Here is a 60,948-nt window from a genome sequence, read left to right on the forward strand (position 1 = left end):
GTAAAATGTGCCAGCACAAAATTGGGTTTAAAGACGTAACATAAATTTGAGATTCCTCATTCCTATTCAAAATGGTGAAGCTAATAAATGACAATAAGATTAATTTGAATGCTTTTATGTTTATTTGATGTGTATAAAATAATGTTTTGACGGGTTCCTAACACATATACATATATATTGGTGTGAGTTTGTGTGCATTTAAATAGATATAATGACCCAGTAAACTCCTTTAAACTGCATTTTCTTCTGTTCTATAGTTAAATGGATCTAATTCTAGTTAAATGGACGTAAGTTCTGCTTATAGGCTACTTCACTGATATAACTTTCAGTTGTTTCATTTGGCAAAGGTAAAGACATCTTCCTTATACATTATTGTTTTATGATTTGCAGCTTGGTCTCTGATGACTACAGACAACAATCCTGCTGTTCCTCCAGTGCTGCCTAAAGCTGCAGCTGCAGGTGTTGACAGAGCAGTAATGTCTGCAGGGAGATGACACTTTTGAGAACGTCCACCATTGGATTTTATCGGGCTATAGAGAAGGCTTGTGTAACACTGTTTCCTATAATCCCAGGATCATTCAATGATTATGTTTCATTTTTGTGACACCGCTGATCAAAGTTGCTGAAGGTTACAGGGTATGTAATGGCCCTTAGTCATCATTCCAGCCTATGGCCTTTATCTGCAGACTGCAGAGGATATTTAATTCCAATTAAATATCCAAAACTAATATATTACTAGTCACAGTTCAGTTGTAAATCTCTTCTGACTAGTCAAAAATGCATTGTAGATATTTGAAATCTGACTTTGACTAGTCAAATGTAGTCCCAAATATCTGATAAATGCTAAACCGGCGCACATCCATTAGAGATATCTGTAATGTGACTTTGGACTAGTCCAAATGTACTTCCAGATATCTTAAATGACAGTTGTGACTAGTCAGAAATACATTACAGCTATCTTTAATGTGTATCCTGTCGACCTATTTGATGTTAAAAGTGTGATATATATTTAAGTAGCCTAGTAGTTTTATCAACATCTGCATGTAATCAATACCTGACTGTCAAATCAAATGAATTCAGTACAATTCAAAAACTTTCTGACAATATTTATTGTCATGTAACATACAACTGAACATATATGTATGGCTGTAGATATGTATAATGTTCTCTCATTAACTAAGTTCTCTCTCTTTCTCCGTCTCACTTTACAGTTTCTCTCCCTTTGTTTTCTACATGTATCGCTCTCTTTCTTTTTCTTTGTACTGTCTTTTCATGCAGTCTTGCCAACTCGTCAGTAAGGAAAGTAGCTATTGGCTGTCCTAAAAGTCGCTAGAAGTCGCTGAATGACGTCATCGCGTAATTTGCATAATGTCCATGGCACATGCTGTAATTGTGATGGACGCTTTTGCCAACTTCAGAAATGGAAAGTAAGAGACAATTGTGATTCTTTATAAGAAATAAGGGACAGAATAAGGGACACTCAAAATATTTGTACTGTACCATATAATGTAGCATGACGGCCTGCAGTTAATAAGTTCTCAGAACTAAATACATTTGCCTTGCTGTAAATGACTGAGGCTGTTTGAGTCAAATGCAGTGATTTATTTTAGACAAAGAACATTTGACCTTTTTTTATTTTATTTTATTTTTTTATTATGCCATGCATCAGTACAGATCACACACATACATGATCGCACGCGCGATTCATTTGCAGTCGGGACGCGGAGGCGTGAACACTTCCTGCTGTGACTGCAGCTGGGAGGGAGGGACTGCTGTGTAACTTGCCTCTAGCGCTGTTTACACTGTAGAGTCGTAATGTTTACCGCCTGGGATGCACAGACTTGATTGGCTGAGTGGTATCACGTGGGATGGCTCAACTCGCATGCAATTGGTCTGTGCGTTTCCACTACTGTAAAGTCTAAAAAAGCTGCGAATTTCAACTCACATATTAAAGTCTGACATATTACACACAAAACTGTGAATTGTAATATACATAGCGAAACATAATTTTAAAGGATTTGCATGTGGGTTTTTTGCATTAATATGTATAATATAATATTATTTATTTTATTATACAGGATAAAGTAGCAAACATTTGGAAGGAGGTTGGTTAATGACACGTCTTTGGTTTATCATCACTCATATATTGTTGATAACTACTCATTAGGAATATTGATCTAGGCTTTCAACAGTCAGCCTTTAAAACTTATGTCAGATGAATGTGAGCCAGTCAGTAATAATAACACAACAGGTTCTGCAAAAGTTCCCATTTCTGCCCTTGACTGACTTTTGCAAGAGGGTTGTACTTCTGATGAGATGTTATCGGTGACAATAAATGAATGGATAGTAAAGAGTGATGAAGAGTTTTAACCTGACACCTAACATGCAGACAAAGGCCTCACTCATTAATCAGAGAGGGGGAATCTCCCTGGCAACAGCATTGAGTTTTCATTACACAACCATACACAGAAGCAGCTCATATCAGCTATGTTAAGCGGCGATTGTCCACAGGGATTTACATGTTTTTCCAAGCAACTTGCTAATCATGTAAGGACATTCCAGAGCATGGAGAGAGGGGAGCCTTGCCTCAATCATAAGCTGCACACATGATCTGGTCAATTTATCTCTAGTAACCGAAGGCATTTAAGACTGCAGTAATCAAACCCTTACTCAAAAAGCCTAGTCTTGATCCAGGAGTCCTGGGTAATTATAGAGCAATATCCAACCCACCCTTTATTTCTAAAATGCTTGAAAAAGCTGTTGCTAAGCAGCTATATGACCACTTACACAGGAATGAACTATCTGAAGATTTTCAATCAGGAATTGAAAGATGGGTAATCAAGCAGTCCATTTTCTTCTGCACTAGAGTACCATATGGGGACCATATGTTGCTTTTCCTTTTCCCTCTCTTGCATGCTCTACATAAATGAAATACTCCTGGCTGGTGAAGAGGTAGAGTACTTGTTTGGCACAGGTCTTCTCGGCCTTCCTCTCAGGCCTTGATAATGTTATTAAATTTTGGAAGCTAAGGGAAGCCCTTGCAGGACTTTGACCACTTGATGTAGATGGAAGAGCGTCATCAAGCTGGGCTTGTTCCCTTTACTGTGGGAGGAAGGTCTTCATACTGCATCTCTGCAGGAAGTGGTTGAAGCCCATTGGTCATGTGTAAGGTATCCAGACCCTACATGTTGGTATTTGCTCCATGGTGGCTATTAATAGGGGCTGGTGGCTGAAGTGTCCGCTCTGTAGTTGAACTGAGACGGTATCAATGTTTACAGGGAACATCCTGATGCCCTAAACCCAGACTGGCTATTTTTGACAGTTGCTGTTTTCTTCCAAGCTTCTATAAACACTGAAAAAAACTTGACCTTGGAAAGTTTTATTCAACAGAACTGCCTATTTCACTTCCTGCCTGCCTCAGACCAGTTCTGCTTAAGATTTAAACAGAGCTCAACCCTTGAATATTGTTATTTTACATGTCGGTTAGAGACACATGGCTGCTATGCCCATCGAGAAGGAGAAAATCCGGGCATGTTGTCATTTTTGAGCAGCTGTGACACAAAGGTTTTCCCCCACTCGATTAGAAGCTCTATGTTGATCTACCTATTGTCTGACACTTTCACAAGGACGTTGTCTAGAGAATCATACAACCATTTCATTCTCATTTCTCACTCTTTTCCCCTTGAAAATGACCATGGCTGATGCATATGTTCCCATTGCATTGAAGGCTGCCAGGATGGTGGTCATATCCCCCTTCTCCCCTGTTGTTATTTCATAGTAAGGTTTCCCAACTTCCCCTACCTCATGGTTTGATGAGAAGCTGTCCTGCAGACCTGTCTCGTCTAAGTTCCAAATATGAGAGGGAAGATGTTTTATGCCCAAACTGTCAAGCAGTGACTCAGTTTGTGAGTCACTTTCTGATTACCTCTGGACTGACTGCAGCTGCCTTTGTGGCAGATAGAGATTCAGGTTTCCTAATATTTAAGTCAGGGTTTTGTTTGAAGAAACCCTGAATCCAATAGAAGCCAGCCTTCTTCCTTGTCTTTGAGAATCCTGTGATGCCATTTGCCTTGACATACTCAAAGGCTAAAGTTTGAACATCAGTGGGTCTGAGTGGGAAACCTTGTTGAGACAATGTCATTAGCATACTGGCAAGTTCCTTTTCTGCCTCAGATGATAGCAAAGCTTTTCTACCAGAGGCATGGTTGAACCCACTGACGATTCCTTTGACCCGTCTCTGCAGAGTTGATCTGGGGACATTTCAAGCTTAGGCTAAAAAACAGAATGATACTTGACACTGAACTGCAGGTGCAGGCTTCCTGTGGTCAGAGACCAGGTCCACTATGATGATGTCAGGCCAATCAAACCACTGTTTTGTGGAAAGAAGTGATATTTTAATATCAGCCTTGGTGATTGGCTGTTAAATCTGGACATATCAAATTACGAGAATGCTTAAATGTCCCACTTTACCTGAATTCACCCTAATTTTTAAAAGTCCTTAGATCAGATTTCTTATGTGAATGATATCTCCACCCAACACAGTCTCCTAAAAAATTAAGTTCTTATACAACTAAACTGCATTCTCATTTACATTTTGCTATGAAACATAATTTGTCTTTGGTTACGTTTGCTATCAAGGTATTGAATATCTTTACATTTAACATATCTTTGTCCTTTATTTTTACTCATTGTGCTTGAGCACTTGCTGTTGTGAACTGTATTCAATAATTTTGCCATTTTAATTTAAAAGGGAAGGACAAGAGATGATCACAGGCCATCTGGAGTTGAGTTAAGTTGTTTATCATTGAATTTTCAGACACTTACGCTGGGTATGGCTAATAACTTGACACAGGAATAATGCCTGTGAGATCTACGAGGCAATTACAGATTCCCATTCACAAATTTTACTGCCCTAAATAAATACATGTGTTGTGTCCTTGGGGATAATGCTTTCAGTGTATTGCCAGTTCGCTCTTACACTCTTCACACAGGTGAAGGGCTGTTTGCTCAGATATTGTAACTGGCAAGCATTCACTCAACCTAACCAAAAACACGGTCTCTGTCTGGACTTTGGCAGCTAACGGCAGGACAACCACATTTCTTTATTATTGACTTAATAATCACAATAAAGAATGGCTTTTCATGTAGGCTCATATCTACACTGAATTGTCCCACTTTTGTGATGGTATGCACTCTATGCTCATTCTTCTTCTTCTGTTTCCCTTCCCATCTAATGATGAAAATGTTACAACATTCAATCCAATAGAAAGTAGGATATTTGGCTACAGACCCAGCAGTTCAACTCTTCGTCAATTTCCCTTTCATGTGTGGTTTTGTGAATTGTTTATGACGTTTTCAGAGAGTGCAGTTGCCACAAAGTAAAATCACTGTCTAATGTTTTATTCTTCAGGTGGAAACCTGCGGCTCCTGTTGGACACCACAGTGGAACAGAACAGAAGGATCCACTGTTGAAGTCCAGCACTACCTGGCAGAACATCCCAGGATTGCACAATCCCTCGAGTACGGGAGCAGAGAAAAGCACATTTACTCTCATCTCTACCTGTTGAGATGAGAGCCTATACCAGCCTTCTCTGTACCTTGGCAGGGGAAGTAATATACAAAAAAGAGAAATTGTTTGAGCCCAAACATGGTGACGGTACTTCTGTCTAAAGAAAAATGAGTAAAGGTTTACCATTTCCTTCCTCACTTACACAAGCATGTTCAATTCACAGTGACATAAGCAGTACCCTTTTATTTATTCTCTATTCAGAAGTGATGAAATTTTAAAAGTTGTTATTCCAGTGTTGATATAAGTTAAATGTTTGTGGCAAATGGTTACAGTAGACTCTTTGTAATGATTACATTATATGATCACTTGAAATGTGTCACATGTTGCATTTGATTTACCAAGTGAATAGAAATGCAGATTTGTGTGCTAATATACTTATACTTATAATATACTTATTCAAATCTGAATTGGGCATTTGTGTTTCAACACAGACGTTACCTTAGAAGTCATCCATTTTCTATACCCGCTTATTCCTAATCAGGGTCCCAGGGATCTGCTGGAGCCTATCCCAGCTCTCTTTGGGTGAAAGGCAGGGGTCCACCCTGGACAGGTCACCGGTCCAAGGCTCTTAGAAGTCAGAGATTATTTAGGGATCCCCAGAAGGGATTTCACCTTTGGAAACACTGCACTGACCTTTCCATTTAAAACTACATTAATGGAACACGTCATATCTGGTTTAAACAAATGACATATTATTACCTCACAAAGTTGCTATTAGAATTCCAACTTTTTTGAACATCTGGCAAGCATGCAGCAACATGCTGCCTGTTCAGCAAAGAAAGGAGAGCTGCTGACTCTGACTGAGGATATTGTCAGGCAGAGGAAAGAACACCTGAACAACTAACATGTTCTCTGTGGAGGAGGCAGAGTTCAGGGCTGTGAGAGAAGCCTCACTCAGAGATCTCTCAGGTGGTTAAAGAAACTCCTCTAATCATTTGCACAACTGTACGCTCCAACATCCAAGCGGGTAGTAAACCAGAGAACGACAATAAATGCTGGTGGTAATGATAACTGATAATATGATAATATTATGATAATGATAATACTGTGAAAGTAAGATCTAAACTGCTATTACTGTAATCAAATCAAATCAAACTCTGTATAGCACCTTTCAGACAAGTTAATGCAATTTAAAGTGCTTTACAGTTAAAAGGCAGTAAAGCAGAAAAATTAACAATAAAAAACTTAAATATATAAATAAAATGTATAAGAATGAATAATAGTTTTCTGAATATAAAAACATATATTTGCCTACTTTTAGCTCTATTACCATTTTTATTAATAATATGGTCCAGATCAACGAATGCCCTTTGTTTTTAAAAGTGTATCATAAATTATTTCCTCCCAGCTGAAACTGCACCATGTAATTATAAACAGCTTGTGATGAGCCTATAATGCTGTTTCTAAATGCATGGTTTATTATCACTACACTCATGTTAATGGGTCACTTAAGTAAGAAAGGCACATCCATATACAACAGGGATCAAAAAACCCTGGGCCGAAGCTGATATTGTAGAAAAGAGTTAAGTTGTTTATATTGCACGCTACACTGACAATACAGCAGAGTAAATAAGCCATACAACATTAAATGGTTTTGGTTGAGTGGTCACAAAAGCTAAGAAGCTACACAAATGTCACATGCATTCCTGAACTCATAATTAACTTATATGTCCTGGAGAACATGTAGGTTTGAGATTAGTCACACTTAATTTGGGTCAGGAATTAAATAATATTTTTATTTGCATATACATTCATAGTGAAACATTTGGACACATTTTCACAGTGAATTGAATGAGAAAGTGTCTCCAAACTTTTGACTGGTAATGTATACTTGATTAATTTATTTATTGGGTTTCTTGTCATTTATTAATTTGACTGTTGTTTGGTTACAATATGTTGGCAGAGAAATGCAACCAATCAGATCTACTCAAACCTCAGCCACATAGTACTGTTGAGTGTATAACCTTTTTCTACAAACTGATTGCTGTTTGGTCTAATTTGAAATCATGGTTTAATGGGCTTTAACTGTGGAAATCGGCCCACAAAACTATAGTTTCACAGTATTGTTCAGTGGTAGCTAGTAATAAAAAGACAGAACGCTTCATTCACATTTTTCTTCTGCAGTTTTACAATCAGCTGTGGAATTTAGCCTAGCAACCAAACCACGAGTACACCTCTCTTTCTAGCCTCAGATGAGCTGTACTCTCTAACACACCTGTCAGCTCCCTGAGCACAGTTTAACTTCCAGACATCATTATGTTGCGTTTTACTGGAGAGTGGCTGAATAAACTCATAGATGTATACCAATTGAACAAACCATAGCTATCATGGATATAGAGATTTTCATGTGATTTTCAAGCCCATCTTAACAGGTTATACTGAATTCTCGCATATAACAAAGATGAAGAAGAGGAAGACAAAGAAAAAACAATTATTACAATTATGAAGATGGTGCAGAAGATGCAGATAATATTAAAATACCTAAAATTCCAGTTATCTGGGGTAGGTAGTGTACTGGTTCACTCTGAATGGATTGTCTGACTGCAACTGCATATTTAAGTCATCACTGTCATCTAGTGGTGAATTATTGCACTTCAGCGGATCAAAAAAGTGATTTAGTAAAGTTTTATTTTCATTTTGACAGGAGCATTGGCTTAGTAACCTTACAGTTTGTACAAATAGAGTACACTATGTTTCTCTTCAGAAATATATTACTTGCACTCAGTCGCGGTGGTATCCAGATACTGGGATGACTTTTGGTGAACTGTACATGAAATGATGCTTCTCTACTCTGTTAACACGCTCCAGGAAAACTATATATGAAGTGTGTGTTGTGTGTGCATGCCTACATTTAGTGCCGGGGGATCATTGCATTTTTGTGCAGCTATTGCCATCAGGTTATGATGAGGATAAACATGATATATGTCACAAAGAACTTGCATATTGAATACCTAAGCCCTACAGGTTCCCACCTAAACAAACCAACACATCCACCACTCACATACATCTTAGATTTGTCAAAGCACACAGATTAAAACGATACTGCAGAGGAGAGAAAAGGTATTGCTGTTGCTGACACAAGTGTGAGCAGGAAGTAGACTTCTGAAAGGAAGCTCTAAGTCATTGTGTGATATTAAAGGTAACACAAGCAGAAATGAGTAACACTGGCTCAGCTCAGATACACAACAATGTCCATGAATCTGGAGGATGTGATGTTTGAATGTATGAAATAATCAGAAATACCATAAAATATATTTTAGTCATTATCATGCAGTTGGATTCATTGGAGATTTTACAGCAACAGTACACACCAACCACAAATGACACTTAACCCACTGTGCTGTGTGTGCAACTTTAAGGGAAAAATTCACACAAACACCAAATTTACATAGTGAAATTTCAGTAAGTTTAGACATTAAAGTCAGGACATTCATAGAACGATAACTGTTTTGCATTGACAGTGACACCACAGTACTCTCAGGCCAGTGCCAGTCCTATTGATCACTGTGTATTTTTGATGTATGTTCTACATAAAAATGAATCCTTGACTGCTAAAATCCTACCTGGCTGCACATTTTCTGTGTGTCAGCGTGTCTACAGTAAGTTGATTAAAAAACTAAAGTAACCTAAACAAAAACTAAAATATTAAAGATATTACAGCATTAAGCCCTCAAGATTAGGTAATGATGAAACAACATAGTGTGTAAGAAGTGACATCTAAACACATCTAAAGGTAAAATTGGGGGTGAGTTATAAACAATTCATTGTTGAAAAGGAAAAGGAAAAAAGAGAGCAATCTTTATGTCCTGTGGACATGCATGTCTGGTTTTCAGAAAGTCACTAAAATTGTTGTAAGCAACCCTAACCCAATTCCAGCATCAGTAAGGTGTAGGACAAGTGGGTCTCAGACATGGATTAGACAAGCACTTTCTTCGATGCATACTGGTGCATGCCCATTGATATCATGCTTCAGTGGTTCACATTACCAAACAAGGTTTCACATAAATTGCCTCAAACTAGTTGCCATGCAGGAAACAAGGGGAAAGTCAGTTTGTAATGCAACCAAAATGATCAAATGAGGAGCTGTGATTTGGAAGAATGGTGCAGAGTTCCACACAGATGGAAAATATATGAGCACTGAAGGAGCACTCAAGATGATCTTATTAAAACTCATGCTGGTTTTTCTTTTGTCACCCATCTGTATATCCAACTCCAGGGGTCAGATATAAACACAGAGCTTTCAGACTTGAGAATAATAAAGGTAATGTCTACACTCAAAATCCCATGGCTTTCCATTATTCACCGCCCATACAACTCAACATGACCTCAGTACAAAGAGTATCTTCGCTATTTAGCTAACGAAGAAACTGGCCAACATTCACACTATAATAAATTGAACACAATCATTTACCAATTCATTATGTGAATTCTTAGCTTTAACCTTCCATACAAGGCCTTTCAAGATCCCAGACAAAACAGACAAAATAGTAGATCTAACATGTCATCTAAAACTCATTTTTAACATCAAGAATCATGAGGAAGTCATATCAGCATAACACCTTACAAATTTCATCCTTTCATTACACACCAAAGGCTGACATCCTCAACTGAAAGAATCATTTTCATCCCAATTGCCTCAGTTCTACTGCTGATTGATCTCACAATAACATGTTTATGTGATTGTCATCCTTTTTCTGAGTGATTACAGCCAGCACTTTCAGACCCAGCAAAATAAAAAAATGAAAGTTCATACCACTTGTATGTGACTGTTATACAGCATGCAGGCTTTAAATAATGTGACTTTACTTGAGAAGGCCGTCATTCAAATCAGTGCAATGTAGTAAACGTGGCACCTTTGTGGCCCTCAGCTTTGGAGCTGGGGCCAGTGTCCAAAGAGGTAGGGGTAACGGGGACATCAAAGGCGGGGTTGTGAATATGCAAAGCCACTTGTTTGCTTTTCTTTGAGTGAGTCTTACAGTGGTGTGGAGAAGAGGTATTGCCTGTGGAGCTGACAGTATGTCGGGCCCCGCAACTTGTGGAGAGCTCCGGTGAAGGGTCAGAATTCACCTTGGAGCTGTTGTCTGGGCAGGTTTGAGCTGCCTGAGGTTTCCCCTGAGGACATGACGTGGAGAGGAGCGGAGAGAGAGTGGCCGATTCCAGCAGACCTTTAGTACCTTGTGTGCACTGAGAATGTGTGAGAAAGAGGAGAGGAGGAAAAAAGAACTCAGATGAGATGAGAGTTAAGACGAAAACCAAGGTGTTACATCACTTAAGTCAATTCAGCAACAGCTGTGCAGAGGCGTTCCCCAACCCCATTTCCCCCCCACCCGTTTCCAGGTGCAAGGGGGAGGGTATTGTGGTTGTCACCTTTAAAACAACCTGTTGCACCTGGCGTTTGGTTTGTCCATTCTGGGCTACTGTAGAAACATGGCTGCCTCTGTGAAAGGAGACCTGCTCCCTTCAGGGGTTTCCACAGCGAATCATCTGCCTCCATTTAACCCTATCCTCTGTATCCTCCTCACCCACACCAACTATCCTCATGTCCTCCTTCACTACATCCAAGAACCTCCTCTTTGGTCTTCCTCTAGGCCTCCTTCCTGGCAGCTCTAACCTCAGCATCCTTTTACCAATGTATTCACTGTCCCTCCTCTGAACATGTCCAAACCATCTCAATCTGGCTTCCCTGGCTTTTTCTCCAAAACATCTAACATGAGCTGTCCCTCTGATGTCCTCATTCCTGATCCTATCCATCCTCGTCACTCCCAGAGAGAACCTCAACATCTTCAGCTCTGCTACCTCCAGCTCTGCCTCCTGTCTTTGTCTCAGTGCCACTGTCTCTAAACCAGACAACATTGCTGGTCTCACCACTGTCTTGTCCACCTTTCCTTTCATTCTTGAAAAAGGAGACCTGCTCTCTATGTAATTTAAAAAGCTCACCAAAGATTAAGAAAATACAGTGTTTGGAATTTTCTCAGATTACACACTATTAACAACAAATGAACGTGCTGCATCAGGAAGTGCATCCACTGTGCCAAATCAATCATGCAGATAAATTGAAAAGCTGTGGAAACCCCTAACAGGAGCAGCTGGAAAAAAAATGAACACCAATGACAACATATTTATGAACACTATATTCCATTTCTGTTAATATATCCCTTCTTGTATTACTCACTGAAGCTTTAAGAGTCAGGGCTATGCTAGCAGCGCTGTAAAGCAATGTTTGAAGCTAAGGCTAGTGTCAATATTGTTAGCAATAGCAATGTTAACATGCTTAGCAGGCATCATGGGTGGGCTTATCTCTGTGAGCGAGCCATTTTACATTAGTCACTCTTTCAGTTAAGGTAAAAATATTGATTAGTGCAGCTTTAAACACTCCTCTTTCAAGTGTTTAAAATGGCTACAGCCTAGAGGCTATGATATTGTGCTTTTTGTATTGTTTCAAATGAGTTCAAGAAAACATTTGGAGAAAAAAAACTAATCCTAGAAAATCTATGGCATGCAAACTCTTTAATTTTAGGAAATGCTTCCACTATATTGGAAACATACGAGCCCTTAACTGTGTGTCCTTATATGAATGCTACATACAGTAACTGTGTGTTGGTAGATTATGCACCCTGCAGTGTGTTCAACCAAAAGCCATGCAGGAGTACAGCAGCCAGCACGAGGACATGCAGGCACAGCAGTGGGCAGAGACACTCACTCACTTTCCCTTCCTCTAAACAGGCTTACCAAGCTCAAACCTTCCTTTTCCTGCTCTAAATGTGGCTATTCAGCCACTGCAGGACACTGCAAAGTCCAGACATTTCTCCTCCTAGTGTTGGTAGCAAAACAGGCACAGAGACAGACCACATACAGAACAGGAAGTTAGGACAAGGTGGATAGACGCACAGTGAATGTACCAACACTGAGACAGTGTGTTCAGAGCTTTTCTTTCTTGAAAATCAATTATTCTCCCAATATGTAAACTGGAAGTGTGGAGAAGGAAGACCCATGAAAAATGAGGACGGGGAGATGACAGAATTGCATTGACAAATGTTTTATTAATTTTGACTTTATAATTTGTGATGATGTATATATGGACAAATCAAAGAAAAAAACAAAAACATGAATAAATGAAGGAAATGGCTGAGACTTTGGACTTTAAGCTTTTAAACACAAAAGCATAACTATAAACACAAGACAGAAGAAAGGGAACACAGAACTAAAACAAGGTGCTGCAGATGCAGAACAAGCTTCCCACACAGCTTCAACAGTGTATCTGAACGATAAACATTCACCAAAACCAACTCAATTAAGTCAGTTAATTTAACATTTGCTACAGCTTTGGCTGCCTTTGTTTAAACCATACACCACCAAAAAAGGCTTTACAGCTGTCTTGTTCATCTGGTGTAAACTAAAGACCTGTTGGTCATTGTTCTGTATATGGCAAACAGAAACTACTCCTCTGCTTGATATTGGAGTATTGTGGCTCAGACTGCAATTGCATGTGAACAGGATACACACATAGGTACATCTTGTAAACAGAGGTAGTTCTACAACTCTCTAGACGTCCTTTTCTAGCCTGGAGTGAGGAAGAAGAGGAGCCCAAATCTTCACTGGAAAAAAATGAAGTAGATAACTTGAGGAAATATAAAATTTAATTTGATTTGTTTATTCCATAAGAAAAACATGACTGGGCTGCCAAGGCCAACATTAAAACACACCTTACAATATGTTAACTTAAAAAATAATTACTCATCTGAAGTAAGAAGCTCAATGCTGTCCTCATGTCTCTGTGTAATTTGAAGCAACTGTCATCAGCCAACTAACTTAGCAAAAAGAAACTGGGAAGAGAGGTAGCCTGACCTTAGTCCAAAATAAAGATATATGCCTAGCATCATCTCTAAATTTGACTTAATTACATAATATTGGTTGGTTAGTTGGATTAAACCACACAAAGAAAAAAATAGTTTCTAATTTTCAGAGCAGTTCATTTCTGACAGTGTGTGTGAAAAAACTGAAACAAGACGTTCCAGTATGAGAATACCACATACATTCATATATAAGATTAAAACCTGTTCAGTAGTTAGCCTCAGAGGTATATGTTGATTTTGTTCACTGACAGAGAAGGCCAGCCATTCCATGTCAGTCCGCTTAACATGCCCAGACTCCAACTCTATGCTTAAAACAAGAATGGAACATTAAAAAGAACATAAGCTGAAGTCAACAGCTATAAAGCTCATCATTGCACATTCAGGGTTGTGGTCAGGTATGACCAGGAGCTCATGGTGGCTAAGTTATGTTAGCAGACTGAAAAATATTAGAACATTAGAACATTAATGAGTTAATTACTTTTACTTTGAGTTAACAACTTTTTTGGACTTATTTCTAGAGACCCATTGAAACTCACAGCATACCTGCCACTTATTGCTACAGTGGCTGCTGTTCAGACAAGATTTAAAACACAGACATTAGATTTATACTGATCCCTTTATCTCTTTCTCTGAAAAGAAAAGAAAGAACATTTCCCAAACATGTTGATCTGTACTGATTATCTGCAATCAGGGACTTTTGATGTAACTGAAAAAAAATACTTTTTAAAAGACTTGTTTGCACTGAAAAAATTAATTGATGTGTAAACATCTGACTAATGTAAATACAGCATATGAAGGGATTATCTTAGGCACCAGAGTAAACAAGCAGCAGACAGATGCTTGGTTGCAGCTACAGCAGGCAACATGGCTTCTGTCATGCAAAGGAAGAGTTTTGGTGGGAGTTCAGGGGTGCAGACACATGAGAGGGAGATTCCTGCAAACCAAAAGACAGCGGGGAAGATCGTCCTACCACGTTTATCTCGCTTTTAGCAGCCAGAGCTGGAAGCTCGATGTCCATGCCGCCTGTCTGGGCAGATTCATCCGTGGGCAGAAAACCTCGCCTGTCGATCAAGCTGAAACATGACAGAAATAAGGCAGGTCCAAGCCCTCTTTTAGTCTCACCATTTCATTGCCCCTTAAACATGAATGCTCACTGAACTACAAACTAGGTAAGCACATGCACCTCAGCAACATCTTTCAGAATGGAACATAAGCTACATGTAGTGTTCATCATCAATTCTGGAAAATGTAAAGGATCCTGAAACAAAAATCAGTTGATGAATAAGTTTAATGTTAACATGTACAATAATAAATGTTGTACCACCTATTCTACTCATCATTCCACTTTCAAACATGCCTCATGCCAAACACCGCCTTGCTCCAGCTCAGATGCTTTATATAGTCAGAAACTGTTTAACTTTTTATTGAGGTTAGCTTGAGCTTGAGCTGTTAAATTTACACTTTAGATGAAACTAATCATCAATGAATCAACTGTGAAGCCAACAGAAAAGTCATGGTGAGACCATGGAAGTCAGTTATATCCTAATTCAAGCACACAGCAACTCAACAAGTTACTGCAGGAATGAGTTATATTTAGAGTCACAGGTTGTCAAGACACTGAGCCCATTCTTGCACCCTATTAATGTGTATATGCACTTTATCTGTCTTATAAAACTGTAGCTAATCCATTTTATTCACCATCACAAACCACAAAACAGGTCTTGGGTGTCCACAAGTTTTATATGTTTAGGAAAAATCTTATTAGAATCGTTTATACACATTTTCAAAAAATACTAATGTTAGTCTTAAAATTAACATTAAACTCATAGATTATCTAGACAAATATCAAGTCATGAAAGCAGCATTATTGGTCAAGGTAAACTGAAACATGATATTTACATGAGACATCACTAAAACCAATCTGTATCAGGATGGGAGTGGGATTCATGCATGAAATACATTAGTAATGTAAATTTAATACTAACCTAGGGGGCAAGGGTCCACAGAGCACAGAACAACAGTTGATAAAGATGTTATTATAACTGTAAGGGTTGGTGACATCTTCTCCGCTCTTCCCTGACCAGGAGCCTTTAATCTGGTTTAAAAAAAAAAAAAAAAAACACTAGATTATAAAAATTGTAAAGATTCTTTTTTTTTTTAATATGTTGTACAGAAGTTTTTATTCACTGGACAAAACGCTACAATATGTGATGAATGATATGGATGACAAGTAAACCTTTAAAAAGCCATGACCAAATAATATACAGTAAACCTTTGCACATCAGTAACTATGGTAAATTTATTAAATCACTGCTGAAGCAGAGTCACAAAACTTACACCAAGTACTTACAGTGTTTGGATGTTATATTTTCTTTTACGTATACTAACTGACTAACAACCTTGCTCAAATCTGATAGATCTGATCTTGCAACTTACAAACATTCCAAATAAGCATTCCTGAACCTTTCAGTACCACAACACACCAATCCAGTACTCACGTCTTCATTGGTGGTCAAATTGGAAGCGACCAGGTATGTATGGAAACCTGAGAGGCCCAGGATGGACCAGACTGAGAAGAAACATATCACCAGCTCCACTGCAGTGAAAGGTTTAGTTAAGGAAAGCACCAGTTTATTTGAGAAGGCAAGAATAAATAAAACCTGCTCACCAACAGTGAAGTTATAGTAAGAAATTTTAAAAAATATTGGTGAGTTCAGGATATCTGCCTGGACTCTCTTGGAGAGCAAACACCAAGCCTTTTCCATCTTGAGCCCCTGAAAGAGTAAAAAACACAAAAAAAAAAAAAAAAAAAAAAAACAGCAATGAGTAAAGGCTTTAATAGAGTAAAGTCTATTAAAGGTGAGAAAGTGCTTAATCATGTTGAAACATTTTTCTTGTGTGGCAACAGCTGTACTAGAGTCCAGCTCAGCTCAACTGATTTCTTTGTATTCCAAGCCTTTAGAGAAATATAATTTGAACATTGCTCAAGACACCAAAGGGAACCAAATAAAGAATGCTAGTCTCAAAAAAATGATATACTGTCTGTTTTTGATTATCTGACACCTACATTACTCTCATGTGGTAAACCTCACTTGTCTGGCATTACAAGCAAGACACTAATTCATGTCTATAAAAAAAGCCAGATGGTCACTTCCTGTTTGAACTGATCCACCTCCTTTGCTTTGTTCCAAAGTTCAATCCAATTTAGCTTTGATATGTGAAACTGTTTACATATGGATATGTTTTATAGTGGTAGAAGTGAAGGACAGGTTGTCTCTAGGCTCTAGCAATTTGAGGACAGTGACAGAGACTAATGAAGGGCTGCTTCATTTACAATTTTGTAACCTACTGTTGTTGGCATGCCAGCTCCTTGGAGGTTATATTTACACCCCTGAACATATTATTTCCTGTCCCCTCCTACTTTTGGCCACACTACAAGAGTAAATTTAGCCAGGTGGATTTGAGTCTGACTGCACCCTGACAGTTACTGACACATGTTGTTTGAGCCAGGTGTGTTAGCAGTTATCAGTAAAGATCCACCTTGTTTTTCATGTGGACACAGCATAACCACATACTCAGTGCAAGATGTGTGGTCACACAGCCGAAGATGAACGCTGTCAGGAAGGAAAGTGACACTATGAAAGTGTAGAAGAAGCGGTAGTTGCGTTTTCCTACGCAATTCCCGACCCACGGGCAGTGATGGTCAAATCGCTCTGTAAGAGAAGTACACCAACAGAGAACTCATAGTGAACTCCAAGTGATACCTTCCATTTTAATTTAAGGTACAATCCCACAGTCAAATTAATGTCATTCAAATGAGTCCAAACTGAACTAGAGGAAAGGAACGATCTTCACTGTAGCCCTATGAAGTCTTTATTTATTATTAATTATTCATAAATGTCACAACGCTTGTCTGTGCCCCCAGCTCACCCACACAGTTGTCACACAGGCTGCAGTGGGAGGTGCGTGGAGGCCGGAACATCTTGCAGGTGAAGCAGTACTTGAGCTTGACCACCTGCTGGTTGATGAGGACTTCCTTTGTGCGTGGTGGAGGTCGATAGCTAGTGTTACCAGTGTTGTCTACAGAGAATGGGGGAAAAAAAAAAATATATATATATATATATATATATATATAGACACACGTGGCAACAAAATCAATCACAGAGTCTGGCCAATCACTAGCAGCTGTCATTAGTGTCAACACCTCACAGACCCATAGAAATAAACATGGCACAGAACAACAACAGCAGTGGAACTCAGTGGAGAGACGAGGGATTTGCTGGACATTTATGGAGCTCCACATTCCATTATTTACACATGTTCAGGCAATACAGAGTCAAACTAAATGCCCACAACAATTCCTTCAAGATAGGGTGGTAGGTAAAAATTCAATTCTTATGTCATATCTTTGTTTCTAATATAGTTGGAACAGGTTAGGTAATAAGAACTTCTTACATCTCCCCTGTCCTTGGTCATGTGTAGGAGTTTACAAGGTGCTCAGAAAGCCAGCTTTAGACACTATACTGAAACATGTCATATGGAAAGGAAAGATAACGTTAGCGAGAGTCTAAACTGATGGTGAACACAAATGAAATGGTGTGGAAAAGGAGTCTTTATGGAACCGTAGGGATAAAAAAATTTCAAATTCCTAAAATAGTTGGGATCAAACTGGGGAGCTTTAGAAGTCAACATGACAATTGCCTGGATGGCTGCCAAAGTGAGATGCATTACACAGAGTCACGAGAAATTTGTCTTTTTAAAAATTCTACTTAAGAAATTTGATGGGTCAAAGGTTTCATCATCAAATGAAAATGAAACTGGGCACAGTGTGAGTCGTGACTGCACAATTAAAATATACCTTATGTTTCAATTTCAGAGTAAAACCGCTGATGCTAGTGGAACAATGCCTTCAATCTGTGAATTGTGCTCTAAAGCAAAATATGTAATAGGTCCTTGACGTCCGACATAACTGAATGCTACTGAGCAGACGACAGCTTACAGTGAGATGAGATGAGCTTATGCAGTTTGAGTTTAGGGATCAAATTCCCTTTAGGAAATATAAAGGCCATATGGAAAATTAGTGTGCCAGTAATAGTCTATATTTAGTGCCATAAACATGCAGGAATACCATTCTGGGAGCAAATAGTAAGTGCTTTATAAACAGCAACGTTTTTCAATGCTGGATATCAAAGTCAAAAGCATTTAAGGCATTTATATAGTTCTGATCCCAGCTGGGTCTTACCAATCTGTTTCTCAATGTCTGCAGCCTCATCTGGAGTTGCTCTGGGCAGGATGCCAGGGTCGCTGAAACTCGTTTGGAGCAGGGTGATGACCACAAATACAAAGAGGATGCCTCCAATAACAGGGATGCAGCTGGTCAGGTGTTTGACAAGGAAGGGACAGCTGTGATTAAGGGCAGGCACAGACAGAGATAGACACATTATGACTACATTAAAGTCTGGGAAAGGACCAAAACAAAGCCTGGCCTAAGAGATCTAATTTTAATTAACATTTGGTGATTTAATCACATTTGAATCACTGGAGACAGAGCACACTTTCACAGCATGTCTAAAAGAATGTGATGAAATGAAAACCATTTTCATATTCAGGCACTGATCCTTCTTACAGCACCATGCCACATTGACAGCTGCAAGTGAAAGAACACGTTTTGCTGATTGGAAGCCTAGACAATGAAATACATTTTAAAGTTGAATTTGTGTATTAGCCATTACCATTATTTACATGAATGAGGAATATGCGAGAATCACCTGGGCTGGATCTACATTTCAGGATAGACCCAATACACCATAAATACCCGAAGTGTCTATAAAGACTTTAAGGGTTTTTCAATTAACGACAGTTTATTAACTTTCAGAGACACAGAGGGCCCCCAGCTGGACAAGCACTGGACTCCATGCTGATGTTAGAATTGCAGACCTAACAAAAAAACAAGAACTCACTCAAATATAAAGAATAAACCACTTGTGACGAGAATAAGACCCAGAGTGAGGGGCAGGACCCCGCTCTGTCGGGCCACTATGATCCGTCCATCGCAGTAGAAGCGATTCTTCCCGGGGAACACTTGCCACTTTCTCCTCGGCCTTTTCGGCTCCTCTCTCTTGTGGTTATTGCTTCCCTGATGGACTGGAGGGGTCGGGGTGGGCGTTGGAAGAGTCTGCGGGTCGATCTGCTGATACTCGCAGTTTTTCATGATTTAAAATAAAGTTTGGTTGCTCTGTCCCAATTCTGACAACCCGGGCATTTGGCCAGCGACCGATCGCATCACCGACACCCGTCTACTTTGAGGCATCTGAACGGAACAAATGTCGTTATTCCACTGGGAAACAAGCTAGCGTCAGTCCTTTGCTGTGGCTGTCCATTTGTAAATCACCGTGCTCGAAATTACATCCCAGTTACTTCCCATGCCTCCTCCAGCCTGACTCTAGAAACACTGCACAAAATCAGGCGATAATCCGCTGGCCATCGTTAGCTCGCTAGCCGAGCCATTCATGCTGCCCTGACTAACAACACAAACACAAAACAGCGTTACACTGCTAGCTTCTTAGCTCGCTCGTCGTGAACATTTCTACTGGTTTCTACCAGTTTCACTCGTCTCCTGTGGCATTAATAAAGTAAGAAGCACTAAACTTTGTCATTTTCGTCACATGTCGCTTTTCTTGCAACTGCCCGACACATTCGTGACTAACGTTGGTTAACGGCTACAAACTGTCGTCCGGCTGCTGTCAAGTGAAACGCAAAGAAATAATCAGTGTTTCCGGTCACTTTTCTTTCGAAATAAATAACCCTTAGATCAATGATGGCTGTCATAAGAATACAGTTCCATATAATGCACATTCCTTGTTTTATTTTTCTCTATAAATGCAATGCAACGCAAATATATAACTGTATTGTACAACATCCGGTACATCACGCCTCGTTGTAGCTAACTTGACGCAGGTTCATCAAGTGACAAAATAATACTCCGGAAATCATATCAAAATTAAAGTGTGAAATGGTTGACTTTTGGTTTCGAAACGTGTGGTTCTTAAGATTATATTTTAGTAAATGTGGTGACTTTCTTCACCGATTACCTACTATGTGATTTAGCTAACTAGTTAAATAAATTCACAGTGTACTATTACCAGCGGAAAACTCCGCAAAATTGGCAAATTCGTGGTAAAATCACAGTCGCGTTTTATTTTTTAAGTCGTGATCGGAAGTTCCACCTCTTGTTGTAACTACCTGGTGCACTTCCTCCGCCTTGACGAACAGGTACGCGGCTTTGGTCGAAAACTTTAGTGAAAAGGGACTTTTGGAGCGGAGCTGATATATTGGGTCAACATGGATTGAAAAGAGAAATGTTTAACGTAAAGTGAAGAAGGCAGCCCTAATCCGGGAGTCAGCTGGTGGACGTACCGTGTATACTGTGAGTAACGTTGACAGAAAGTCCCCTAATGGAGGAAAGAGTAATGTTAGCAATGACAAGTCGCCATGAAAGTTGAAATCATTTTCATACATAAGCGAATATGACCAACGCCTGTCAGACGATAACGTTGAATCCATGCTGGTCGCTAAATGTGAAAAATAGAAACCGCTAAAAAAAAATCTAAAAATAAAAAACATCTATTGACTTGTTTGTTTTTTTTTTGCTAACTACAAAACATGACATGACATGCCATCAGAGTACACCAAACACTGTTTGAGAACCATGCCGTTTAAAAGGTCTACATGTTCTCTGTGAGCACAACATAGCCGATGATAATGCCAGATTCAATAAGGTTTTATCTTCAGTTCGGCACCGCCACAATCTACACCAGCTGCTTGGTCACTTTGATAAAACCCCGACGTTTCTACACAGCCGCAGTCTGAATAGCCACACTCCAAAGATGTCTAGTTTAGCTAAGTGACTGAACGCGATTAATGATGGCACTGTATTACCCGTGGTTCGGTTTAACAGGTAACAATTTCAGACTTGTAAACGCATTCCTAAAATATTTGGTTATGCTTTACTTGCTTCTCTACTGCTTTACCTTTCCCCGTGAGCAATAGGTCACTAAATTACACGGTTTTTAAACCAAGCTTGGTGCTTTGTGCCTTGATTCAGCAGCGCAGTGTAAACAGGAGATAGTTTGCATATGGCGTATGACTGTGATGATTTTCAACCTTCTCTCATTTTTAGCTTTATGTGACAGCTGTCCTCTATATTTTAAATTAAACATCGAAATTCGTTTCCAGGAATCCTATAACAGTATACAGTGAGTTTTATATGTGAACAGTTAATGGTCTGTGTGTTTACACATCCTCCATGGAACTGGTTGGGTTACTTTACCTGCCACCTGGGGATAGTAGTTTCACATTTGTTTTGAAGAGAGATGCCCTCCGGTAACATGTGATTTTAGGTTTTACCTGACAGATTGGATTGATAGCAACCTTTGATAACATTTCAGGAATCCATTTAGTTACGCCTCAATTTACCTAATTCCAGACCTTGGAGCCGTAAGTCATGTCTGCCAGTAGCACTGGCAGTCAGAGACAGAGCTCAGTGCCGGGCAACTACAGGCATGGACCAGGCCAGAGCAGTAGCCAGAGACTGTCATATGAAGAGCGCTGTGTGGACCCAGTGGAAGGCAGTATCCCAACCCCAGTGCCAAAAACAGTCCAGAGAGCTCACCTGAAAGATGCAAATGGAAAGGAATCTGAGACCATTGGCTTCATTCCTGGCTCAGCTGACTCTCCCTCTGCCGCACAAACCTGCTATCCCTGTGCTTCTCCAAGGAGCTGTAAGACTTTTATATGTAGCGTGCTGACCTGCGGCCTGTACAAAGTCTGCCAGCGTTCCATCCTTGCTCCATGCCTGGTGCCAAATGAGAGCTCCCTTGATGAACCAGAGAGGGTGAGTCTTCGAGCTGTGAAACTAGAAGACAACAAAGAGGAAGACAGCACAGATTGGCTGGGGGATGTCCGCATCGCTGGAGTCAAAGTTGACAGTCCAAGAGAGTATTTAGATGTTGAAACCAGTTCTCCAGCATATGTGCCTCCAGCCATTGTACAAGTACAGCCCAGCCATCCATCCCTGCATGATTCTATGAGGTTTGATGACTGGGAGGATAGCGAGGAGAACGTGGACTCTCTAATTACTAAGAAGCTGCTGGAACTCTACTCTGAGTATCAGATTGAAGAGTTGGCCAGGTGCACATCAGACTCTGTGTTTCTAAAGAAGAGCAAGGCTATCAACCAGCTCATTAACTCGCTGGCAGAGGAGCACAAAATGGACGAGCAAGAAGCTGAATGTCGGCTGGTGCGCGGCATCATCCGCATCAGTACCCGGAAGAGTACGAAGAGGAGGCCCCCCACCTACAGGATGGAGAGAACACTGTCCGACAGCGGGAATGACACAATGAAGCAGAGTGATTCCTTCTTCAGCAACAACAGTAAGTTGTAGCTTTTCTTATCAGTGTGTCTCTAAAAGGCTCCAGAGTTTCTTTCCTGCTATCAAGTAACATTAGATTGTCTTCACTGTTTCCTCAAGATGACTACAAATCAAATCCAAACATCCAAATATCAGAGGTGACCGAGTCTGACCAGTTTGCCAGAAAGATAGGGAGAAACAATAGCGGTAAGAAAGCTGTCCTTTGTTATTACAAATACAGTATAATGTTACATTCATAAGATAACTCCTGTTTTTTTTTTAAGAGAATTAGATTTTAAAATGCTGGATTGAATTGTGTGTCTGTCACTTATTTTATTCACAGCTGTTGGATCAGTTGTAGCATGAATGTTTGTTTTTCTACATCAAGATTTATTTGGCTGTTTTAAAAGGGGAAATCCATCATGCATGTACAGTATTTGTAAAAAGTGTTTGCCCACATAGTACTGTTTAAGCATTCCTGGGAAATTAGCTTAGTGGCACAGCTGATGCTTCATTTGAGCCTCAGACCAATTTTGGAGTGTGTTTCTGCACAGAATGAGGACTGTGAATTTTGTCCCTGTTTCTTACACCATAGTTGCATTCCAGGTTGAAAACCTTCAGGGCCGCTGTGAAGTGTCGAAAAATTTACAGCGGCTATTGTTTTAAGACCAGCTTGAATAAATAAAATAAAACTCGAACCTGTACTTTAATGACTGTCATGAGTCCAAGGATCACTTAGTACAAACATCTACCAGTTAAACTACCACATTTTCACATCAGTGAGCATCAATTAGTTTGACTGCAAAATTGATGTCTGTGTTAGAGAAGCCTACTCAATACTGACCGAATCATTGTAATCCCAAGCACTGAATGGCAATGCATGGGAACTCTGCTTGCTCACATTATGTTTTTTTTGTATAGGAGACTATGATTGAGTTAATATGTTTATTACAGTGATCTTACAATGTGGCACAAGGTGGGCATTTCATCTGGTTCTGTGCAGCTTTACCTTCAGTTCAGATATGTGCCCTTGTAAGATTGCTGTGTTGATTAAAGTGATTAGGGCACTACGACTCATTTTAACATGTCTTTGACGGATGTACAGATGATCTTCCATGTAAATTGCTGTGTGATTTGTTAATGTTGTTGTATGTAGCACAGGAAACAACCCAAACAACAGAAGGCTTTGTGTGTCAGACAAATATTCATACATGGGTTCACATCCTAGTAAATAAATATAGAGGTTCTGTTAAAGATTACCCTCAACCTATGCATAGAGCTGAACTGATGAGAAACTAAAATGTAAATAGATTTTATCAGTGCGGGGAGTACATGCTCCTGTTTAGACAGGAGTAGTGTACTGTATGTGTCAGCTGTTTTTAAAAATGTGTCAAAAATTACAGCTGTGTGCAAAACTTGGAGTTTTGGATCTATAAGAATATAAGAAAATGATAATGAGCCTTATGGATTTTATTACTCTTTGCCAAAATCTCAATTGTTCTCTGCGGCTTGTGCCTACAAAGTGTAAGACAGTTTTACCAAAACCTCATAACTATTCAAAATCATCATCGTGGCTTGTTAGAAGTTGCTAATTGCCCCCCATTAAGCAGCAGCCTGCTGCATTGGTCTGATATGAAGATGAAACCAAGCGTTTCATAATGGAAGTTTCATAATGGAAGTGGTGAATGAGACATTTTATTGAGAAAACATGATTAAACCTCTCAATAGTTCTTTTTGCAAGTTAATTTTCAACATTTATTTTAATTGATTTTGATTTCATATGGATTAATTAAGCTATGAGAAAGGACAGCCCAGTATTTCAATGGAGGTGAATTGACCACTTTACTATAGAATACAACGTGAGGACCTCTTTATTGAAAAGCACTCACTGCTGCCTTAAATATGAAAGATGTTTCATAAACTTCTAAATTCTTTATTGTTTTCTCAGCTGGAGTGGGAAAACATGTCTAGTTGCAGCGCAGTAATACTTCTTGTTTCTTACAGCTCATACTTCTGGTTCTCCAACAGCCTACTCACCCTCTCACACAGTGACCAGCTCTTCAGGTGTCCCACTGATGAGCACCTCCGTCAGAACCTGATTCCTCTTCCACTGGTGATTTACGCTTGAACAGTTTGTGAAGTTGTGTCCACAAGGTCACATGTGGGACAATGAAAGAGAACATTGCTTGCATAGGACTCTGTAGCTGAACCAAGCTCTCTGGAGAGGACATGGCTTTACTGTGGAAAAAGAAAATATGAAAGGTTTGAAGGACTTCAGTGAACTCAGGGCTCTGTGTGAAGATATTTATGGTTGATAAATATTATGTGTAGATTTGAAGGAATACTTGTCCTGTAGGCAGATGTCGTCAGCAGCTCTTAAATATTGTGACACTATTAACCGTCCCCTCATCCTTGAAGGAGAACTTCAATAAACCTGACTCCTTTTTTGCTGGTTAGAATATTATGCAGACTTCGAAATGTAGCTCAGTAAAAATAAATGGTAGGGTTTTTTGGCACATTTCATTTCATTTTTTATCATTTTAAACTCATTTTAAACATTTTAAACGTGATTTTAAACTGTAGTCAATGCTTTCAGTTCAGTGGTTATGTAACACCTGTTTACTGATAGTGATTCTAGATTACTGATTAGAAACTGTTCTGATGATTTTAACCCTACCCCTAACTTTCCAATTAATGTGAGAGGTGTAGCATTGTTCAAGTGCCAATAAAATTAAAGGACACCTTTAAAAAAATTTGGCAGCAAGAAAAGACCAGTTTTATATGATGATTTGAAGACGTGTTTTTTATGTGTGCCTGGTAGTACACTAGAAATGAAAGTGAGTTTTTTATTTTTAAATTTGGCAAAACAAAAATATATGCTTCTTTGTTTTATTGTTGACATTTAGAAAGCAAGAATAGTAAACACTTTCCTGTCTGAAACTGCTGAAAATGATCCTATGGCCATGTATCTTATCTCAGCATAAAGAAAACCAGAAGGAGTGAGCCTGGTCCTCTCTGAAGGAACAAAACCTGCATAGCAACACCTCTAAAGCTCCCTAATTTACATGGTATCTCTCATTTGTTTATTCTGTTCTAAAAACCAAAGTGTAAAAACATGTATTTGTGGTTTTACAGGGAATTTTGTACTTGTCTATTTCTTGGCCGCCATTTATCGTTTTCACACGGTTTGTTTTTAAAGTGGTAAAGTTTTTAAGAAAGTGGTAGGTTTATTAGTGAGCTTTAGATGTTCTCCTATGTACAGCTAGCTCTTCCTCTTTATTCCCTATCTCTATGCTGGTGGTGGCTTCATATTTACAATGCAGATAGGATGTTTGGTTTTTCTTTTGTATGAGGAAAGAAACATTTATATATATATTCAGAGCAGATTTTAGTCAGCATCATTAACATGAAGGTCAGTCAGATGTTTGATTTGTGCTGGATACTGTTTTTGGTCATGTACTGTTCTGTCTGTAACCCAACTCTAAAACTGAAAGATATGAAAGCTGATGTGAACTAGCGGCAGTATATGTGCTTTAACTTCTTAGTGGCATTGTCCCACGCTGGCCTATGAAGTGAATGCCATCAACATGCAATGCTTTGTGTTTGCTCCTGGGTCATAATGGGAATTTGGACAGCTGACTGTTATTCAGCACTGTGGCCTTCCTAAGAACTATAAACTCACTTGTAGTTTCTGTTTGTGACCTCATTTAATGCACAGTGGTCTAAGTGTCCTGATTACACTTGCCTGCCAGGATAGTGTCTTCTTCTGCCCTATTTCAATTCTTAGTGTAAAGAAAAAACTTCTCTTTTGTCTTGACTAATATGATGCCAACACCAGTTAGTCAGAAAATTGATTGCAACACCAGTGTGGTTCTAATAATATGATGTGAAACTGGTTGTTCTGGTTTAGACCAAAACAGAAAATGCAGCTCAGCTAATTAGAAAATAATGAATGTGCCTGTTTCATTTAAACACCTGTCTGTAACTTTGTCTTGTTTCACTGAACTGATTTAATAATTAGTATAGCATTTTGTTTTCACGTACACCTCATACCTGACACGTGATACCTTACACCTTGAAAAGTCAGGTCAGGTCAGTGTGGTTTCCTAAGAACAGTATATATAGTATATTGCTTGGGTCCTCACCAAAGGGGACTTCATATTTTTTTCCTACTGACAGTAAATGTTTTTCAATAGAAATATCATTAGATAAATAAAACCTATGTGAAGCAGAAGTGTTTTGCTTGTTGTTTGTCAGAAGTGGCCACATGAGGGCGTCCAAGTGCAATGCCAAGCCATGCTGCTTTCTCAGTTTCCTCTACATTAAGACACACCATTAGGGCATGCTTCCACAGGTCATGTACTATTTCAAATCAGAAATCCTCAAGTTAAATAAGGCATTAAATGTTTATTTCATGCACTTTAAATTCTAGTTATATATATTTTTAATATATATATATTAACACAGAACAGTCTTACCCTCAGCACTTTTATTAGGCAAACAACCTTTGTGTTAATAAATAAAAAAAATATTTGTGCTGCCAATAAAAGGCTTAAAGAAAAGCACAGTAATTAGGCTGTGCTGGACAGTCTAAATAGTGGGTTCTGCTAGAAGGATGTAGCTGAAGTGACTGGTGTCCTTTGGGTGCAGGAGGTGGATGACTTCTTGGAGAGCTCTCTGAGCCTCTTGTTGGAGGCCTTCAACAACGCACAGGGCACTCAATCCTTGAACAGCTGCAGCAAATTAAGAGAAGGTTTTATTTTAGCTCATATCACATAGCCAGCAAAATTATTATGGCTACTGTAACACAACTCTAACCACAAAAATATGTTTTACCTGGGTTAAATAACATGGTACACTTCAGGTAAGCATATTTCTTTGAACTGAGATCCAGGTCTAGGTTCCCTCCACATGGAGGCAATAAGGCTAGTTAAACCCAGCAGCTGCACAGGCTGTCAGGGTGAATGACATTTATCATGTTTACCTCAGTCATTAAATCAGTCTGCACCAGCCCGTCAAGGACTGATGGGGTTAACAGACAGGCTGACATGTGCCCCAGTTACACCTTGTACTTGTCTGAATAAAGACACTGACTTTTGAAAATAGGTTTTGAGGCATCCTAAAGTATGGAATATTGTTATAAACAAGCTGACTCATTTTTAATATTCATCACCTGTATTTCTCTTTATTATATGGGTTTACAAAAAATGCACCATTTATTTCAGTTTTTCAGGAGCACAAGTTCCTGTCCACTTGTAGCTTCTAATCATTTACCTTTCCTAATCTTGTAATGGCAACAGTGTTAATTAAAGAAAAGCAGTGCTGAGTTTCCCTTCCTTGTTTTCAGAGCAGTGTGTAAAGCAGCATGTTAAATGTGGGTGGTGTGCTGGAGAGAAGGAGAGGCATAGGACCCAAATGCAGGGAAAGAAAAAAGGAGCTTTATTGATTCCTCCTGGGATCACCAGGGCAAAGGGGGGAAAAAATACCAGAACACTCACAGGTAACCTAAGTCTCATTGACAATGCTCCCACAAAACACAAAAGAAACACGGAAGTATTTTTAGGGAGCAAACCAAAGGTAAATTTTAATCAAAGATGAAACTAATCAGATAAATTAACGAAAAGCTACTGAGGAACACAAAAGGGAGAAAACTGGAACTGGAAACAAAATAAAAGTCCTCAGCAGGAAGTCCAAAAAGGGAGTCATGACACAGCAAGAATTGAAAAGCGTAATATAAAGTAACACAATGATAATTTAAACCTCTGCACATCTCAGAAGACAAGAAACAACTGACTAGTCTCACTTGGTTTCTTTTTGTTCATCTTTTTTTTTTGTATAGGCTGATTTGTGCTAAATTCAGTGTTGTTGGAAATTGATGGTAATACTTCACACACAAGTAACGCTTCACTTTCTGGTTTCATTTTCAAGAAAGTAGCCACACCCTGAATGTAACAGAAACGCAAGAAACAGAAACCCAAACAGCATTAACTGTTGCGCTTGTATCTGAACACATCAAGGTAAGTTTGTCAAACTTATCGCCTTACATCCAAGTTAGTTTATTATGAACTTTGAATTCCACTTGGAATATTTTGCTGAATTTCCTGTTTTTGTAGATGGGTGCAATTTACAACCTACTTGAGAAGCACAGGCTGCAATCTTACTACAACAAGTTTCTACAGTTAGGTGTGAATGATGAAAGAGATTTCATTGACAGCATATCTGATGAAGACTTAAACAACCTGGGTAAGAGTGATAAATATAAATGAGCATTAAAGTTTACTGTAAAATTGCATTTTAGGTTTTCATAGTAGACTTCACAAAAATACACTCTCTGTCCAAAGTGCTATGTTTTCCTTTCATTTAGTGAAGTTCACTTTCTGTTACGCACAGAAGAGAAACTTACAGACACATAATGATAAATAGTGAGATAAGAAGAAATGTTCCTCGAAATCTAGTTTTATAGTTTGTCCATGTGTAATTGTCCACATAGAAATGTTGGCTTGAATATCTACAGTATTATATTGTATCTGAGAATGTAATTAAAGATAACGCTATATTATCCAAACAGGACTTAGTCAAGTGGAAAAGAATCGTTTCTCTACCATGAAAACAACAATTGGGAGATTTAGAGCTCCAGCACACCCAGCTGCAATGTCAGTGCAGAAGTCAGTGAGGTCTTTTTCTCTGTTCTATACATATCCAAAATGTCCACAACCAAAATGCATCGAAGGTAAGAAATCCATATTATCTTTTCTTTTAAAAAGTACACACAAACACAGGCAGACATCTGACAAGTCACAGCTGGGGGGCGGGCACAAAGGGCACACACTGCAAACAAGTATGAGGAACTCCTAAAAGGAAAATGAACAGTGATATAGAGTGACACAAAAGGAAAGATGACAGTGCTGTTATTTTTCAGGTCTTTTAATCAAAAATGAATTTAAAGCTGTATATATAAATATACAGCTGTATATAAGCTGTATATTTGTTTTACCAACTGTGTGTTTATATTGATATAAATATATATATCTATATAGATATATATAGTTGTTATATAGTTGCTTACTGAGAGGACGAGGACAACCTTGTTTAGATGAAATGTTGTTATATGAAATCTGCAGATATGGATCCTACACAAAACACAGTAGAAGATCTGATGTTGAGGATATGTCACCTTGAAAGTATTGATTCCTCCAGAGGTGTCTGTCTCTACACAGTGGATGGCATGCCCATGACAGATGACCCCTTCTTCAACACATGTAAGGTCACAATGCTGGGTTTTAATGTAAACAACTAATAACTGACAGTGATAATAAGTGCCATGCTGTCCCACAGTCACTTTTGAAGTCTGGTTTTGTTTGCAGTAAAGCAGCCACAGATGTTGTGGTCAAAGACAGAATTAAACAGTTAGTAACATATAGAAATAGGAAATTACATACAGTCCTAAATGTTTATGGCTTTGTATTAACTGATGAATTTCTTAATATAACATTTTTTAACAGAAGCAGCTATTGCAGCAGCTATTACAACAAAATATGTAAACTGTTTTTTGATTATTGTTGATTTTGGTTTGTTTACAGGGTCTTTGCAAGACAGACACATAAACAGTGGAGATGTCATCTATGCTATATTTACACTAAAGGAGAATCTGATAGTGTTGCCTGTAAACTTGGTGAAACCAGTAACCCAAACCGGAACAGATACAGTTCGGTGTCACATCATGCACAAGGTGAGTTTACTGATGGATTATTTTCACTCAGTGTGAGGGTCTTTTGCAGTTTTTTTTAGCTTAATATTTTTCATCTGAATGGCCCAAATCACATCATCCTTGATCCTCTATATCGGTTGCTATGGAAAATAAATAAGGGTATGGATTTATCACAGTTTAATATATAAGGTTATCAGAGCTCTTCAGTGTAATGTGTACCTGCATTTGGTTCAGTCTCATTCAGTGCATGCAGACAGCACTGGATGCTTCATGCTGAAAAGAACTGCTGATCTGTGATGGGGTTCGCAACATCTGATACATTGAATTGTATAAAATTAGGGCATTCCCAAAAGTCATGATTCATGCTGTCTGAAATATGATGTCTAGCATTTTTTTTTTTTGCTGCATTAAACAAACTGGTAAGAAAAATGAGCTGCCACTGGGTAGAAACATCGATAGTTTCTCCTCCATTATGCACAGGATAGGACATGATGGCCTTTAACATTTACTTTTCTCCCTTCTGTTTAAAATTTCATTCAGGGAGACTTTGAGGTGATGGTGGAATTGACAGCTGACACTATAGCTACTTTGAAGAACAAGCTTGCACAGGAAAGTGGTATCCCTGCATGTGTTCTTCATTACAAGTAATTTTTTCAAAATGCAGTGACAGCATAGCATTTCATCATGATTTGTATCCACACTAACATCTAACCTCACACACTTTTTTGTGCATGTGCTTATCAACAATATTTTCAGAGGTGAAACTGGCAGTGGCTGCACTTTGGAAAATTATGGGCTGTCAGAGGGGTCAACAGCGCACTTCTCACTTTCTTCATTTGCTGGCGACGTTCCAGACCCCAAGGAATTCTTCCACAGTAATGTCATGCCCTGTGTACAACAAACCACCAAAGGAATCAGCGTCTTCTTATCGTCACTCTTTGTGATTGTAAGCAGTTGTCATGCTGTAGTTACAGTTCCAAGTACAGTCAAATATCTGTTTTAAATGTTTTTGCAACAAAAGTGCAAAGGAGGAGACAATGTCTATATCATTTCATTCCCTCTGTATTATACAAATAATTATGTCAGAGACAAACTATAATGTCATTTTGCACTTTGCCTTAAATTCTTCATTATTCTTGAATAATATTTTTCTTGCCTAGAAACACAAACCTCCAGTGGTTTTACACAAGAATTTGATTTCCTACATAAGAAAACTGACTGGATGTCACCCCATGGCCCAAAGTTTATATCAGTTATTGTGTAAGAATGAAATCCTATCCAGGTCTCAAAAGGTAAACTACACAAAATGGTGAACTATTACTTGTATTACCTCTTGTTTGTTTCAGCAATGACTTTAAAAGAATGTGATATATATTTGATCAGATAACTTTTTTATTTTTTGCTTTCTCTGTAGATTGCTGTGGTTGAAGGCTTGTATACTCTATTTAGAGAGATTCTACCAAAGCTTGGATCAAAACATGGAGAAAAGATCATTGAGGACCTTGATGTCTTTGAGCATTCAACATACTGCTGGGCATATCTCATGTCAGAGGCAAAGGTATTTCCAAATTATTTTAGAGGTTGAACTTGAACTGTTGTATGCCATGGACTGGTGACCTGTCTTGGGTCCTCTACCAGAGGCCTGGGAGTTTGAGGGTTCTTCGCAGTATCTTAGCTGTTCCTAGCACTGCGCTCTTCTGGACTGAGATCTCTGATGTTGTTCCTGGGATCTGTTGGAGCCACTCTCCCAGTTTGGGGATCACAGCCCCGAGAGTGCCGAATTACCATGGGGACCATTGTTGCCTTCAACTTCCACATCTTTTCTAGCTCTTCTTTCAGCCCCTGGTATTTCTCAAGCTTCTCATCTTACTTCTTCCTGATGTTGCTGTCACTTGGGATCACTACATCTACCACTATGGCTTTCTTCTGCTGTTTGTCCACCACTACTATGTCCGGTTGGTTAGCCATCACCTGTTTGTCGGTCTGTATCTGGAAGTCCCACAGGATCTTAGCTCGGTCATTCTCCACCATACATACATACATACATACATACATACATACATACATATATATATATACATACATACATACATATATATATATACATACATATATATATATATATATATATATATATATGACTCATGCAATAAAAGTGTCAAACCAAACCGATTAATAACTGACTCATCGATATGGACTTTTCCATAATTATATGAATTATATGCTGCCAGCCCTTTATATCAGATTATTATGTTTATATTATTTACATTACCTGCCTAATTGCACACAACACAGTAAAAGTATTATAGAAAAGTATTCCAATTTGTTTGTTATTGCTCACTGTTTCATGTCTCACTGCCTTGTATTCTGACAGAACACAACAGTAGAAAATGAGAACTATGCTCCATGTTCTCTGATTTCTGAAGATGGCAGCCGTTTCCATGAACCGGTCACTGTACCAGGTGTACCAGGTGCCGTGGAGAGAGCAGTTGTGCTGCAGAAAATCAGAGGTTAATAAAACTCTTATATTTTATGCATTCTGAAAACCATGAAAGCACCTGGGGCTGTTTTTGGATGTTTCGCTCATTAGTATATATGGATGTTGTAACATTTTACTTGAGTTAGTTAAGTGCTATGATCTGTGGCTGTTATATCGTAAGTACAGCACAAACAGCAAAAACGCAGTCCAGTTTATCAACACTAATGAAAAGAGAAACGAAACTCAACATTTAACTTACTAAACCTTATATTCAGTGTTAATGACCTACTTTGCATTTGTGACAATGTGGATGTCTGAGCAGAGAAAAGTGTGATAGCAAACTGATAAAAAACAAGTTCTGGATTGTTGCCAACAATGGTAAAAGTTGCTTTGGTGTGGGTGGAAACATGCAACACTAAACCTCCGCTATTTGAATGCTCTGTGAGACAGCCAGGTCTGTGGTGTTAGCTTGCTACTGGCATAGCCCTATTAATATGGCATGAGGCAGGTCAATACTACTTGACCTTACCAGTCAGCAGCAATTTTAATTTAACAGTACCAAGTTGAGTGTATGAGGTTAGTTTCGCTTTCCTTTTCTGTAGTTGCTCTAAGGTAGGCTCAGGGCCTACTGGGTTGGTTTGGGTGTGTGGGTGCAGGCAAAGAGAGGGGTGGTTCTGGGAAGCTAGAAAACACTGTTGAGCCTTATTGGTGTCGTGGGCTGACCCTGTGGACTTGCCTGCACTCTCACATCCACACTGAGGCCCTATTTGGAAGTAATGAAAGCCATATCATTAGTAGGTCAGTGACGAGAGGGCCGAAAGCAACATAGAATATAGGAATTATTATGGGACCAGGTTTAGGATAGGGAGGGTTGGAGCATGATCTTGTGATTAAGCATTGACGATTTATGATGGGGGCAGCATGGTGGCTGAGTGGTTAGCACTGTTACCTCACAGCAAGAAGGTCGTGGGTTCGCATCCCGGCCTTTCTGTGTGGAGTTTGCATGTTCTCCCTGTGCTTGCGTGGGTTTACTCCGGGTACTCCGGTTTCCTCCCACAGTCCAAAAACATGCATGTCAGGTTGATTGGTGACTCTAAAATTGCCCGTAGGAGTGAGTGTGAGTGTGTGAGGTTGTCTGTCTTTGTGTGTCTATATGTGGCCCTGCGACAGACTGGTGACCTGTCTAGGGTGTACCCCTGCCTTCCACCCGAGAGAGAGCTGGGATAGGCTCCAGCGGATCCCCGTGACCCTGAACAGGAAAAGCGGGTATAGAAGATGGATGGATGGATGGATTTATGATGGTGTGGCCTGATAATTCCCTCTTTAGGGCCACATGACGGGGCAGTCTAGATAGGGAGCTACCATATGAAGGCTTATCCATTTCTTGACAGATTACTACTTTGTACTTTGGTGACTGTAACTTTAAAATTTGACATCAATTTAACACCATGTCAAAGTGGTTTGATTCAAACAGCAATTGAAAGAAGACATCTACTACCAGTAAAGTGTATGCCAAAATACCTGTGATGAAATGGTTTTGGTCTGTTCTAAAGATTTTATCTAATCCATGTCAAGAATTTACCATGGTGGTTATGTTTAATTAAGAGATTACACTATTTCACATGTTTCTTGTCTTATGTTAAGATGGAGAACAGATTCCAAACTGCACTGAAGCCATTTTGGAGGAATCGTCGCTCAAGAGGACCACTGACTTAGAGAAAATCTTGTTCAGTGTTCATCCTTCCGTTACAACATATCATCTTTGGATTTCTCATCATAGTGTGACTTGTCAAAAGTGTGTATTATTAAATTACTTTTTCATGAAATTTGTTTAAATTAGCTACAATAAAGTTACACGATTATGTTAAAAGCATTGTCCTACAGTATTTTACATCTGTAGCCTAATAATGTTATTATAGATTATAGTTTTTAGTTTGCTGCAAAGACCTGTATAAGTCAAATTTCAAATGTAACTATTTTGCCCACTTTATCTCTTGTTTGTGCTGAATTGACCCAGTTCTCATTGTATTTGAGAAATCTTAACATATTTAATAATTCATGTGGTTACAGCTTTCAAATTAATGTTGAGAAGAGTTTTGGATGCATGGCAGAAGAAATGAAAGCTTTCCCTCATCTCAATGTGACTCCACCACTGCTTTTGAAGGATCTAGGATGTCTAGACCCATGTCTTGTGCTCCTGAATGAAGGTACTACATGAACCAGAAGGATGATAGTCAAGTGCAGGTTCCTAAAAATACAATATAAATAATGATTTCAGGCAACATGCATTTAACAGGTGACTATTTATGCGATTTACATTTGTAAAATTTAATTTACCCCTTGGTGAGAATATAATCACAGGTTCTATATCTTATGCAAAGTGTTTGTAGAAGTTTGTTACCAAGTGAAACCAGATAAAGGTATATAGCTATATAGCTGCTCCATATTGAAATAAATTGATTGTTTTCATTTTAATATAAGATTTTACTAGGCCCTATGATGGACTGGTGACCTGTCCAGGGTGTACCCCCTGCCTTTCACCCAAAGAGAGCTGGGATAGGCTCCAGCAGATCCCTGTGGCCCTGGTTAGGAATAAGTGGGTATAGATGATGGATGGATGGATGGATGGACTTTAATATAACTGCCAGTGATGGGCCCATTGCAGATGTTTTGCCAGCAGTTTGTTTTATTCTATTCTAGAGATTTGGTCTTAATCAGAAATTCAAAGTCAGGTTTTGCCACAGTTTATCAAAAAGTTCTCATGCAAGTATTCACTGGGGAATCTGATAATTATATTATATTTATATTATAAATTTTCAAGTGGGCAACTACAGAACTGTCGGTGTCTTTCACTGTAATATTTCTTGTGCATGATCCCTGGAGCTAATGCATGTCTAATGTTATATTTGTTGTTTTTTTTGCAGACAATCTTGGTGTTTATCTGAGTAAAAATAAGGCAACACCTGCAGAGATTGAAGTGTATGATTGTCTGTCTGGCAAAGTAAAAAGTGTGGATGTGAACATCCTGGCAGCCAGGTGAGTAGACTACCTCAATTTTTTGTTGTATTCAAACTCTTACTATGTATCATAATAATATATTCTAATAAAACAATGGCTGCATTTTTCCTCTTTCCTTTATGAAATAAAAATGAGTCATTACTGTGTCTGTAAATGGATTTTCTTTTACATACAAAATATTGAACCTTAACACAACATTTAATGCTCTCCATGCAGAACTGGTGATCATAGGGCTGACCATTCATTTATCACAACCAGGACTCCAAAAGAGGCTATAATGGTATGTAATAATGTAATGTACATGTATTTTATGGTAATGCTTTCGAATGAAATTAGAAGAGTTGCATTTGCAGTAGAAATTTTAACAACTGTGTCTAAGTTTATAAAGAAGTGTTCAGATGCTTCAGTTCTGAACTCTACTCTCACCAGGTGCTGATAGACACAAGTTCATCCATGTCTGAGACTTGCTATGGAAATGTGGAAATCCAGAAAATCCATGCTGTAAAAGAGCTTTTTGATAACTTTGCAACACGCAGCATGGCTTATGATTTCCATCATGTCATTGGCCTTGTGGAGTTCAACTCTAGAGTGACAACGCTCCACACATTTACAGAGACACTTGAAAAATTTAAGGTAAATACAATGTATTATACAACACAACGTGCATCAGACCTTTCTGTTCTGAGTCGATCAGTTCTGTATTGTACACTTGGAGCTAAAATGCCAATATGTTCCTTGTTTCTGAATAGCAGGAGCTCTTCAGTGCACCCCCTATAGCTTGACACAATAGACTTGACACCTTATTAGAGCCAGTTGTTCCCTTTTCTAGGAAAAAATCCACAGCCTTGAGGCAAGTGGACGAACCATGCTGTACGATGCCCTGAAACATGGAATGCTTGAGCTGGAGAAAGTAAAGGAGAAGTTTCCAGACTGTCGACTTCGTATTCTGTGTCTCACAGATGGTATTGATATCGGGTAAATTTCCTTTGCTATGCTAATTTACTGTGATGCCATAGGGATCATGAGTTTGCAAATCAGCTCCTCAGATTGATTTGTCTGGCAGTTCATCTTTTTCCCACTGAGCAGGCCAACACCTTGCATGGTGTGTGTGTGGGGGGGGGTATGTGTGTGCCCGCAAGACTGTATACATGTACGCCTACCTCTTTTAAGGACCAATTTGACTTCTAGACTTTGGAAGTGAGGACAAGGCATTTTAGCTGGTACTCACTTTGAGACAGACTTTCAGAGGCTTAAGTTCAGTTAAATTTGGGATTAGTCAGTTAAGATGTTTAGGGTTTGGGTAAGAATCCTCATAAATATAGAAGTACAAATATAGCTTATGTTTAAACTGAGTAAAAAACAATAAGGAAGCTGTGGTCACCAGTCATTATCACTGAATTTTATCTTTAATATAAAACACCTACTTATTATATGATGTTTTAGGAACTGATTTGACTATTTCTGCATAGATCCTCAAACAAGCCAGAAGCTGTTGCAGTCAGCCTGATCAAAGCTAACATCATCATGGATTCAGTTCTTCTTGGAACAGTGAAGAACAATGTTCTTCATGGAATCAGCATCGCAACAGGTGCAGTATGAAATATAGATCTAATCTAATATAAATCAACCATGAAACCCACTTGCTAGTTTGACATTTGAACTAACCCTTGAAAAGCTCATACTGTAGTAAATCCTTTTAATGTAATATTGATGCAGTGGCATCAGTGACTAATGAGTCAGTGGAAAATAACCAACATGAAGGCACTTCCTGAGAAGGAATGTTAAAAGTAGGCAGACCAGCAGGACAGGAAGGCTTTAACACTTGGTTTAAGGCAACAAAGGTGATCTGGCAGAAACATACTCACATTAAAGCTCAGGGTTGTCACATCTGTTGCTGTATTTTAGACTCAATGTGTTGAAGCACAGAGCTTGACGAACAAATATGTCTCCACTGTTAAATACTTACAGTCTGGAGTGTATATAGGATAAGTTAATCTGACTCCTGCATGTGTAGATCTATCTCAAATCACAATATTGTTTTGCTTTAGGTGGCTGCTGCTTTAAACCAGAGACAAGCAAAGATGGTTTGAAGCTTTTTGAGATTGAGACAGTTCTTTCTTTAGAGATGAGGAAACTCAAGACCAAAGCTGACCCATCCTCCATAACTGCAGTGAGTACTCTGATTATTGTTCAGTTGTGTTTGAAGTCCGTTGAAAATTAGATTGCATCACACAAAGCCATCAGCTTTGCACATTATAATGATGCTGGTTGATGTGCTGGTTTATGTCCTTTTGTTATTTTTCAGACTCTTTTAAAAGGGTTCTTTGCAGCTCATGGGTATGATGACTGTCCAGAGACTATCTTACCAAGCCAGATAAACAGCAAAGTGACAGTGACAGAGTGGTAAGTGAGAGAATGTGCTTCGTTCAAAGCCAGATGGAAATTGCTTCATCCCCCATCTTTATTTTACACAGGATTCGTCAAGCACAATCAGAGTGGTAAAACTGTTGATGCCAGTTTTAGTATTGACTTTGTGCATTATATCTCATCTTAGTAGAGTTAGCTGAAAATGATTTTACTCTTTGCTGGTGATCATGCACTTCCAGCATTTCAAAATAGCTGCACTGTAGCTCTGAGCACAGTGCAGAAAAGAGGTGCAAAGGCCTGACTTAGAGACTTAACAGGTTTGTTACATAACTTCACAGGAACAGTGTGCTGCATTGGAGAAAATATGGTTCTAAGCATAAACTAACAACAAGGATACAAGGATACAGTCTTACAAGTTGTGTTTATGTTTTCACTGTGTAAATATGTCAACTGGAAAACTGCCATTATTTCACTGGTGATTTTAGAGAAAAAAAACTAAATTGCAAAGAAAAACTGTAATTGCAATATGTACATATTCTATAGCAGTTTAAAACACTGATTACGCTGAAGGTGAAAAACACTAGCTAAACAGTAAAAAACCTTATCCCATGAAAAAACCCAAGCCAAGACTAAATGTCTCCTACTAGCAAGTGTTGTTTCTGTATGCAGAGATGATTCCTCTGCAGAGTTAATGTCTCTCTAGAGGGAACATTTTTAATACTTGTAATTCCAGAGTTTTTTTTCCTGCTGATCTAAACTGATCTAAACTATTCCAACATTTGTACTAATTCTAAAGAACTAATATTTCAAACTAGTGCTTTGAAAAAGAGGATCCAAGAGGCCAAAGATGGCCGTTTCATGGAGAAGGACAAACGTATCCTGGAGGAGCTGAAGAGTCTGCATTGCTACCCACATCCCTACTTTAATATATTTCCATCTGAGTCTGACTTCAGTAAGTAGCATGCTGTCTTGAAACAGTTTTTTCTCCAAACATTACTTTCTCTTTAAATATCAGTTGTGTTTGTACTGTAATTGTTTATGTTAAATATCTTTTGCATGGCAGGGAACATGTGCAGAATATTAAAAAAAAGACAAAGCTGTGTTTGCACCCAAGAGGCAGACATACAAGCACTCATGTAATACTGTCATACCTCTGTCATGATAGAAAGAGTAGGTTTGTTTGGGAAATGACCATAACCTGTACAGTTGATTTGAGCTATAAGGGGCAATGTGTAAGATGTGAAATATTTAGTGGCATCTAGTGGTGGGATTGCAGAATGCAACCTTCTGAGCACCTCTCATACCTAACGCACCCATTCTCCTGCTGTGATGCACAGTATGGTGGCCATCACCTTTAAAACAAACATGATTCCCAGTCTGACTTGTCCATTCTGGACATTGAGCCACAACATGGCTGCCTGGGTGAAAGGAAATCTCTTCCCTATGTAGATTTTAAAAACCAACTAATGGTTAGACATTAATGGCAACATATTTATGAATACTATATTCTGTTTCTGCTAATAGACCACTGTAAATATCACACATTGAAACTTGAGGATGAGATATCCAACTTTCTGTTCATATCACATCTGGTAAAGAAGATCAGTATGTAAACTATGCTACCTGCTTAGAGAGAGAGAGAGAGTCTGTATTGGTTTCTATTGCTTTGGTTTGTGAAGCTACACTGAATTTAATTGACACTATGTTTATATTTTTCAGTTCAAGGTAATTTAATCTAGTCATTTAATGTAAACAAGTATTAGAGAGTAGAGTAAACCTAAGAGTCAACTTTTCAGCATTCTGGAAGATTCTCATGGAGGGCCCTCCTGACACACCTTATGAGAAAGGAGTCTTCGAGCTGTTCTGCCAGTTTGGTCCTGACTACCCAGTGAAGCCTCCAACTGTTCGCTTTGTCACACGTGTATCCTGCTAAATAGATGAAATGTAGCACATGTTGTCCATTTAGTTTAAGATATAAAAATGATGTGTGAATTAGGCTCATTAACACTCATTCCATATGCATTATATCATTTCTTACAAAGTAATATTGTATGCTGTAATTGTAGTGTATTATTTTCTTATCTTGAAGAAAGATATATCACTGCAACATTAACAGTGTTGGGCGCATCTGCCACAACATATTTGACCGTAACTACAATGCCCAAATCACCATGAGAGATATCCTTGATGCTATGTATGGACTGCTGATTGCCCCTGAGCCTCAAGATCCTTTGGACAGGTAAGACTGCAGCACCTGCACAAACTACACCCATGCACCAGCAGTTTTAGCATTTTTGACTGATTAGGTCTTGTGTCACCATAAATAGACCATACTTGATTCACTTAAACTACTTGATTAAGTCTGGTTACAGTACAATTGTACTTTTTTGCAGAGAAATTTCCTCGACATATTGTATTTTCGTAACACGTACTCTGACCATGAAGTAGAAATTCCTTCTGTGGTCTGTCCAAGACAAGAGGACTGAACATTTATATAGATTATACATGCAATCAATACAAGTCTTTGAGATTTGACTTTTTTACAACACAATGACACAGACTGTGTGGAACTTCAATGAGACAGCTGTAACCCTGTAATGCGTACTTTGTCCACACAATTGTTATGCTTTCCTTCAGTACATACTCCATACAAAACATACAACACTGAACTATGCTGACATCAGCTGTAAGACTAACTTTTTAGTTAGTTAGTAGTGGTAATTTATAGGTGTGTACAAATATATATAAATACTGTATATTCAAAAAGTGACATTTGTTTTCACATGTCCATACTTTATCAAAGAAATGTACACATATAAATACACAAAACATATTATTTTGTGCTTAGATTGGTGAAGTATTAGAGTTGAATATGCATCTTTTTCTCTGGAAGCATTCTGGCTGAGGAATTCCTCACCAGCCAGAAGATGTATGAACAACAGGCCAAAAAACAAACTGAGGAAACTGCTGGGCAATCAATAGAAGATATGGAGAAGGTAAATGAACTACAAAACACTGAAACTTCAAAAAGCTCTGTACAGTGTGAAGCCCATATAGTTCATCAAATTTCAACCCTTTCAAATCTCTTATTGATTTATAGCCGACAATTTTGTAATCAGCTGATCTTAAAAATAAGTAAAACCCAATGATTCAATTCAGATCTTGAGTTTTATTATGGATACTCTCATCATTTTTAGCTCATATTCATTATTATCTCTTATTATATCATAAGAATGAAGTACAAGTTATAAATATGGGTTACTATCCCCTAATTATGAGCTAATATTATGAGAAACCTGAAATGAACAAGTTCCCCAGCCAGACTTAAATTAGGGACATCAATATCTTATAATATTACAATACCATGCTACATAATACTGCACACATTGTACACATTTACATTTATTTACTGTCTGCTGTAGAAATTGGTGGAGCCTGAGAAGAAGTATATACCCCCGCATCTTATCTGCCCACTCACCAAAAAGACATTTGTTGATCCTGTCAGAACAAAACATGGAGCAGTGTATGAAAGGAAGGCCATCGAAAAACATCTCAAAATGTAAGTCATGTTAATGTTGTTGTTGTGTATGTTGGTAGTTGCATTAATACAGTGGTGTTAATATGCTGAATTTAGAGTACTACAAAAAATAGTACAACATGACAACATTGTGGTGAAGCACACTTGTTTGGCAAACCAAATTTAAAATTTCCTCACAGATTGTATATTATTATATTATTATGTAAAGTCCACAGTCTTTACTCTAGACAACAACTTAAGTAGATTGGCATCTGCAGTATTATTTCATTTGAAAACATAACTACAGTGCAAAATTCTGTACTGTATGAGTCAATGTCTAAAACTGATTTTAAAAAATCTTTTAATGCACCACTTCCTCACAGGTATAACTGAGCTAAAGATGGCTTAAAAGAAATCTATCCTGCAGGTATACTCACTGGAAAAGACCCCGAAAAAACAAAGTAAAGATAATCACTTAGTGTGACTGACCAAATCTCTCTGTCGCCAACACAGAATTGCTGCTGTTTAAAATAGGAATTACAGTGAGGAAAATAAGACCAGCAACTCCTCCCACTTTCCATTTCTGTAGTACATAATGCTACATTGGGCCATTGTGGCATGTAAGCACATTAAGTTTGTTATGGTTTGACTTTATTTAGTCAAAATGACCATGACACAGCCTGAAACAACAGACATCTATATAGGGATATAGCAAGGTCCATCTTTCTACGTCCTTGCTGTCATCTTAAGTATTTTCAGTAATTTAATCCCTTTTTTACAGGTCCAGATATGATCCACTGGCTGGCCCACCGACTATGGTCAGAAGAACTGATATTAAGCCAGACAGGCATATGAAACAAATGGTTACAGAATATCGTCGTTTACAAATTCAAGAAACTAGTGTGTAACAAAAATACCACAATGTCATTCACCAGTTCTCCATTCAGAGGCAATAATGAAATTTGTACTACTGCACTATGACTTTAAATAGCCATTCATGTTATTCATTTATCACAATAACAGTTAAATGTTTTTGCAAAGAGAAATTTTAATGTAATCCTTTACTTATTTTTACTAAGACTTTTTTGTTATACCCTGGGCTCATGTAGAGCAATTAAATAAATGTGATGAACTAAATGACAACTTGATTAATACATCTTATACAACTAGCAACTCAGTAAATGTTTGTGATGCTGTCAGAATTATCTGTAATCAACACACACAACTTCCCTCTGTACATCGAATTGTTTAACCTGATCTGTATGTCAGACTGCTGCTGCTGAGGATGATGATGATGATGAGGATGATGTTACTGATTGAGTCTTGAGTGAATTCTTGGACGTTCAGCATCTTGGCCAACTGTGAATAATGGAGCTTCTGCTAGCACACTACTACAGCAGGCAGAGCTATGAATACTATCACGAATGTCCTGGTCAACTTATTTTTAGAAGGCTCTCAGTGTGTTTAACATTCTCCAATTTCATTTGGTTAAAGCATAATGAAACATAATGGTGGGGATGACTAGTGTGATAATTATGACAAACATAAAACAGTGCAAGCAACTTGTTTCTATGGCACATTATAGTCAGCTAAATGGAAGACCTTCTTATGCTGTTGGATGAAGGAAAGCGTTGCACAGGAGAATCAGATAGAGATTATAGAAAAGTCTACCTGGCCAACTTAAGGCCCCAGTGGCTCTTCAGAGCAGTGTCTGCTGAGAAGGTTACAACAATCCAGCAGCTTTTGAAGAAGCTGTGCAGCTAAATCATTCGAGGCTTACTACCTGCCCAGACACAATCACGTAATAAACCTGAGTGCCTAAAAATACACAAAAAAAAAAGATTTAAGAGAAGCTTGGGGAAAATATACCATACCACCCTGTCAACTTCACCTATCATATATATAACAAGAAGAGGAACAGCAGTATTCACTAATCACAAACCACAGAGGTGTGCCAAACACATAGTTACGTAGTATATACCAGGATATATACATTAAGGAGGGTAGGATCTAAGACAGGTAGACAAAAAGAACCATTAATATGCACGTATGTTGTTGATAAACCCAGAATATGCGATCTGTGTCACACACCTTTTGTGGTTCAACTAGTTCAGGCCATTTCAGTGTTTCCAAGAAAAGAAAAAGTGCAGGAAATAAATGCAACAATATCCCACACAATCTCCTTTACTTTGAAGATTTACAATGCACAGTTGTATGTAAAGGAGGTGCCTTATGGCCAATAACAAGACAAAGCAGGAGTCAATGGGGCCTACAATGAGACTTGTGCCATCAACATACACTCGTAACTGGTTATAACACATATATATATTGATCACCATGTACTGGTTGGCACACAGTTTATAGCATAGGTCACTAACAGGCGGACCGCGGTCCGGATGCGGACCCAGAAGCCGCCCCATACGGTCCCGGACGTACAGCCAAAACAGAAGATTGTGATTTAAAACCTAACGGGGCGCTTCTATTTCCACCCGCGCAGCTTTTTTAGACTTTACAGTAGTGGAAACGCACAGACCAATTGCATGCGAGTTGAGCCATCCCACGTGATACCACTCAGCCAATCAAGTCTGTGCATCCCAGGCGGTAAACATTACGACTCTACAGTGTAAACAGCGCTAGAGGCAAGTTACACATGAAAACAGTGTTGCCAACTTAGCGACTTTATCGCTATATTTAGCGAGTATTCAGACCCCTCTAGCGACACTTTTTTTAAAAGCGACTAGCGACAAATCTGGCGACTTTTTCTGGTGTTACTGGAGACTGTTGGAGACTCTGATGTGTCTGTACTGCACCATTCTTACACTTCTCAATTTGCCGCAGTAAGACGGCAAATCAGCTGCAGCCGCGGGCCCCTCCCCCGTCCCAAAGCCTTCACAGGCGGCCCAGTCCTGTCGCAGCAGTCCCTCCCTCCCAGCTGCAGTCACAGCAGGAAGTGTTCACGCCTCCGCGTCCCGACTGCAAATAAATCGCGCGTGCGATCATGTATGTGTGTGATCTGTACTGATGCATGGCATAATAAAAAAATAAAATAAAATAAAAAAAGGTCAAATGTTCTTTGTCTAAAATAAATCACTGCATTTGACTCAAACAGCCTCAGTCATTTACAGCAAGGCAAATGTATTTAGTTCTGAGAACTTATTAACTACAGGCCGTCATGCTACATTATATGGCACAGTACAAATATTTTGAGTGTCCCTTATTCTGTCCCTTATTTCTTATAAAGAATCACAATTGTCTCTTACTTTCCATTTCTGAAGTTGGCAAAAGCGTCCATCACAATTACAGCATGTGCCATGGACATTATGCAAATTACGCAATGACGTCATTCAGCGACTTCTAGCGACTTTTAGGACAGCCAATAGCTACTTTCCTTACTGACGAGTTGGCAGCACTGCATGAAAAGACAGTACAAAGAAAAAGAAAGAGAGCGATACATGTAGAAAACAAAGGGAGAGAAACTGTAAAGTGAGACGGAGAAAGAGAGAGAACTTAGTTAATGAGAGAACATTATACATATCTACAGCCATACATATATGTTCAGTTGTATGTTACATGACAATAAATATTGTCAGAAAGTTTTTGAATTGTACTGAATTAATTTGATTTGACAGTCAGGTATTGATTACATGCAGATGTTGATAAAACTACTAGGCTACTTAAATATATATCACACTAACTAGTTAGACATTATGATCTTCCGGACCTTTGCTTCAAGAAATTTTCTCTAACTGGACCTCTTTAAATTTTAGTTGAATACCCCTGGTTTATAGTGTTGCAGTTCTTTTATATTCTCAGGACTGCAGTCTGCAGGCTGTTATACACTGGAGTAGAAAACATTTCAGCCCTTTGCTCAGAGGTAATCACACTGCCATTAATGAAACACTGGTTGAGGTCGGCAACAACTCATTGTACTGTGGCCACAGCAAAACCTGCCTGTTCACATCCAGGCCCTCCAGGATTCAGTGGGCAGCATTACATCAGCAGGACGCACTTCACATCTACACAACTGCAGGCATTACGTTTTAACATAACAAACAGAGTAAAAAATGGTGATGCATGTCTATTGTCACTCAAGACTCCACTCAGTGATCACTATTTACTCCTGCAAACAGAAAGAAGAGAACTGGAGTTGCACTCCTGATGGTGGACCTGCCTGAGTAATGATCAAATAAGGGAAATGGGATTGACCCCTACACAGTATGTGCCAGTTCTGTCACTTAAATGCTCCACCAGAGGTCGCCAAGCATTTTGCAGTCTGAGCAAGTCATGAAATTGACTATTCTAAAAGGAAATTTGCAGTCACAGTAAATCAATACATCTTTTAACAAGTTTCCCCCTTAGTCAGACTTCAGAATAATGCCAGTTCTGATGAACAGTGTCACCCCTGCAGCCCTGTATAATGTACATTATACTTACTCGAGGTCGGAGAAAGAGAGATAGATGAATTTGAGCAAAAATCTAAATGTACTAATGGTGCAATGCCCAAATGTATACAATCTTACTATTAAAACTACAAATCCCATAATACTTACATTACATGGTTTAAGACCCTGGTAAACTATTGTGTAGCTAACCTAAATGTAAATATTCACACCTAATCAACCCCAATCAAGACCACCATAACAGAACCATGAACAGTACCAGCTGAACATCTGGATGTACAACAGCTGGAGTGGAGAGTCAGCATTTTTTGTCATCATTTGATTCCTCTGCATTTAATGCATCTGGTATTTATGCTTTACTCTACTAGGGTACATACTAAATATGCCTTTAAATGTAATGATATGCAATCTCATTGTTGGTGATTTTACCTGTTTTAAATATTTCTGTGGTTAAGTGGAAGGTCCAGTAAACTATAAACATGCAAGTCCAGTTAAATAAATTAATAAAATAAGTGTGATTTGGACTTTCTTTTCTAGAAACTTCTCGTTGATGCCTCAGTCCCGCCCTTACCCAGTGCTATCGCTTTATTGGATGTCTCAGCTGTCATTCAGCTCCAATTGGTCAAAAACCGAGTAGGCGGGGTTTGTTTTTAGGAAGTGTGTAGCGTGACAACGGGCCTCACATTGTCGGTAACGCAACTTTTATCCTGTCATTTGCACTGCGGCCACTTTCTTAGAGCCCTTCTTCCTCCAGTACCATGGGTGATGATGAAGAGAAGTACGACGGGATGTTGCTTGTCATGGCACAGCAACACGAAGGGGGGGTACAAGAGGTAATTGACTCTGTTGCTAACGGGCTAAAGCTCCGGTGCTGGTGCTAATGCTAAGGCTAATGCAGCGTCAGTGCAGTTAGCCAGTGAGCTGGTAGGCACGGGAAGGCAAATGTTTCACTGATGTTTCACTGATGTTTCACTGATGCTGTGGCTTTATCAGAAAGCTCAGACCATAACCTTACATCTCTAGTCACCTGCGTGTCCTGGTGAACTCGGCATACACATGCTAACGAAGCAGCACGACGTTTCTATAAAATGTTAGTTCATACTCACATTAAACACGTTTCACAGGTGGTTTCTTTTCTTGGACAAACACCTTATATGTTTCTTTTGTTTACAATTGCACGATTATAACAGTGACTTATTGACGAGTAACTAGTGTTAAATTACTTCAGTTTGTGCAATACTCACCCATACCCATTTCTGTAGTAATACTGAGAGGGTGTAGTTATCAGAAGGCTGAGGCAGACAGCCAGTTAAAGAATAGACTATCATTTTCTATAGCAGACTTTATGCACAGAAAATCAAAAAATGAGAGTTTAAAATTGTATAGTTGAAATACAAAGTAATCACTTAAAGACCAACACCATGTTCTTGTAATAACGTTTTGGACTTAGTGACGGTTTGTTTTTTTTCTCTCTATAGTTGGTAAACACATTTTTCAGCTTCCTCCGCCGAAAAACTGATTTCTTCACCGGCGGTGATGCTGGTGCTGCAGAGCAGGTGAGTATTGTTGCTGCACCTGCACCTGCCGTCACATCAGAAACCTGTTATGCAATGATATAGGCACACCTTCCTCTGTCCATCACTTCTTCTCATCTTTTTTTTTCCCAGTTAGTGAAGGATGCTTTTGCTCACCATAGTAAGCTGGCACTGAAGGCCCACAAAGAGAAGCAGATGAAACAGGAGAAGGAGAAGAAAGAGAAAGCTGAAAGAGCTGCCAAGCTAGCAGAAGAAGAAAGGAAAAAGAAAAATGACGACAGTCCCAGAATTCAGGAACTGACTGATGAAGAAGCAGAGAAACTTCAGTCTGAACTTGACAAGGTGAAATATGGGTCCTCTAACAGCCTGTCACACATAACTGATTGATCTGGTTCCACCTGTATTTACATCTTTGTGTATTATGTATTTCAGAAAAAGAAAGAGGAGGAGGAAGTAGAGAATGCACCAACAAATGCAGAAAAGCCATCAGACAAAGCAGAAAAAGAGAAAGGGGTGAGTGAAATGTCTTTTAAATTACTGTTGATTAAACCAGTAAAATCTGGTTCTGCAGACTTACTGGTCGTAATTTCCATTTCCCCAGTCTGACTCAGAAGGAGAGGAGGATGAGAAAGACAAAGACAAACTGAAACCTAATGCAGGAAATGGAGCTGACCTGCCCAACTACAAGTGGACACAGACCCTATCTGAAGTTGATGTGAGTTTCTCTTCAATTTGACTTAGATCAGGTGTGTCTATGGTCCACCATGTTTGTTATCATGAGGGGCTTTAGAGGATCCTACTGGTGCTGCAAACATGTTCTGGTGAACACGATAACTCAAAAACGTGAAATACTTGAAATGTTATGCTCAGGCCGCATGTACTCTGTACTGAGTAGATAACCTGATAAAACAGTGGCCTAGTAATTTAAATTTTGAAAATCTTATGTCAAGATCTTACATATTTTTAAACTTTGAAACCCCAACAGAGCTGTGATTGAGCTTACAATTGATGTATGCAATACAAACTATGTTAAGAATTATGTATATAGCCATTACAGTAGTCTGCGTGGCTCTGTCGTCATTTAACATGTTTGTACATGAATGAACCCTCAGAAGAAGAAGCTAAAGTACTCTAGGTTTCATTGGCATGAATAAAACGGAATCTAGATGCATTACTAATTTAATGTCCTCCCACAGCTGGCAGTGCCGTTTGATGTGAAGTTCCGCATTAAGGGGAGAGATGTGGTGGTGGACATACAGCGACGCTCTATCAAGGTTGGCCTGAAGGGACACCCTCCTGTTATTGAAGGTCAACTCTACAATGAGGTGAAAGTAGAAGAAAGCTCCTGGCTCATTGACGATGGCAAGGTAGTTACAGTCCACTTGGAAAAGGTAAGAAAAGAGTTGGTATGGTTCACTGGAAACTGATTAGAACCTTTAATTTGGTTCTTTTTGCAGCAATGAGAATCTAGAGAATCTAGTCAAATGAGTGGTTGTGATTAATAATGTATATTTATATTTCTCTTTTAATTTTAGATAAATAAAATGGAGTGGTGGAGCAAGATTGTCCCCACAGATCCAGAAATCAACACCAAGAAAATCTGCCCAGAGAACTCAAAGGTGAAAGACAAAAGGCTCTTCTGCAGTAACTATGTGTTGTTAAAAGTGGCAGAACATTTACTGACAAGAATACCTTCATCTTCCTGCTCCCACCAACCCACTGTGTGTGTTTCCTGCTGAGCAGCTGTCAGACCTGGATGGAGAGACGCGTGGTATGGTAGAGAAGATGATGTATGACCAGAGGCAGAAATCAATGGGCCTGCCGACATCTGAAGAGCAGAAGAAACAAGACATTTTAAAAAAGTAAGTTACTACTGTTACATCACTGTGAAATAAACCTGTTCAGCTTAGTTCGGGTTTTGTTATCATGAACCTTCAAAGATCTTTTTATTCTCCAGGGATTATAAACTGATTTATTGCACTTTAAATATAATAACTGCTTTTTATGTTTTTAGTTCATTAACATAACAGATACATTGTGTAGTGTGTCTGAATGTCGACACCCACTTCAAACTGTTTCAGCTGTAGTTATGTTTTGGGACTGCTTTGGTGCGTCTCTAGTGTGTGCAGTCCACAGTGGAATCAGATTATCAATGTGTTCAGGAGAGAAACACAGTGCCCAGTGTGAGAGCTCTGTGTAATTGCAGTGATCATTTCAAAAGGATATGATACAAAATATTTAGAGGGTATATATTCAGATTCATCTGCATTACACAGAGCAGACACTCTGAAAAAAGAGCTGGATGTAGGAGAATGTTACAGAGATGTGAAATAGACGTGAAGGACACCGTCTTATAGCTGTTTGCAGTAAACGATCCCTCCTCCACAGTTAAGGCCAGAGGTAGCATGTCTGTCTAATGCATTGAATTCAGCTTTCTCTTTGAGCGTGTTAAGGCAGCTTGTAAATGTCTTGTATAGTTTTATAGCTGTTGTGAAGTTTATTTCCTCAAACAAAGTGTCAAATCAAATGTGCTTCTTGACGGTATCACAGGGCTCATGGTCTTTACAGTTCAAAGAATGCACTCAGTGGCCACATGGAGGCGCTGTTGGTAAAGTAGAGCCAGCAAGAGAGAAGTTTGGTCAATATTGGATCAGCGATCTGGCATATTATGTAAGAAGTAAATAAACACATGGAGATGTGGAGAATTAGATGAGAAAATGGTGCACCAACTGATATTTTGAGTTGAGTTTATTATTATTGATTTATTATATATTTATTATTATGAGTTTATTTTATTTTTAAATAAAAATGAGTTTTTTTTTTTTTTTTTTTTTTTACCCATCAAAATAGTTTTGGAAATGTGATTTCAAATAAGACTACATCTTGTTGTGACGACTACATGCCAACTTGTTTCTGACTCTTTCTTTCTGCAGGTTCATGGCTCAGCATCCAGAGATGGATTTCTCCAAAGCCAAATTCAGCTGAGATTTGCTGTTGTCAGCTTCATCTCTAATCTCCAAGTTGGACCTGGCTAACTAATGTCTTAAGTGCATAGGTTCATGATTCTTTTGTTTGTTTTGTTATGAGAACAAGTCTAAAAACTGTAAAGCCCACATTCTCTCTTGGCATGTTGTCTGAATATTTATGGGTCTGTTTTTTTAAAATAAATGAATCTAAAATTACAGTGATGTAGAAGATCCTATTTTTACTGTGCTCTCAGACAGCTCAATGGTTAACACTTCATTGAATGCTAATTTTATCAAAATCCCAGAACTATTACTCACTGAAAATAAGTAAGCAGTAAAGTTTTGATGCAAAGCTGTTTTCAGTAGAGTTCAAGGTCAAGACAACAGATTTTTAGAGTCGCTAAATGTAGACCTGTTGACTTTGGATCATTTCAAGGTCCAGTTGCCTGCAGTAAGTGTGAATATGGGCTTTTAGCAGGCAGGTTGTTACACAATACTGGAGGAGCTGATGTGCATAACAATTTCTAAGCCCTTTTAATTATATTGATATGTAAATATATAATGCCAATACTGTAAATGGCTTGTGTAGCAATTGAATGCTTTGACATCCAAGAAATGCTATAGACAGGTTGGAAAGATTTTTGTTTTTAACCACAAGGGAGCAGTGTTGTCCTTAAGCTGTAAGGAGCCTGTGCAATAGGAGCATAGTGCATGGAATACCATCACTAATCATGTAAATCTGCAGGTTTCTGGTAAAGATGATGCAGGAGGAAGAAATGATAGAACTGAGTTTAGGTCAGACAGGCCTATGAAGTTTTATTTTTTGGCTGGTATATCTCAAATTATTAATTTTCTGTGATTCACTTGTCTGTTCTCAATTTTAATCCAATTCATAAATGGTGGGTTCCAGTGGTAATAATGACAACTTCAATGTAAACATGTAATTACATGTAATAGTATCTAGTTCCCCTTTCAGTTAGTGAGTGAAAGTATAACAAAGAATTTATATAGATCATAACTTTCATTCATCAGTGACAAAAATCATGAGATTCGCCATAGGCATCATGTATCCAGTATTTTTCTCTTTTCAAAATTGGGACTTGTAATTACACAGTGAATGGCATGTCATTTGAACTGTGACCATAATCGGCGAGCTACATCCAGTGAGTGACACGGTTTCCTACTCAGACCACACTGGATATCATGATCCTGTGCTAAATGTTGCTTCAGTGAGGACCAGTTTACTTACAAGTATTTTTTGCTTGTGTGACTGTCCACAACTAACTGGACTGGCCTGTCAGGATGGTGAGAGGCTGTCACCATCACTGTCGTGACTGAAGGAAACATACATTAGCTTATGCTGGTTAGCAAGTCCTCCTAATGTGTGAAATTGCTCATGTAGTTCAAAAACACTTTGGGCATCTGTCTTATCTGGATAATAGTGTTGTTGGGACTGACGTGAAAAGTGCTGCACTGTTGAAAAATACCCTATGCAATTTGCAAATATGGCACCCAGTGCAGCAGCATGGCTCGATTCAGTGTTTTTTAAGGTTTTCAAACAACATTGGTTAATATACTTTGGTATTGTAGAACTATTGTTGAGAGCAGCTTTAAATACATTCTCTGTGCCAGGCACAGGTTTCTGTTTATTGCTCCATCTCTCTCTATTTACTTTCTAACATTTGCATGGAATATATGAAAACATTCATTCACTTTTTTAATTGTACTGTACATACACAATACCAAGTGGATATAAGAAAAGACTATGTATATAGGTGTGCTGGAAAAAGATATAAAATGCTAGAATTTGGCCATAGATTCAGCGGTGGCCCAACTTCCAGAGGTTCCTTTAACATGGAAGATGAAGCCAGAGGCCTGATGGGATTCCATGGGGTGGGGCGACTGTATGACTGTCCAGGGGTTGAGGCGGTAGAGTCTGCTCAGCTGAGAGCAATGTCTCACCAAGGTACCAGAATTTCTTCATTAACGAAGCCACACAGACATCACAGGGACGGGGTTGGGTTTTGGGGTGGATGAGGGGGCAGTCTGTAAACACACCTCCCCGCCACTGCACTGGCTCACTGTTCCAGACTTGACGACTTGTTTTTTGGCAGTGGCCCCTCGTAAATCACCTGCAAGGCCTTGCACAATATGACTCACCGTCATAAGTGTGGTGTTTGCAGAGGCTGCTTCGCCCTTCACTCATCTTCCATAAGGGTGCTCAGGGCCTTATTCCTGGAAGTGGAGGAGGGGATGCCAAGATAAAGATGAGACAAGGGTCTGGCAACTTCTTCATCTGTCAGGTTTAGATTTTCTCTGTGCATCACTGGTTGAAAACAAGTCTGAATTCAGTTTTTTTTTCTGTCAACATTTGATGTCAACATTTTTTTGATATCAACGTTTTTTCTGTAAAGTTTGTCACTAATTGATTTCTATCACTTCAGCTACAACTTAAATAACTACTGCCACAATTAAATGACACTGACCCAACATCTGCATCTGTTTAGATTCCTCCATCTTCCACACATGGGTGCTGAGCACACTCTTTAAAGCGTATTTGGAACACACACTTCCAGGGGCGGAGAGGAGGCTGGTGTGCAAAGTCAAACTCCAATTGTCAATTAGTGAAGGCCAACACAGGCTGCAGGTTGGAGTGTACAGAGCAGATCAGCCATCTTGGAGGACAAAGGTTCCAGTCAGCTCATGGTCCTCGGATCAACATGTACACACACACACACACACACACACACACACACACACAATAACTGAATGCACTGAGATGGCCCTGTGCACAGCAGGGCTGCTCTAGACTTAGCAAAGACGATCAGCAAACATCCTCCACACCAGGTCTGAACAAATGCTCATAAGCAAATTCTCACACACACTCTTTCACGCGCACACACTGAAAATGAAACACAAGCGCCTATGGCCACATCTGTAGTGTCATTTCATATTTTTACCCACATTAATAAAGCAGAAAACGGCAGAGTTTCAGGATATCACTCGAAGAATAAAATACAGTTCTTTAAAGATGTGGTTTTTACATCCGCAATGGCTCAAATGACTTTGACTCATATAGTTATGAGCACAGAGAACTATTGCAGTTATACAGCGGCTTTAAGCTGATTGTTTTGGTTTTCCCTCTCAGCTGTCCCATTCAATCGCGCTTTCAACTAAAGCAGCTGAACACTGATCAACTCACTGTACTCCCCCTGTCCAGCACCAAACAACACGCAGACAAAGTTAGCAAGTAGCTGCTGGACACCATAGAACATGTCACAGCTAAGCTAAGAGCCAGATATTTATGCATTTGTGGGATGGTCAGAAACATGACTACATAAAAACATGACATAAAACATTAACAGCGGGTATTGCCAATTCTTCAGTCAGCGCCGGTTTGGTTGCAGACAAGATGGCTGACTCTGCTTCTGGAAAAGGGTGACAACTCCCAGCTGAGATTGACAGTGCTTATAGGTCACATGTAGTTTTACGTATTTTCCATAGACCCAACTTTTCAACTTCAGCCAAGAATAAAACCATTTTCGCAGTATTTAAAGATTTTTTTCTAATTTCTGGCATTTCCACTATAGTTTTTTTTTTTTTTTTTTGATGCACAAAGACAGCTTTTAAAGCCAATGGAGATAAATTCTTAAATTTAGAAATTTTCAGTAAAGTGGAGTTTGTGGGAGGTGTCAGCATTTCATGAGAGGCCCTTTGCTCTGCTGTCATCGGTCCTGCCAGCTGCAGGTCACGTTGCTGCTTCATTACTGTTTGCCCGTGGCCCCATGACCCTCCAGACTTCATTTGCACCTTGGTGAAGACCACTCCATCACTACTGAGGGGCACGCATATCACTGACATCATGAGTGTACGGTCAAGCCACTGGCCTCATGCATGAGCTGGGGACAGAGCTGACTACATTTAGATTTCAGCCATTTGTACCTTTATTTTGCCTTTTTCAACAGAGCCTGGTAATGCAAGTGCTTTTGGATGATTTTTACTTTGCTATTGTTTTATAATAGCAAATAAATGTATGCACGATGTAGTGTCCAAAAGACTGGTGACCTGTCCAGGGTGTACCCCTGCCTTTCACCCAAAGAGAGCTGGGATAGGCTCCAGCAGATCCCTGTGAGCCTAAATAGGAATAAGTGGGTATAGATGATGGATGGATGGATGGATGGATGGATGGATACTGTTAAATATATATCTGTGTGCACATGAAAAGAAAAATGCTTTCTATTATAAACAAATATAAATTATATGACTTCTTCATTACAAGGTCCTTTCTTCAAATAACATATCCATACCATTTTGACTCCACTGATGATAATAGAGAGAGAGAGAGATATTTGTCCCATAAACATTATTATAACAGTGTTATAAAATTACAAGATTTAACAAGGTTTGATTAACAAGGAAATGAAACGCTGGTAATGTAAGTGGACTTTGGTTTGTGCCCACAATGTTTGGAGAAATATATTTTAGTTGAATTAATTCAATCCCAGGCGTTAGCATTTTTGAGCTCATATTCAGTAACTTTGACTGCCCTCACAATTAGATCTGAATGTGTTAGCTGTATGTCACACCATAATGCAGATTGTAACAAAAGGGTGCCATTGATGGAAAAGTATTTGATTCCTAAACTGGACACTTCTCCATTACCTTGTCATTTCAATTACTTGTCAAAGAAACCACATTCATTTAGCATAGCTGTGCAAACGCTGTTATTTAAAGAAATCTCACATCGCTCAGCCACAAGGTTTGATGCATGAGCGCAAAGAGATAGTTACACCTCAAGACCAACCTGTGGGTTCAATATTTCAGCTACGTGACTCTTGTTTTCTTTTTTATTCAAACCACTGTGGCCCTTGTTTGCCCTTTGACCTCTCTAGCAAGAGATGTTGTTGTGTGCATGGTGTTTTAGACTATTTTTTCTGTGTATATGAAATACTTTGATTCAAGGAAATAATAAAAAGTCAAGAAAAAGCTTTAAAATAACTAATTAAGGTACTGGAAAAAGCACAAAGATAAAAAAGAACCACAATTAGAGAAAACAAACATTTTAATTTATTATTAAATGACATAAATAAAACTCACAGTGAGTTCAAATACAAATAGATAGTTATGTACATGTGTTTGTGCAGGGAGAGGCGGGTCTTTTTGCCCAACAGAACCCTGCCAGGGTGATAAAGGCACCGGTGTCTCTCTGATCTCAGAACATCTGTATTGCAATCAGGAAAAGGCACATTTATATGAAAAACACTGTATGTTAATTTATTCTATTTACACACATATACACATTTATGTTAGCATAACCTTCACCTTAGATATTTAAGAATAAAGACAAAAATGGTTTTCAGTTGAGTTTGGTTGTGTGGAGCCATAGGAGTAAAAGTAAAATAAAATAAAGCAGTGTAACAAACATGAATTACTAAGAGCAAAGAAGTTCTGACCATGTTATTCTAACAGTATTAATGTAGTGATGTTGTGCAACATGAAAGGACATGATTGTCTCAACTAAGTCAAGTTCTGTCTTTGCACATCAGCTTTGTTCAGTATGCCTCCAGCTTAACTTGACACCTTTTATAAATTAGACACTGTGGATTAAATCAACTAAACATTATCAAAAACAGGAGGCAAAAGAGATTTTGCAGGTCTTCTCCACAGATCCTATTTATGTCTTCAGTCCTGCTCCTGAAGCTCCCAGCCTTCAGAGAAGGCAGCCAGGTAGCAGAGGTTGAAGTTTAAGCTGCTGCTCAGTAGCTCTGAGCTACAGGTGCCCAGGACGCCGTCAATCTGGCAATGGAGTTCTCAAACTGGGCTTCACCAACCCCAACCTCGCTCAGGCTGGGGTCATACATGGAGGAAGGCGAGGAGACAGGCAGCGAGGAGGTCAGGCCAGTGTAGGAGGAGCCCCTCAAGAACTGTGAGGTCAAACCTCCGGGTATGGAGCCTGAGGGCGAGCCTGATGGGGTGAGGGTGGTGCCGGCTACCGACCAGAGACTTGGGTACTGACTGTGGACGAGAAGGACAGAGAGTTAGTTGTTGTTATTATTTAATAGTATTATTAGGTCAACACAGGCCATGTTTGTGCACAGTGGTGGTACTTCTCTTGTTGTACTAGTTAAACTTGACATGGGTAAGAGGCCCACCTGGAGTTAGATGTGGAGTTGGTGGTGTGGGACAGAGTGCCCATGCCTGTGGAGTTTGGGATCTGAAGAGCAGACCAGCTGTCATGAGTGGGCAGACTTCCTGAAGTATTGTCCATGTAGTTGTCTGAAAAATGAAGTAAACTACAAATTAACACCAATTCTCCCATTTAATGTGCTGCCAGAGATATTAATATTTAATGTCAATACGATTCACCTTGCATATTTAAAGATAATTAGAATATAGAGTATATACACTGTATGAGTGCGATCATACTTGTGCCTGAGGTGCGGTGGGGATAGTGGCTGGGATACGGGGCAGCTCTGTGGCTCCGCAGGCTGGAGTAGCGCTCACAGTAGGAGCCAGAGGAGTGGCCTGCTGTGCCGCTGAACTGAGGAGGGCTGCTGCTGGGGCAGATAGGACTCTGGCCTGGTAAGAACCAACCTCCAACTGTGGAAACATTATCCACAAATAAGTCACACAGCGCAAATATTTTTAAATTATTTGTGTATTAGAAAGATCTTAGTGTTTTCAGTTCACATAACTCCAGCAGGAAACCCTCTGTTGTCATCTTTAAACCTTTTTGAAATCAAAGAAACTCACGCTGAGAGTAGCCAGACTGTTGACTTTCTGCGTTATGATCGGGGACTTCTTTATGGTCACTCCTGCAATCAAAAACAATATTAAATGCTGCACTACCACTGAGCTTAGTCATTTCAGCAGTAACTTGAGGTTTAAGCCTGTACCTTTCTTTAGCATCCAGGAAGGCTTTAGCAAAGGGATTGTGCTTTATCTTCAGAGCCGTGATCTGTGAAGAGGATGCAACAGCTGTTAGCACTTCAAACAAACTTGATACCAAGGTTAAGAGTACCAAACACGCTGCACACACAGCTGACCTCTTCGTTCTGGTAAGCAGTGACAGCGATGAACTGCGTTTCGGGGAAAGACTGGCTGCTGATCATCTTCTGGATGCCTCCAACCTTCACAATGTGTATCCTGGGTTCGTATTTGTGCAGAGAATTCAGCATGATCTGTGGATAAAAATGCAGGTGATGTTACTGTGTGTGTGGTATTTTTGTCAGATCAAGTTAAAGTGAGATGAATCCAGCAGTGGCCTGTGAAATAATTTTCATTGAATTAAGTGTCTATCTCTTGATTTAAAATGATCTAAATTATTTATGAGAAATAATTTCTACATTCAAATACTTGGCAACTAAAGAAATCCACATTGCAGTGGCACTTTAATGTGGAAAAATGTTTTAAAACAACAATTTGAGCTAGTTGTTACAAATGACTTTTGTTTTTGTTGCTGTAGGCCTAAGACAGCGTTGTATTTTATAACCATCACATGACTAAAGCTTTTCTTTGCGAATGAATTGTGCGTCCTCTCACCTGTCCGCCTCCGTTGAGTTTATTAGAGAGTTTGACTTTGCTGAAGGAAACAGGCGCTTTCATCCAGTGCGCTCCGAAGTTTGGGGAGTCCGGGTGGATGTAGACGCAGCTTGGGCTCTGAGGCTCCGGTTTCCCACCTGGGACCCACTCCCCGTTCACGTATTTCCATCGGTTGTTGTCCGCGGCCACGAAATCCAGAAGCACCGAGTACATGGCGTTCGGGTCCAGGCCGCTGACGCTGGCCCTGAGGACGGGAAACATCCTCCTGGAAACGAGAAGTTTGAAATGCATAAGAATGGCTAGACGTCTGTCAGAGCTGTACAGATAATTATAAATCAAATCATTCTCCTCAAGCTTCACTCACAAAAGGTTCCATGTCTCATGAACGTCTCAAGGCCTCTAAGGCCTCAGGACCAGCATTTTAGCAGAACACTTATGTGACGCTGTTTGAAATCTAATAAAAACATGCTTTGTACCACTGTTACAACCTAGCCTGCTGTCCTCACACTGTAAACCCCCATGCGTAAAAGTGCGCAAAACGTGCCCTGATTGTGCACAATAGACACCGCCGCGGCCTTCACACAGGCTGCCTCATTGAACCTACCTTCCAGTTTTGGTGACAATCATTTCGTTAGTCAATTCTTTGAACTTGTTCCATAAGTCTGCGTCCTCCAGTGTCAGTTTAATATCCCTTTCGGACGCGTCTCCCTTCTCGCTGCCCTTCTGGAACTCGCTCTCCACGGCGCTGAGGAGATGCTCCAGGCGCTGGTCGGGGTTGGAAGAAGTCATATTTCCAGGACGAGCAGACAAACCTAAATCCAAAACGTTTAGTTTGACTCAGTGACTGACTCAGAAACAGTTGCTGACACAGAGACCACCGAGTGATACTGGTTTGTGAACACCGAAGGCCTCATCATTTAAGGGCCCTCGGGACCTCATGGGGATGTGGGGCGTGGTTTTTGCGCAGACACCTCGCCCATCTGACCGCGTTTAACGCGTCTCTAAACACAGCCCACACACCAGACTGAACCCCCGTCCATAATAAATGTTTATGTAATAAATCTTTATAATTTTAAAATTTTTACAAAATCAAATTGTATCTTTTCATTTCAAATTTTCTTTCCCAAACAAAACATACTGAAAAATCACAATGTTTAAGGCTTGGGGAGATGTCCTTGGAAATGGTTTGCTGTTCTTCATACTGCTTGTATGAAGTTTGGAAGTTCTAGTTTAATACCTAAAAATCTGTTACATCATGTAGCATTAATGCCCTACACATTCAAAGCTGTGTGTTCAAACAAAAGAAGGGAAGTAAAAGAACAGAGTTGTGTCTTTGAACTCAGTTGTATATTTGCAAATAGTGTTAATCTTTTGTTGTCTCAAATCCACATGGGAGAGGGCTTGTGTTTACAGAGTATGGGCCATTAGGGTAGACTCTGTGTTCCTGTTGTGCCAAAGTGTGGACAGCCCACAAGTGATGCTGGGATTTGCATAATAGTCCTGCATGACTCCCTTAGAGGCTCTGATATTAAATATTTCAGCCAGTTGGAGGCTGACTGCAAGTCAGAGGCCAATTCTACTCTTTAAATAAAAACACGACTTTACCAAAACCAAATTCACTGAAAAGTCTCTCTGTATGATGTCACTTACCACAACCTGCTTCCAGTCACTGTCACATTTAAGACAGTGGAAACTTGTAGCTGTAAATCTTTTATAAAATGGAATTCATGACCATGTTTCTTATGATTTCATTTCAAACCATATCAATATCTGGTCACTGCAGTTTTTAAGCAAACATTACTCATAAAGAATTAAGCAGCACATTAGCTATGGACTATTTAAAATGAAAATTAATAAACATAATCATAATGTGTAGTCAGATGGTATATGTAGGACTGCGTCAAAATAAACTACAGTGTGTGTGTGTGTGTGTGTGTGTGTGTGTGTGTGTGTGTGTGTGTGTGTGTGTGTGTGTCCATGGTAATGAAGAAACATGTCATGCAGAGCATGAGTGTGACTCGCTGATGTATTTTTAATAGTTTTAGTGGCAACAGTGGAGCTCTGCTATTAAAAGTGGAAGCCACTGTAACTTAAGCAGAAATTTAAAAAAGTACTATCAGGAAAGTGTACTCCAAGGATCAAAAGTAAAAGCAGACAGCCAAATGACCTTCAAAAGTGCAGCATTTATCTCTGAAATGTAATGAAGGACAGGTACAGCATGAAAGGGAAACAAATAAACACATTTATATACTTCCACCCCTTATTTTGATCAGAATCTTTCTCACTTTCACTTTATGTTGATATATACCTCCTGTGGTCACTTCTTTTGAAATATTGTAGTTTTACCTCCCATTAATCTCACAGCTGTAATGAATAGTTATTCTGCAGTAATAAAAATGATGCGGTAATAGGATCAACTGTTAGAAAGGGGTCGAACTTTTGCTTGCATATGACTTTATTTTACATCAGGGTATTTTTAGTTTGACCTAAGTAAAGATTGTGAGTACTCCTGTCGTTACTGTTACTCTGCATTACAGTGACAAACACCAAGTGATTAAATAGACACTCATCTGGGCTCAACTTTG

The 60,948-nt window shown here is 39.1% G+C and overlaps 5 protein-coding genes across 12 annotated transcripts; 3 read left to right on the forward strand and 2 right to left on the reverse strand.

The window, feature by feature from the left end:
• Nucleotides 1-8,200: 8,200 nt before the first annotated feature.
• zdhhc18b (zDHHC palmitoyltransferase 18b) lies at nucleotides 8,201-20,285 on the reverse strand. Of its 7 annotated transcripts, none has more exons than XM_026300409.1 (10): nucleotides 19,383-20,285; nucleotides 18,665-18,825; nucleotides 17,353-17,502; nucleotides 16,998-17,135; nucleotides 16,145-16,196; nucleotides 15,921-16,023; nucleotides 15,408-15,517; nucleotides 14,393-14,495; nucleotides 12,299-12,380; nucleotides 10,625-10,753 (listed from the first exon to the last, which is right to left on the reverse strand). In XM_026300409.1, exons 1-9 carry the CDS (start codon nucleotides 19,631-19,633, stop codon nucleotides 12,339-12,341), a joined length of 1,110 nt encoding a protein of 369 aa, XP_026156194.1. In that variant the 5' UTR covers nucleotides 19,634-20,285; the 3' UTR covers nucleotides 10,625-10,753; nucleotides 12,299-12,338. The 7 variants fall into 7 exon arrangements, 3 of the variants coding, with proteins under 3 accessions (XP_026156192.1, XP_026156194.1, XP_026156195.1); XR_003295306.1 differs by lacking the exon at nucleotides 12,299-12,380 and adding an exon at nucleotides 13,624-13,729 and having other exon boundaries at nucleotides 10,664-10,753; XM_026300407.1 differs by lacking the exon at nucleotides 12,299-12,380 and having other exon boundaries at nucleotides 8,201-10,753.
• A 390-nt stretch (nucleotides 20,286-20,675) lies between these two features.
• Nucleotides 20,676-27,002, forward strand: kdf1b (keratinocyte differentiation factor 1b). Of its 2 annotated transcripts, none has more exons than XM_026301217.1 (4): nucleotides 20,676-20,848; nucleotides 21,870-22,853; nucleotides 22,952-23,038; nucleotides 24,836-27,002. In XM_026301217.1, the coding sequence occupies exons 2-4, from the start codon at nucleotides 21,926-21,928 to the stop codon at nucleotides 24,928-24,930; spliced, it is 1,110 nt and encodes a 369-aa protein (XP_026157002.1). In that variant the 5' UTR covers nucleotides 20,676-20,848; nucleotides 21,870-21,925; the 3' UTR covers nucleotides 24,931-27,002. The 2 variants fall into 2 exon arrangements, with proteins under 2 accessions (XP_026157002.1, XP_026157001.1); XM_026301216.1 differs by having other exon boundaries at nucleotides 21,908-22,853.
• A 1,759-nt stretch (nucleotides 27,003-28,761) lies between these two features.
• LOC113126493 (uncharacterized) lies at nucleotides 28,762-43,232 on the forward strand. Its single transcript, XM_026300532.1, has 25 exons — nucleotides 28,762-28,848; nucleotides 28,945-29,074; nucleotides 29,400-29,561; nucleotides 29,953-30,090; nucleotides 30,412-30,560; nucleotides 31,080-31,183; nucleotides 31,296-31,485; nucleotides 31,700-31,831; nucleotides 31,954-32,097; nucleotides 32,914-33,049; nucleotides 34,663-34,813; nucleotides 35,089-35,225; nucleotides 35,943-36,054; nucleotides 36,253-36,316; nucleotides 36,466-36,669; nucleotides 36,866-37,011; nucleotides 37,506-37,624; nucleotides 38,085-38,206; nucleotides 38,342-38,439; nucleotides 39,219-39,355; nucleotides 40,200-40,324; nucleotides 40,497-40,642; nucleotides 41,297-41,399; nucleotides 41,826-41,962; nucleotides 42,702-43,232. The coding sequence occupies exons 2-25, from the start codon at nucleotides 28,945-28,947 to the stop codon at nucleotides 42,826-42,828; spliced, it is 3,213 nt and encodes a 1,070-aa protein (XP_026156317.1). The 5' UTR covers nucleotides 28,762-28,848; the 3' UTR covers nucleotides 42,829-43,232.
• Nucleotides 43,233-46,957: 3,725 nt separating this feature from the next.
• On the forward strand, nucleotides 46,958-51,039 carry nudc (nudC nuclear distribution protein). The gene is made up of 9 exons (XM_026300216.1): nucleotides 46,958-47,153; nucleotides 47,799-47,876; nucleotides 47,988-48,197; nucleotides 48,288-48,368; nucleotides 48,457-48,570; nucleotides 49,052-49,246; nucleotides 49,391-49,474; nucleotides 49,599-49,717; nucleotides 50,789-51,039. Exons 1-9 carry the CDS (start codon nucleotides 47,079-47,081, stop codon nucleotides 50,838-50,840), a joined length of 1,008 nt encoding a protein of 335 aa, XP_026156001.1. The 5' UTR covers nucleotides 46,958-47,078; the 3' UTR covers nucleotides 50,841-51,039.
• Nucleotides 51,040-56,577: 5,538 nt separating this feature from the next.
• On the reverse strand, nucleotides 56,578-59,152 carry tbxta (T-box transcription factor Ta). The gene is made up of 8 exons (XM_026300537.1): nucleotides 58,968-59,152; nucleotides 58,364-58,628; nucleotides 57,868-58,002; nucleotides 57,718-57,779; nucleotides 57,575-57,636; nucleotides 57,248-57,421; nucleotides 56,974-57,097; nucleotides 56,578-56,836 (listed from the first exon to the last, which is right to left on the reverse strand). Exons 1-8 carry the CDS (start codon nucleotides 59,150-59,152, stop codon nucleotides 56,578-56,580), a joined length of 1,266 nt encoding a protein of 421 aa, XP_026156322.1.
• Nucleotides 59,153-60,948: the final 1,796 nt, after the last annotated feature.

The sequence above is a fragment of the Mastacembelus armatus genome, chromosome 11, assembly GCF_900324485.2.
Source record: "Mastacembelus armatus chromosome 11, fMasArm1.2, whole genome shotgun sequence".
NCBI lineage: Eukaryota > Metazoa > Chordata > Actinopteri > Synbranchiformes > Mastacembelidae > Mastacembelus > Mastacembelus armatus.

Excerpts from the sequence above, each read along its gene's own strand:
- LOC113126493 (XM_026300532.1), top strand. The coding sequence starts at position 28,945 with ATGGGTGCAATTTACAACCTACTTGAGAAGCACAGGCTGCAATCTTAC. Across the intron at positions 31,832-31,953 it reads TCCTATCCAGGTCTCAAAAG|ATTGCTGTGGTTGAAGGCTT; the intron begins GTAAACTACACA and ends CTTTCTCTGTAG. Across the intron at positions 38,440-39,218 it reads AAAGTGACAGTGACAGAGTG|TGCTTTGAAAAAGAGGATCC; the intron begins GTAAGTGAGAGA and ends ATTTCAAACTAG.
- nudc (XM_026300216.1), top strand. The coding sequence starts at position 47,079 with ATGGGTGATGATGAAGAGAAGTACGACGGGATGTTGCTTGTCATGGCA. Across the intron at positions 48,198-48,287 it reads TTCAGTCTGAACTTGACAAG|AAAAAGAAAGAGGAGGAGGA; the intron begins GTGAAATATGGG and ends TATGTATTTCAG. Across the intron at positions 49,718-50,788 it reads AAACAAGACATTTTAAAAAA|GTTCATGGCTCAGCATCCAG; the intron begins GTAAGTTACTAC and ends TTCTTTCTGCAG.
- zdhhc18b (XM_026300407.1), bottom strand. The coding sequence starts at position 19,633 with ATGAAAAACTGCGAGTATCAGCAGATCGACCCGCAGACTCTTCCAACG. Across the intron at positions 16,197-16,997 it reads GACCACACATCTTGCACTGA|GGGCTCAAGATGGAAAAGGC; the intron begins GTATGTGGTTAT and ends TTACTCTTTCAG. Across the intron at positions 10,754-14,392 it reads CTAAAAGCGAGATAAACGTG|TGCACACAAGGTACTAAAGG; the intron begins GTAGGACGATCT and ends ACACATTCTCAG.
- tbxta (XM_026300537.1), bottom strand. The coding sequence starts at position 59,152 with ATGACTTCTTCCAACCCCGACCAGCGCCTGGAGCATCTCCTCAGCGCC. Across the intron at positions 58,003-58,363 it reads AACTCAACGGAGGCGGACAG|ATCATGCTGAATTCTCTGCA; the intron begins GTGAGAGGACGC and ends TTTTATCCACAG. Across the intron at positions 57,780-57,867 it reads CTGCTTACCAGAACGAAGAG|ATCACGGCTCTGAAGATAAA; the intron begins GTCAGCTGTGTG and ends TCCTCTTCACAG.
- kdf1b (XM_026301217.1), top strand. The coding sequence starts at position 21,926 with ATGTCTGCCAGTAGCACTGGCAGTCAGAGACAGAGCTCAGTGCCGGGC. Across the intron at positions 22,854-22,951 it reads TTCCTTCTTCAGCAACAACA|ATGACTACAAATCAAATCCA; the intron begins GTAAGTTGTAGC and ends TGTTTCCTCAAG. Across the intron at positions 23,039-24,835 it reads GATAGGGAGAAACAATAGCG|CTCATACTTCTGGTTCTCCA; the intron begins GTAAGAAAGCTG and ends TGTTTCTTACAG.